Consider the following 70,291-nt stretch of genomic DNA (forward strand, 5'->3'; position numbering starts at 1 on the left):
GGTCTGGAAGCTAGAGGTGTTCATTAATACTAGGGTGCATCCTCTTAGCTAGAGAATATATGTTCCTGAGTCCCTACACACACGGTGATGTCTGTGTTTATTTGTATGCGTTTGTGCGTGCCGAGTTGCTTCAGTCATGTCCGACCCTGTGCGACCCCATAGACTGTAGCCTACCAGGCTCCTCTGTCTGTGGAGAGTCTCCAGGCAAGATTACTGGAGTGAGTTGCTGTGCCCTCCTCCAGGGGATCTTCCTGATCCAAGGATCGAACCTGAGTCTCTTACATCTTCTGCGTTGGAACGCAGGCACTTTTTACCTCTAGTGCCACCTGGGAAGCCCGTTTATTTGTGTATCCCTCCCTATATATTGCACTCTGTGAGTGTATAACAATGCCTCCAGTTCCAGTCCAACACCACAGAGCTTGTTCTACCTTTCCCCCTTTCTGTATTAAAAACTCCCCTTTTCCAGCAGCGAGAAACCCGATTCCCATTATCCTTAGTATAATCCCACGTGTAACCAATCTCCATTCTCCTTTGCTATCTGCCCCTGTGAGGATGCCTTTCTCGCCATGATCTGGCTTCAACACCCTACACCACGCCACCTCCATGAGTGGATATCTTCATTTTGCTCACAGTGCTAACCCTTACCCTAGGTGATGTGATACCTGTGTGTAGATAAACCGTGTCACCCAGCTCATGCTCCAGTATCCCATACCAGGCTGCTTTTGCGTGGGTTCATCCTCACCTTCCCAGGCCCCAACACTCTGGGCCATGCAGGCAGCCTTATAGCCTCCCCACCCACCCACCTTTTTTTTTGTCTACACCACGTGGCACATGGGATCTTAGTTCCCCAACAATGGATCGAACCTGTGCCCCCTGAAGTGGAAGCCCAGAGTCTTAAATTCCCCCACCAGGGAAGTCTCTTTATCACTTCACTGTGGCCTCTGACTACTCCCATCAGCGTGGATGCCTACCTTGCCCCTCCTGCCCTGAAATGTTCAGCAAGAAAGGAAGGGAAGAGATGAGCAGAGGAAGGGCAAACACCACCCTCCCGACTCACTGGAAAAGACCCTGGTGCTGGGAAAGGTTGCGAGCAGAAGGTGAAGAGGGCAACAGAGGATGAGATGATTGGATGGTATCACCGATTCAATGGACATGAACTTGGGCAAACTCTGGGAGATGGTGAGGGACAGGGAAGCCTGGTGTACTGCAGTCCACGGGGTCTCAAAGAGTCGGATACGACTGGGCAACTGAATCAGCCACTATACATGCCTATTCCCAAAGTCAGGTTGTCACGTGATGTTCACATTCTGCTCATTTACTCACGTTCCTGACTTACTCCAGAGCTCCTGGAAGCCAGGGGCCGTGTCCTCTCCATCTTCATGTGCACAAAGGCCAGCAGAGGCCAGGCTTAGACCGATCACACCGCACGCCTGTTGGAACGTTGTATGAATGGACGCCCTCCGCTCTAATCCTCATTTTTGAAACTATCCTTCCAATTCTATTCTGGGGATAAAAGGTCAGAGCCTGACCCTGGCTCCCCCCGGCTCTCCAGTCTCCCTCAAGCCAGATGGGGAGGCAGGAACAACTGTGATCCCTCCCCAACTTGAGTAGAGATTTCCCACCCAGCTGTCACAGCCCCAAGGGAGCCAAGGTGACCCGGGGAAGAGGCAGGCAGAGTTGGCCGAGGACTGGCGGAGAAGCAAAGGAGGCTGAGCCACCAAAGGGGGACCCGAAGTGGGGGGGGGCGGCGTCTTGAGATTGGAGCCTGATGAGTTCCACCATGACACCCTCCATGCAGTTTCCCATGGGCCCTGCCTGCATCTTCCTAAGAAAAGGCATCGCAGAGAAACAGCGGGTGAGGCTGGGGGCAATGGGGAAGGATGGTGGGAAGGGCAAAGGGAGCTGGGATGTGGGGAAGGGAAGGGCTGTGACTGGTACAGTGGAACAGGGGAGCAGGGGGAAGAGCATGAACTGAGAAGGTAGAAGAATCCCAGGGAGCACGGTGGGTCGGGGAGGGGAGGATGAAATCAGAAGTCAGGACCGAAAGGTGGAAGATGAAAGAGGAGACAAAGAAAAGGGGAACTGGGGTGACGTCACTGTTGACCAACATCATTCTTTTCTACGGACACCCATAGTGATGCCAGTGACGATGGTGGTGGTGGTGGTGGGGATAACAGTAGCTGCCATTTATTATTTTTTACTTTGTGCTGGGTCTTAGTTGCAGCATGTGGGATCTAGTTCCCTGACCAGGGATCGAACCTGGCCCCCATGCATCGACTTCATGGAGTCTTAGCCTCTGGATCACCAGGGAAGTCTGCAGCTGCCACTTAAGTCATTGCTGTGTGCCCAGACTTGTGCAAAGGGTTTTTCATTCCTGATATTGTTTAATCCTCACGATCAATGACTCATGAGGTCTGTAATACCCTCATTCCCATTTTACAGATGTGGAGGGTAAGGCTGTGAGTCATGAAGTCCGTTGCTTTAAGCTCTGACAATTAGTAAATGGCAGGGCCAGGACCGTTTGATTTCAGTGGGCATGCTTTTCATTCTTAGTCTTTAAGACTAACTCACTGGGGGGAAAGTGAAAGCTTTAGTCACTCAGTCATGTCTGACTCTTTGTGACCCATGATCTGTGGCCTGCCAGACTCCTCTGTCCATGGAATTCTCCAGACAGGAATACTGGAGTGGGCTGCCATTCTCTTCTCCAGGGGATCTTCCCGACCCAGGGATTGAACCTGGGTCTCCTGCATTGCAGGCAGATTACCTTCTGAGCTGCCATGGAAGCTCCACCTGGGGGGAAGGGGATACTAAAAAAAGAGAAGCTGGGGAAAAGTCTCCAAGGATAAAGGGAGGTATGGGGGGGTTGATGGAATTTCTCTGGGGATGTGCTATGTGCTCAAGCCTGACCCTTCAGGTATGTCCTGGCGTGGCTAGTGGCAATACGAAGGGTTTCAGAAATTCATCATGCTGGCAGTGCTCATCCTGCCTGGGTGCCACTGAACACAGCTCTTACACCAAGGGATTCTCACCCAGCCACTTATGAGCTCTGTGACCTCAGACACGTTCCTTAACCTCTCTGTTCCTCAGCTTTCTCTTAAGTAAGATGGGAATGATACTTGGCTCTACCTCACAGAGTGGTTCTGAAGTTTAAATGAAATGATTGTGGAAGCCCAGCATAGTTAGCACTCTGAATATGTTAACTGATTCTAAGCCTGAGTTTTCCTCATCTGGAGGAGGAGATTGGGTTCCATGGCCTCCAGGATCGGTTTCCGCACAGTGGGATGGATGTCCATTGGGGAAAGGCAGGAGAAGAGAGACCAAGGTTCAAGGATAGGAGAGAGGAAATGAGAAGGGGCGAGGAGGAGTGGGAGGAGCAAATAGCCAGGGAAGGGGAGTCAGGAGATGGGAGAAAGACGGTGAGAAGGGTAGAGGGAAGGGAGAAGGGGAAAGAACCAGGAAAGGATGAGGATGAGACGTGTTTGGAGAAGTGAAAGCGAATCTGATTCTCTCTCCAAATCCCCCCCCACCCCGAATTCCTTTCTAGGAAAGACCACTGGGACCAGATGAGATTGAAGGTAACACTTTCTCCCCCAAACATCCTCGTATCACCATCCACCCATTCGCCTGCACTCTGTTCCTTTGTACATTTCAGTATAAATCCCTCGACACAAAAATTTTACATCACTCTCTCTTCCCACTCAACTGTCATTTTGTGGCAGTTTAAGTACTCCCCAAAGTGTTCAGAAGCCATCCTGACCCCCAAGTGTCTCGGAGACCCATGAATGATGCCTGAGTTGTAAGGATGAGTCCAAAATTGTTCTTTTTTTTTTTTTTCTTCTCTTGGTGATTTTGAAGTTTCTCATTACTTCACCAACAATGTGACGGGCTTCAGTGCTATCATTTAGTGGTCTCAGGAATTATTCCTCTTGCTAACACACTTCATATATCCCTTCTTTTGGACATTTTTATAATGTATTCTTTTTTGAGGAGTCTTGAGTTGCTGCCTCATTGACAGTTTCAAGGGATGCTCCTTTTCCCCAATGACTGTTTCAAGTTGCCCCAAAGTTCTTGTCTCTTAACTTTCAGAGCTCCGGGAAGCATTTCTTGAGTTTGACAAGGACCGAGATGGGTTCATCTCTTGTAAGGATTTGGGGAATCTCATGAGGACAATGGGTTACATGCCCACGGAGATGGAACTGATTGAACTGGGCCAGCAAATCCGCATGAACTGTGAGGCTTGGGGGTGGGAGGAATGACTGGGCTTTGGGAAAGGGTTAAGGGTGAAGTTAGGAAGGATATGGAGGTTGAGAGTAGTTGGAGATGGGGAGGAGGGAAGCAGGTCTAGAAGTCTGGAAGGAAAGAGCTCAGACTGTACTTAGGGAGGCAGCATTTAAAGTGGCTAAAAGGGTGATTTTTAAGATAGATTTGGGTTCAAGTCCCAGTTCTGTTGTTTACTAGTGGTAGTCATTATGAGAAGCAGAGTTAGCCCCCACTCTTGAATCTCAGTTTCCCTGTCCATGCAGTGAAGATGTTATCACTTCTTACCTAGTGAGATTGTAGAAAGGAAGGGATGAATATGTTAATACAGGTAAAGGCTTGCTGCTGCTACTGCTGCTGCTAAGTCGCTTCAGTCGTGTCCGACTCGGTGCGAGCCCATAGACGGCAGCCCACCAGGCTCTGCCGTCCCTGGGATTCTCCAGGCAAGAATACTGGAGTGGGTTGCCATTTCCTTCTCCAGTGCGTGAAAGGGAAAAGTGAAAGTGAAGTCGCTCAGTCGTGTCCGACTCTTAGCGACCCCATGGACTGTAGCCTACCAGGCTCCTCCATCCATGGGATTTTCCAGGCAAGAGTACTGGAGTGGGGTGCCATTGCCTTCTCCGGAGAGAAATGCAGAGGTGACATTTATCTCAAGCAGCCACACACCCCCGGTAAAGGCTTAGCCTCCAGTAAATGCTTATTAAATATAGGTCATTGCTGTCACCACTAAGATTCATCAGTGGAGTGCAGGATTAGACCTGTGTTTGATGCTGAAAACACACTTGGAGTTGGAGCCTAATATTGCTGAATAATGTAACAAAGAAGATGGGTCTTTAGATGGAGACTAGAGTTGATTTTGTGATTGGTAAGATTGCTCCTGGATTTGCGTCTGAGCATGTTCCTGAGTAAACAGCACTGAATTCAAGGAGATTCACCTCTGGAAGGAATTTGGTGCTCGTTTAATTCATATTCTCTCTTCTGCAGATCTACAGATGAGGGAGCCTGGATCTGAACCAATTAAGGGATTTTTCCCAAGTTCACATCAACAGTTAGTTACTTCTACTGTACGTCCCACTCCTGTTCAGATGAGAGGAGCAAGAGGGCTTGAGTTGGCTGAAAGAGGAAGCTCTTAGAAGGCAGAAAGATTGGAGCTGATCTATTTCTTGAACAGAGTCGAAGGGCAAAGTGAGGGAATGGAAGGTTGAGGGCGTATGAAGTCTTACCAGACCTGCCTCTTCTGTCCCCAGTGGGTGGCCGTGTAGACTTTGATGACTTTGTGGAGCTGATGACCCCCAAATTGCTTGCAGAAACAGCTGGGATGATTGGTGTCCAGGAGATGCGAGACGCCTTCAAGGAAGTGAGTTTCCTTATGTTGGAGGTGGTGGAAGGAGACCCCAGGGGTCTATGATTAGTCATGAATGGGAGACAAAACCCTAGTGGCTCAGCGGTAAAGAACCCGCCTGCCAATGCAGGAGACTTGCAGTATGTCCATATACATATATATAATTGTATTTAATTTTGGTTAATTTCTATTAAATTCATTTCTATTTGTATTCAATGGAATATAATTTCAGTTCATTTAATCTGAAAATGAATATTCAAAGCAATTATTGGAAAACTTTGATTTGAAACAACTTGGTGTGCCAATCTACCTTCTCAACTATGAATTTTACCAAACTTAAACACAGATCAGGTATTTCTTACAACATTTAGTGTCTGAATTGAGGTGTGCTCTGAGTGTAAGATACACACTGGATTAAGGTTTAGTGTTTTAGCTTAAGTGTCCCTGGGGGCTGGGTGTGTTAACTAGCCATGCTAAGGACTTACTAAATACGTATTCGATATGGTATTATACTAAGTCTTATGAAATACAGCACTGAAAGTATATAACAGCTTTTCAGCGACTATGAAGCTGGGGAGGTTCCAAACGGGAGAAAAACATCCGATCTCATTGTCCTCCCAGCCCTTCAATCCCCCTCTGAAGCCCATCAATAAAATAGTTTAATCCCAGAAAAAAACAAGAATGTAAAATAGCTCATTAATAAATTTTAAAAGATGTTTTATTTATTTATTTGTCCATTCTGTGGGGCAAGTGGGATCCTAGTTCCCAGCCAGGGCTCAAACCCAGGCCCCCTGCAGTAGGAACTCAGTGTCTTAACCACTGGACCACCAGGGAAGTCCCTATTAATACTTTTCAAATTGATTACATGCTGAAATGATATTTTAAAGTAAAATCGATTATAAAAAATTAATTCCACTTCTTCCCTTAAAATGCATGTGGTGGGGGGACGGCTGCTGGAAGAATTTGAAATTACTGGTGAGGTTCCTGTCCTGTTTCCTCTGGACGGTGCACTGCTGTAGGGGAAATCAGATCTCAGGATTAGGAAGCGGAAGATAGGGACGCTGGAAGGCAGGAAGGCATGTCTGAAGAAGAGCAAGAAGCCTGTCCTATTTGGAGAGGCATGAGCCGGAGAGAGAGGAGGATGAGATAAACAAAGTCTCAGAGGTGCTGAAGGCAGGTCCCCACCCCATAGGAGCGTGCCTGTTGTGGAGCGGTGGTAGGATTTTCTTCTGGGAGGGATAGGAAGCCACTGGAGGACTTTAAGCCAGGGAGGGACAAGACCAATTGGTGGTTTTTGTTTTTAATAATTTTTATTATTTTTTTGGCCACACGGCGCGGCACATGGGCTCTTAGTGCCCGACCAGGTTTCGAACCCACACCCCCTGCAGTGGAAGAGTGGAGTCCTAACCACAGGATCGCCAGGGAAGTTCCTGACTGGTGTTTTAAATGAACTCGAATGTCAAATTCTGACGGGTAGAGAACAGATTATGTAGGACCACAGCGGCAGCTGGAACCAGACAGGAGGCTGTCGGCCATGATCCAGGCAGGAGAGCATTGTGGTTTGAACCCCGCTAGCATCAGTGTAGCCGGAGGACAGTTGGCTCTCAGACATGTTTGGACATAGAAACGACATTCTAAGACTTTCTAGTAGGTTAAAAGTGTGCAGGGACTTCGCTGGTGGTCCTGTGGTTATTACTCCGCGCTTCCGCTGCAGGCGGCGCAGGTTCAATCTCTGGTCGGGGAACCCAAGTCCTGCAGGCAGCGCGGTGTAGCCAAAAAAAATTTTAAAAAGGTGTGCAGCATCCCAAGGGGTAAGCATGGAACAGGGAACAAGAGTCCTTGAACCTGCCTTCAAGGAGCTTGACATTTAGCAGATTATGTACCAAACCTCTTAACTGAGTGGTTTTTTGGCCACAAGTTGAAGGATCTTAGTTCCATCCAGCAGGGATTGAGCCCCAAGCACCAAGTCCTAACCACTGGAACCACCAGGGAACGCCTATCTCTCTCTCTCTCTTTTTAAACTTTTGTTGCAGTATCATTGATTTACAATGTCGTGTTAGTTTCTGTGAACAGTCAAGTCATTCAGTTACAGTGTGTTAGTTGCCCAGTCGTGTCCAACTCTTTGCGACCCCATGGACTGTAGCCCACCAGGCTCCTCTGTCCATGGGATTTCCCAGACAAGAATACTGGAGTGGGTAGCCATTCCCTTCTCCAGGGGATCTTCCTGCCCCAGGGATCGAATCCGGGTCTCCTGAACCGCAGGTGGATTCTTTACCATCTGAGCCACCTTATACAAATATATATATATATTCTTTTTAACAACATTCTCTTCCATTATAGGTTATTACAAGATATTGAGTATAGTTCCCTTTGCTGTACAGTAGGTCCTTGCTGTTTATCTTTAGCTGAGTTCTTGACCCACAGTAAGTGATCAATAAACACTGCTATTATTATTAATGTGGTGGTGGTTGTGGTTAATATTGTTCCCTGTGCTCCACTTCAGTTTGATGCCAACGGAGACGGGGAGATCACCCTGGGGGAGCTGCAGCAGGCCATGCAGAGGCTCCTGGGAGACAAGCTCACGTCCCAGGAGATCTCCGAGGTGGTCCAGGAAGCCGACATTAATGGAGATGGCACTGTCGACTTTGAAGGTGACGCTGTGTGGGGACAGACACCCCTATCTCCCCAGGGTGATTTTTTTCCAAGTTGGCCATTCTTTCTCATTCTCCCTCGGTTTGACGTTGGAGGAGGCAGGGTTAGATTTCGGAACTGTTTGTTGCCTCCCTTTCTGCCCATGTCATTTCCAAAAGCTCATGCCTCTCACCTCTCCTTATATTAATATCTGCACTTGGCCACTCCTTGGAACACCCTGTCCAGAGGCCGATTCTGACTCCACCTCTCCCATCCCTTCCTCGTTCCCTGGGCACCTTTGTCATAGGAACACAATGTCCCATCCGAAGGAGAGTGGACTAGTTAGTGGCTGGGACGCTGGGATCAGATTCATGGGGTTCAAGTTCAGGATCGTCTTTTACTAATGATGTGGTCTTATCCTAATAATCACTTTCTCTCTTTCAATGTCAGTTTTCACATCTGCAAAATGGGGGTAAGGATGACACCTTTCTCCCAAAGTTTTAGAGAAAAGCTAAAAGAAATCATGCACTAGAGACTCCTCTGTTTGTGTGCTGTCTGGAGCACCCTTCATCTTTTCACTGGTTAAGCCTCAGTTATGCCCCTGGATGGTGCCGCCCTCCCCATCTTTCTTGCCAGGCTCAGCATCCCTGAGCTCCCATAACACCCACACCCGCTTCTGCGGTGATGCTGACACATGACATCCTGATATCTTCCAATTGTTGCTTACCTGTTTCCTTCTGAGGCCACAGACGAAATGGTTCATCATTATACCCCCAGTTCCTGGCACAGAGTTCAACACGTGCATTGAGTGACTGGGCTTTCCAGGTGGCCCTAGTGGTAAAGAACCCGCCTGCCAATGCAGGAGACGCGGGAGACGCAGGTTCTATCCCTGGGTCAGGAAGACTCTTGGAGGAGGAAATGGCAACCCGCTCCAGGATTCTTGCCTGGAAAATTCTTGCCAGAGGAGCCTGCTGGGCTACAGTCCACGGGGTCGCAAAAGAGCCGGACACGACTGAGTGACTGAGGACGCACACATTGAGTGATTGAATAAATGAGAAAGACTGGAGTCTCGAGAGGAAGGGATGGGGGTCATTTCTGTGGGAGACACAGATAGGGCATGTCAGGTTCTCACTGTGACATTCTCTGGTGCAAAAATTTCAGCATCTGACTGCTGTCTATAAGGTGAAAGTCTAAAATTCTTAGTTTGATATTCAGATGCATCCATGATGCCCCATAGTAGGCATCAGTGAAAATCTGGAAGAGGTAGAGTTTTTGAGGAACTAGACCCTTGGGTCAATCACAGGCAAGAGAAGGACAGATGAGCCTTGAGACCTGGGTGGGACCAATAAGTTCACCTGACGTTGAGTCACGGCAAAGTCAGGTACAACCTGGGTTCCTTCCAGGGTTCTCCATTCACCATCTACACAATCTCAGGCACATCGGTCAAGCTCACCAGCCTCAGCTCGCTTATCTGTAAAATGGTATTTAACCCTCCCGGATTGGTTGAAAAGATGAAGTCAGAGACTCACAATGACTAATTATTGAACTCTGACTGTGTCTTCTAAGTATTATATTGTTAAACCATCTGAAAGATCTTATAAGGTAAATAGCAGAAATCGAGGTGTAGAGGGATCAAGTCATTAATTTCCCAAAGATCTTTAGTGGTTTCTGACATGTAGTAAGGGCTGAAAAAGTTACAGCTGCTCTTACAAACAGGTGCCTTGCTTGGTGGGGGAGGGATAAATTAGGAGTTTGGGATTAATACACACACTAATATATATATAATATATATCAAAGAGATGAACAATAAGGACCTACTGTAGAGCACAGGGAACTCTCAGTATTCTGTAATAACCTGCATGGGTAAAGAATCTGAAAAAGAATGAATATATCTATGTGTATAGCTGAATCACTTTGCTGTACACCTGAAACTAACACAACATTGTAAATTAACTGCGTGTGTGCGTGCTAAGTCGCTTCACTCGTGTCTGACTCTTTGGGACCCCATGGGCTGGAGCCCGCCAGACTCCTCTGCCCGTGGGGATTCTCCAGGCAAGAATACTGGAGAGGGTTGCCATGCCCTTCTCCATAAATCAACTATACTTCAGTAATTAAAAAAGAAAACACACAAATACCTATCCTGCCTCACCAGAAATTTTGTTTCTGCAGAGTTTGTGAAGATGATGTCTCGTTGAGGAGGTCCTGGGATCCCCAGTCTCTCTCCACCTGCTCGACATGGATCAAGTCGTGGTGGAGGGGAAGACCACATGCCCCACAGGCCCTCCAGAGAGAGAGGGTGGGAGGGTGGGTGGAGACTGGTATTACAGTGCTATGGATTGAGGGTAGACTAGAAACGGTAGCTTTGGCCAGATGGGGTGATGTTACATCCCTGGAACCCGATCAAGGAGGAAGAGGTCTGTGTGAACAGTACTGGGGTCTCCTTGCCACTCCCCCAATCCCAAAGAAAGACTAATGACATCTTTCAACTCGTAATCCTAAATCCTTCTAACCTGGCAGTGTCTCTTCCCCCACTTCCTCTGGGTGAAAAATAGTCTTTTCTCTTGTTTGATTCAGAAGGTTCAACACAGCGTCTACCTTTCCCCCTTCTTGCTTCAGCTGCCTTGAATCCTCTCCGTTTCTTCCTCTCGGTCGAAGAAGGCATGTCCATCATGAGGCTAGAAACAGGGTTCTCGATGAGACTGGGTTTGGAAAGGGTTAATTAAAGAGGCATCCAAGGGAACCTACCCCACCCCACCCCCCAACTTGATTTCCTGGAAGCACAGTCTCTTTTCATCTCTCTAGCCCCCAACTTCCTTCTCCTTGTGTCAGATACTCCGGTCACGGAATTAAATCACAAATCTGGATTATCAAGGTTTAGAGCAAGCTGATCCCCCAGGGGATTAGCCCCCCTCAAAACGACATCATGCAAAGAGAGAGAGGATGGACACCTCCAAATCCTTGGCTCAGCTGGGTCACCACGAAGCCATTCGTGGAAGCCCCCTGCCCCCACGTCTGTCTGCCCTGGGCGGTACAGAGATAGTCCGTCTGTTAGACCAGAAGTCAGTTCTCTCCCTCATACCCTGACCCTGATCTGAGTTAGAAATTGGAAAGATATATTCCTCCTTACCCCTGCCTTCGGTAATCCCAAGGTCCTGCAAATAAAGAGTTCGTTTGAAACCTTCAATTATTTATTCTTAATTAATTGGCCGAGCCAGGTCTTAGTTGCAGCATGAAAGATCTTTAGTTGCAGCATGTGGGATCTGGTTTCCTGACCAGGGATCGAACCTGGGTCCCCTGCGCTGGGAGCATGGAGTCCTATCCTCTGTGTGTGCTCAGTCGCTTCAGTCGTGTCCAGCTCTTTGCGACCCAATAGATTGTAGCTTGCCAGGCTCCTCTGTCCATGGGATTTTACAGGTGAGAGAATACTGGAGTGGGTTGCCATTTCCTTCTCTAGGGGATCTTCCCAACTGAGGGATCCAACAGGAATCTCCTGAGTCTCCTGTATTGGGAGACAGATTTCTTTTATCACTGAGCCACCTGGGAAGTCCCCCTCTTTCACCTTTAAAGTCCTTCAAGTATCAACCTGGAGAATGGCTTGCCTAGTTCAATAGCCTCCTTTTAGAAAATTTTAATTTAAATTTTAAAGAGTGGAACCAGAATAATGTATTTCTTAACTTTGCTGCGGCCACGCTGTTTTGACATTCTTCACTATCCCAAGACTATTTTATGTTTTTTTAAAAAATTTCTTCATTCCTTCCTTTCCTTTTTTCCCCCTTCCACCTTTAATTTATTCAGCAGCAACATATGAAGTGCCTGCTAGTGCCAGGCATTTTTCCAAGCATGAGGCTATAGCAGTGAATAAAATAGCCCCAAACTCTAGACTCCAGAAGCTTCCATTATAATGTGAGGAGATAGACACAGGACAGAATAAATAAGTAAATATAATCATATCTAGAATGTTAGAAGGTGATGAGATGTGGAGGAAAAGGAGCAGGAAATGGGTTAAAGGATGAGAAGGTTCTGAAAGTGGGGAGGGGTTGCCATTCTATGTAGAGAAATCAGGGAGTTTATGGAGCCCTGGGGGCATGTCTGGGAAAGGGCAATTCAGACACGATAGAGTGCAAATGCAAAGGCCCTGAGGCAGGAATTGCACCTGGAGTTCTGGAGGAATTGCAAAGAGACCAGGGTGGCTGGAGAGGGGTAGATGGTTTGGGGTCTGAGTGGATCAGGAATCAACTCAGGCAAGTATGCTTTCTTAGAGGCTATTTTGAGGACCTTGGAGGGTATGGAGCAGAGAAGTGACATAGCCCAGATCCCATTGAACAGATGACTTCATCCTCCTGTCTTACCGATCACTTCCCATCTCTACACTCATCCATCCACCCATCCACTCATTCCTGCACCTGCTCAAACGTAGTATTTGCTGAGTCCCTGATATGTGCCTGGCACTGTTCCAGGTGAATAGAGCAGGATAAGTTACTTGACCTCAACAAGCTTGTAGTCTAGAGACCCGCAAGCCAATAGGATCTCCCGGTGATAATGGAAATGCTCTAGAGCTGCACCATCCAATATGGTAGCCACCAGCTATGTGTTGCTATTGAGTATTAGATGTGGTGAGACTGAGAATCTGGATGTCATTTTATTTTTATTTTGGTAAGTTAATAACATTTTCTTAATACATCATTGGTTTTATGAGTTACTTGTTAAATTTAAATAGCCCCATGTGGCTGTGCTAAGTTGCTTCAGTCGTGTCTGACTCTTCACGACCCCATGGACTGTAGCCCGCCAGGCTCCTCTGTCCATGGGATTCTCCAGGCAAGAATACTGGAGTGGGTAGCCTTTCCCTTCTCCAGGGATCTTCCCAACCCAGGGATCAAACCCAGATCTCCCTAATTGCAGGCGGATTCTTAACCATCTGAGCTACCAGGGAAGCCCTAGGATATTGGAGTGGACAGCCTATCCCTCCCCAGGGTATCTTGCCCACCCAAGAATCGAATTAGGGTCTCCTGCACTGCAGTTGGATTCTTTACCAGCTGAGCTTCTAGGGAAGCCCCAGTGGACAGTGCATGTTCGTCCTATGAGCCTGGGATTATTCCAGGTCCTGGAGATAGTTTACTGATAGTCTTTACTTTCTTGGAGCTTATGGTCTGGTGTGAGGGGAGAAGACAAAAACGATCATTTAATAGAAGTTCAGACTGGGATGAATACTTTGAGGAAGTGGAGTGGTTATACCAAGAGAATTGGTGGGAAGGCACAAGAGCGGCTTAATTTACTGAAAGGGTCAGAAAGGGCACTTAGAGATGAGCTGTCTTCAGTTGGGTTCCCAGGGTTTCTCCCTTGTCTGAGAGTGGAGGTGAGCATGAAGGAGGTTTATCAAACCGTATCCTTGGGATTGATATTTGGGAAGGAACTAGGGTTGCGCAGAGGGAGAAGCTGAACAATGGTGCAAGCTCAACAATCTCAGCAGAGTCCACAGGCGCTCTTGACACAGCTCTTCTGAGTTGTCTCATTTGGGTTGAAACAGCTGGATCTTTAAATCTGCCCGTGGTCAATTCTTGCATATGGACTGTCCTGGGGAGGGCATGAGCTCGGGCAAGGGAGGTATCTCTGAAGCTGAGGACACCCCTGATTCCGGCTTGACCGCTGAAGGCTGCCTGCAGACAGCACTCCCCAGAGGTGAGCGGCAAGTCTTCTGTAGATCTAGTGACACGCATCCCTCTCCATCATGGGGCATTTCAGCAGAGACTGAACAAGGTGAGGAGGAGAGCTACAGAAGCTCAAGAGGGGAAGAGAACTCCAGCACCAGCAAGGCAGAGGCTGGAGTGAGCTTGATGAGTTCAAGGAACAGAGTAGCAGTTTGAGTGCAGTGAGTGAGGAAGTGGGGGGCGGGCAGAGGTAGAAAATGAGATGCAAAGGCTCTAAACAAGGGACGGAGATGTAGGATCTGGGAACAGGACGATTACGGTTGCTAGGGTGTTTTTATGTGATTGAGTGAAGATCTGTGCTATGGCTGTTAAGCTAGAGTGAAAAAGACCTCTCATACATCAATGCGACATCATGTGACTGTAACGATCAGACTGGCAGTGAATGAGGCTGAATGGCTAAAATCTATTCCTAATGTCTGGCTGTGGTGAGGGACAATGGTAGTAGTTGCCCAGAGGGTTTTTCTGTTTTGTTTTTAAATATTTATTTTTGTTGGTGACAGGTCTTCGTTGCTGTGTGTGGCCTTTCTCTAGTTGTGTTAAGCAGGGGCTACTCTTCATCGCGGTGCACGGGCTTCTCACTGCGGTGGCTTCTCTTGTTGCAGAGCACGGGCTCTAGAGCTCGGGCTTCAGAAGTTGTGGCAAAGGGGTTTAGCTGTTCTGCAGCATGTGGGGTCTTCCCGGACCAGGGATCCAACCCGTGTCCCCTGCATTGGCGGGCGGGTTCTTATCCACTGCACCACCAGGGAAGTCCACTGAGAGGGATTTTATGAAGGAGGAGGAGGAGAGGGAAGAGGAGAAGGAAGGAGAGAATGGAGAGGAAGAGAAGAACACCAACAACATGAGGTTGCATCTGGGCTCACAGGAAACAGTCTGTAATCGATTATTGATGTCTGTCACGGGCACCGTAAAGGAATAGTTGAGGCCACCTTGCAATGGGTTTTCTACCCTCCGTTGATGAACTGATTTATTTATTAATGATTTAATAAGTACCTACAAATGCTCCACCCAAGTCTGTAGTTCCCCAGAAAGAGATAGCAGGCTGCAGTTATTTCCTAGAGTCCCTGGGCTGAGAATCTGATCTCCGCACCATGTGAATCACCAACTCAGTCACCAGTGTTTCCTTCCCCACACTTTTGGATCCCTCACCATATCTGTCATTCTAGGAAGCGGAAAAGGCAGCCCGAGTTAACGTGGGGCTCCCTTTTGGTGGTTAGACCACATTTTCCCTCTATTCTTCACAAAGGACCGAGTGATGAAGCAAGACGGTGAACAGCTTCTTTCTAAAGGCGATTATCTAAGCTTGAAAGATTCGATGAAAAAGATGAAGCAGGTTCCAGACTTAATATGTCAGCCTTCCACTGGAGATGTGTCTCCTTCCCTTGAAAATAAAATCAAAAGCCAGTGTTCAGGTAACAGGTACACACTGACTCAAATGTAACATGAATTAAAAAGTGACTTCATGTTGATTTTTAAGATTCAGTTGGGAATAAGATGACGCAGCTGAGCCAAGAGCAGTTAGACACCCCCTGCCCCTCACTTGGCTCATGGGATCAAGTCGGTGAATAATAAGCACCTCAACCTCACCTATGCTGTAATAGTTTCGGTAGAAGCAGCTTTGCAAGGAGATGGTTCTGCTCTTTTTGTTTGTTTATTTGTTTGCTTGTTTTTGGTTGTGTGGCACGGCATGTGGGGATCTTAGTTCCCCGAGCAGGGATCTAGCCTGTGCCCCCTGCAGGGGAAGCATGGAGTTCTAACCATTGGACCGCCAGGGGAGTCCCGAGATAGTTCTTCTCTGATGGTTACAAATTTGAGGCTGGAGACTAAAAATGTTCTTAGACTTAGCCACAGATTGGGAACCACGTGGGTGTTTTTTTTTTTTTTTAGTATTCACCCTGTTAAGATGGGAGCTTCTCAGGTAGTGCAGTGGCAAAGAATCCACCTGCCAATGCAGGAGATACAGGAGACATAGGTTCCATCCCTGGGTTGGGAAGATCCCCTGGAGAAGGAAATGGCAACCCATTTCAGTACTCTTGCTGGGAAATCCCATGGACAGAGGAACCTGGCAGGCTACACAGTTCATGGGGTCGCAAAGAGTCAGATATGACTTAGCAACTAAACAACAACACCAACCACTGTTAAGATGGTGCCTAGAGTCCCAAGCCGACTTCCTCACCTTTCCTCTGTACATGGAAGATAAGTTTCACCATCAAACTAAATTTCAGGGAGAGCCACCAATTTTGGTTCTATAAGCCACATGCAATCGCAAGGATAAATACTGCTGGAATCACCAGGATGGTTACATATCTGATGAGAGGGCTTCTGTTTACTTTCAAATTCCAAATTACAATGTGACAAGGTCAGTGCAGGAGGTCTAGAGAGAATTTTTATAGGCTTTAGAATGTGGAAGCTGGAAGGAAAAGCATAGAAAAAAGGAAGGATGACATTGGTCCTGTGGAGACAGTTGATGATGTATGGGCTGAGGTTGGAGAGAAGGTGAGAGGTGAACCTAAATTTTTCCTTGGTTAGCTACTCTGTGAAGCAGGTAAGGGATCAACAACAAGGCTTCTGGGGACTTGTGTGCATGTGTGTGTGTGTGTGTGTGTGTGTGTGTGTACTCAGTCACAAAGTCATGTCTGACTCTTTTCGACCCCATGAAGCATAGTCCACCAGGCTCCTCTGTCCATGTCCTCCTCTGTCCAGGCAAGCATACTGGAGTGGGTTGCCATTTCCTTCTCCAGGGGATCTTCCCAACCCAGGGATTGAACCTGTATCTCCTGCACTGGTGAGCAGATTCTTTACTGCTGAGTCATCAGGGGGACCAGAGAGGTCTTGGTTATCTCCTTTCAAGTTTGTCCTTTCATTTAAAGTCTCAACTCAAGAAATTCCACTTTCTGAATTTTTCACACCCAAATCCTCCCAGACCTAAAATTTGGAGTGACACCTTTCTGGTTCTGAAATCATTCGCTCGCCTACTCACCCTGCTCCTCTGCTTTTCAGAGACATCCCTATCTCTTCTTGTCTTCTACTTTGGGAAGTTGTCCCAGCCTCCCCCACCCCCGCTAAGTTCACCTTTTCTCTGAGAAATAGAACTCATCTTGCTGGAAAACTCAGCAAATCACGCTGAAAGGAAAAGAGCTCACCTTTGCATCAGCAGTACACCCAAGTGTGGTCCCGGTCATAGTTGTAAGAGGTTGCACACCATAAAAGGTTCTCTTTTGATCCTTTGTCGGTGCAGTTAAAATAATTCTTGTTTTTGTAGTTGAACGGGAAGTGGCAAGGGAAGCCGGGAACCAATGAGGAAATTCCTAGGGAGGAAATGGAGATAAGACGGTGGTTACTCCTGTGTCTTACACTGCCGTGAAGGCTTCATCCTCACTTGGCTTGTGTTGTTTGAACTCTGCTCAGAGGCTCCTGCTGAAGGGGTGATGTGGTGTTGCTGTTGTTGTTTAGTCGCTAAGTCGTGTTGGACTCTTTTGCAACCCCATGGACTGTAGCCCACCAGGCTCTTCTGTCCATGGGATTCTCCAGGCAAGAATACTGGAGTGGGTTGCCATTTCCTCTTCCAGGGGACCTTCCTGTTCCAGGGACGGAATCTGAGTCTGTGGATCCACAACCCACAAATACTGAAGTTAGGAAGATGATCTGGAGAAAGGATAGGCTACCCACTCCAGTATTCTTGCCTGGAGAATCCCACGGATAGAGGAGCCTGGCAGGCTACAGTCCATGGGGTCACAAAGAGTAGGACATGACTACTCGCAAAGAGTAGGACATATAACATCTTATGTAGTGGCTTTCACTTTCAACTCTTCTACACCATTTTATATAAAGGACTTGAGCATCCATGGATGCTTCTTGTTAAGTCCTTTGAATTGGCTTTACCATCTTTCCAGTTCCATTATTAACAGATTTTTCAAAACCTTGTCATATAGCATACTCGTTATTTGTATGAGTGTTGGGTATTTAATATTTAAATTTTATACTGGCCCCTTTCTCTTGGATCTTAAGGAGACCACGTTTTTGCCTGTTGCATTATGGCATTCTTTTCGCTATTTGTTCATCAGATCTCTGAGGACAGGAATCTGCATATTCATCATCATAGCCCCAGTGCTCAGCTCAGGGTCTGGCACACAGTCGGGCTGGGATAGATGTTTGTTGAGTGAATGAATGAAGGAATCCACCCATGCCCACCCAGTCCCCTTCCCCATAGTACTGGTGTCGGCACAAAGACTCCACTTCCCGTCTTTATCCATGTTCTCCGTGGTTGGACACCAGAGCTTGTTGTTTTCATCCTCAAGGCATTCAGAGACCACATTATTTCTGTATATGGCAGGGAAGATACAGGGCTTGCTGAAAGAGTTTCCCCCATACTCTGAAAATAATGATGGAAATGAACATAATTAGAACCTTATGTTCCCAGGTGGCGCTAGTGGTAAAAAAAAAAAAAAAAAACGAAAAAAACAACCTGCCTGCCAATGCAGGAGACATAAGAGATTAGGATTCGATCCCTGGGTTGGGAAGATCCCTTGGAGGAGGGCATGGCAACCCACTCCAGTATTCTTGCCTGGAGAATCCCATGGACAGAGGAGCCTGGCAGGCTACAGTCCGAAGGGTTGCAACGAGTCAGACAGGACTGAAGCAACTTAGCACACACACATGCAGAATCTTATGTAGGAGTAAATGTACTCAGAGATAGGTACCTTGTATACATTTTCATCTCTAGAGGCAACAGTGCTTAGTGAGAAGGTAAAAAGGCACAGGCTTTGGAGTCAAATGGACTTGAATTCAAATTTTAACTCTGACATCACCTTGGGCCATTGTTTCATTGGGACCATTTACTGAATGGTGGGAAAAAATAGCATCTGGTAGAGCTTCCATGGGAAAATTCAGTGGGTTATTATATATAGAGCCTCTGGATCAGATCTAACACAGAGAAGGCACTAGAATGAATGGAGGTTGTTACTCTGTTAAGAGGAGGCCTAGAAGTAAGAGTAAAGGTTAAGGTGCATTGGAATGCAGTGTGGGTGTGGCATTGGGTGAATCTAATTAATAGTCAATTCTAGAAATAGAAATCCTTGAAAACTAGCGTCAGAACTACAGCCCATGGTTTTTGTCCTCAGCACAAGTGGTTTTTCACGCTGGCCTGGGGGACTTGTAATGCAGGAGACCCTGCATTGATCCCTGGGTCGGGAAGATCCCCTGGAAGAGGAAATGGCAACCCACTCCAGTATTCTTGCCTGGAGAAGCCCATGGACAGAAGAGCCATGCTCAGGAGGTCAGAAGGAGTCAGACACGCCTGAGCAGCTGAGCACGCATGCTCACTGCCCTGCCACCATGCCCTCGCGAGAATCATCGTTGGCCAGCGACCCACCCACACCAAACACACCCTCCTTGTTGCAATGCCTCACCGTTGGTTTCACAGTATTTCCACTGCTGCTTCTCATCAAAGCTGGAAGTGACTGAGCACCACTGCCTTCCAAAGAAAGTGCCGTCCGTGATGCAGCCATTATGGGGCTTTCCTTGGTAGATGAAGGGAAAGACACATCGTGGGTAATCTGTACAGAAGGAAGTCCGTGAGTGCTTTGACTTTTTTCTGGTCATTCATTTTTGGCTGCAAGACTCACAAGATCTTAGTTACCCAACCAGGGATCGAACCTGTGCCCCCGCATTGGAAGCCCGGAGTCCTAACCTTTGGACCACCAGGGAAGTCCCTGGGAACCTCTTTTCCAGAATTAAAAATATATATATATCTACTTGTAATTTTCTAATTCAGTTTCAACCAGTTGATCCTGATTTGTTTGAACTACAGAGGAGTTTGCAACAGTGCAGGCTTACCTTGTTTTTAGTCACTTTGCTTTATTGTGCTTTGCAGAGATTGCATTTTTCACAGATTGAAGGTGTGTGGCAACCCTGCCTTGAACAAGTCTGTCGGCACCATTTTCCCAATAGCATTGGCTCACTTTGTGTCTCTGTGTTACATTTTGGTAATTCTCCCAATATTCCACACTTTGAAATTATTATTGTATTTGTTATGGCGGATCAGTGATTTTTGTTTTTCTTTTATTACATAGGCTTAGTTGCTCCGAGGCATGTGGGATCTTCCAGGACCAGGGATCAAACCCACGTCTCCTGCATTAGCAGGCGGATTCTTTACCACTGAGCCACCAGGGAAACCCAATCAGTGATATTTGATGTGATGAATGTAATTGTTTTGAGGCACCATGAAATACATAACCTATGGGTAAGAAGTTGCTTCTAATGGACAAGAAAAGAAAGTATTTTCCTGAGATGAAAACTACTCCTGGTGAAGATGCTGTGAAGAGTGTTGACATTACAATAAAACATACAGAATACTATATGAAGTTAGTTGATAGAGCATCAGCAGGGTTTGAGACGACTGACTCCAATTGTGAAAGACGTTCTACTGTAGGTAAAATGCTATCAAACAGCACTGCAGACTACAGAGAAATTGTTTATGAAAGGATGAGTCAATAGATACAGTAAACCTCTTTGTTGTCTTATTTTAAGAAATGGCCAGTCACCCCAATCTTCAGCACCCACTACCCTGATCAGTCAGCAACCATCAACATCAAGGTAAGACCCTCCACCAGCAAAATGATTACAACACACTGAAGATTCAGAGGATGGTTAGCATTTTTGAGCAATGAGATAGTTTTTAAATTAAGGGTATGTACTTTTTTTAAAGACATATAATGCGATTGCACATTTAGACTGTAGTACAGTGTGACATATCTTTTATATGACCTGGGAAAGCAAAAAATTCATATGACTCACCTTAGTGCAATATTTGCAATGTTTCCCTTCTGGTAACTGTATGTTTGTTTTCTGTGTCTGTGAGTCTGTTTCTGTTTTATAAATAAGTCCATTTGTGTTTAGGCTTCCCTGGGTTGGGAAGATCCTCTGGAGGAGGGCGTGGCAATCCACTCCAGTATTCTTGCCTGGAGAATCTCCATGGACAGAGGTGCTTGGCCGGCTGCAGTCCATGGGGTCACAAAGAGTCGGACACGACTGAGGACTAAGCACAGCCATTTGCATCATTTTCTCGATGCCACTTATAAATGACACCATGAGACATTTGTCTTTCTCTGATTTACTTAGTGTGATAATCTCTAGGTCCATCCACGTTGCTGCAAACGGCATTATTTCATTCCTTTTAATGACTGAGTAATATTCCATTGTGTGTGTGTGTGTGTGTGTGTGTATGCACGCATGTGTATATCTCACATCATCTTTATTGATTCATTTGTCAATGGACATTCAGTTTGCTTCTATGTCTTGGAGAGCACTATTTTTAACACCATTATCTTTTTGGGGGGGCCACGTCATGTGGCTTGTGGAATCTTAGTTTCCTGACCAAGGACTGAACCTGGGCCCTCGGCAGTGAAAGTGCTGAGTCCTAACCACTAGACCGCCGGGAAACTCCTCACTCAATGATCCTTAACATTATTACCCACTATTAACACTCAATGTTTGGCCTTCCAGAGCTTTGTCTAAGCACACCTACATATTATAACTTAACTGCAACAAAAAAAGATCATATTATCCACGCCTACACGTTCTCTTTTGTGATCCGTCCTCTGGAGACACCTGCTGACCGGACGACACGGTCCCACTCACCTTCTGTCATGCAGTGTTTCCACCGTCCGTCATAAATGGCTCTGGTTGAACACCAGGGGGATAAGCTGTTGGCTCTGGTGCAAGAGAAGTAAGTAGAACCCTTGTAGGTGAAGGGAAAGATGCATGAATCTTTCTTATCTGCAGGACAGATGGACAAAGTAGGGGATTAGTCCCAAAGAAAGAGCCAAGGATGAGACTTGGTCTGCTTTATATGATGGCCTGAAGTCTGCATGTATAGTCTTTGCATCTAACTTCCTAATGACATTTAAGAACATTTCCAGCTTATGTTTGGACCCAGAGTAGTAGGAATGAGTTTCATAAACAATGAAGGCAACCAAGATATATTATGTCTCCAAACCAGCATGGCTACCACAAATGTCATACAAGAGACTTTTGGTGAGGGGCTTCCCTGGGAGTCCAGTGGGTGAGACTTCATGTTCCAATGCAGGGGATGTGGGTTCACTGGGGTGGGGGTTTGATCCTTGGTTGAGGAGCTAAGATCCCGGATGCCTGGCAGCCAAAAAAAAAATAGAAAAGAAAACATAAAAAATAGAGGCCATATTGTAACATATACAATAAAGACTTTAAAAAATAAATGGTCCACATAAAAAAATCTTTGGAAAAAAATAATTTTGAATCACAGACTGAAAAACCATTCCATTTTCCAATGCTTTTTCAATCCTTCTGATGACATAAAAGAAAAAGCTTCAATTTAATACTAGTATTTCTCTACCATGTCTCTAATACTTAATAATCTCCCTTTTTAACAAAAATAAAAATAAAAAAGAAAGAGAGAGAGCAGGACTCGGGCTCAAAACCCTATTAGGACAATAGTATCTAGTAGAATTTAATAATAGGCTTTTGCTCTCATAGTATTTATTTTTATTTGTACTTCCTATTTATGGCAAGTAGTAGTGCTTTTATAGATTACAGGGCTGATGCTAACAATTCATTTAAAATAAATGTATTCAGGAAGAGTAAGTACATTGAAAGAAAACTGTTGAGTACAGAATATTTTTGATGGCATGCAGGTGTTGGCAGGTATGGAGGGGGTGAACTTGGATGAGTAAAGTTTAGAAAACACAACTCTTGACCTTTCTATCCTTCTGTACCAGGACGGGGACTTGTCTTTTACACCAAGTATCCTCAGAACCTAGAAGAGGGACTTGCTCATAGCAGATGCTCAAAAAATAACTGACAGAATAAAATAAGTCTGGGAAACAGCATGTGAAATAGCGTTAAACAGGTTTCTTCAATAACGGGTTCATCACAAAAGTCCATATGCAAATGAGGATTGAATTAACAAGAGTTAATTGAGAGTATATTGAGTTGTCCTTTTTATTTTTTTCCCCATTACTCAATAGTGCTAGCGACGAGTGGTCCCTGAAACACATCTTAAGAAATGCTGTTCTGGGACTTCCCTGATGGTCCAGTGGTTAAGACTTCGCCTTCTAACATTGGGGTGCGGGTTCGATCTCTGGTCGGGAAGTTAAGAGCCCACATGTCTCGAGGCCAAAAAAAGAAAAAAGAAACATAAAACAGAAACAATATTGTAACAGATTCAATAAAGACTTAAAAATGATCCACATTAAAAAAAACTTAGAAAAATGAAATGCTGTGCTAACCCAATTCTTCGTTTCATGGAGAAGGAAATAAGGACCCATACAAGGAGTGATTTAAAGTTAATACCTTTTTTTTTTGAGCAGAACTAGTAGAGTGAGAATGGGCTTCCCTGGTGGCTCAGCGGTAAGGAATCCACCTGCTAATGCAGGAGACATGGGTTCGATCCCTGCTCTGGTAAGATTCCCTGGAGAAGAAAATGGCAACCCACTCCTGTATTCTTGTTTGGGAAATACCATGGACAGAGGACTCTGGCAGGCTACAGTCCATGAGGTCACAAAGAGTCGGACACGACTTAGTGACTAAACAGCAACAATTAGAATGAGGACTTGGATTTTTTTCAGCAGGATCAGAACGGCCCTTGCTTTCACTTTGCCATCTCCTCCACGTTCCTCTTTCCCTCCCTCAAAGCAATAATGATGGGTTACTACGAGTAAGATGCTCTGATAGGTTATGTGTCTGCACACACATATGTGCATGCACGTGTGTGCATGTATGTACATGCCTGTCTTCCTGCCTGTGGCATGTGTGTTAGCTCATGTTACAAAGATGGTGAGGCTAAGCTTCCATATATTCACCAAACACAGCTTCCTTCTCTTTCTGAGCTCATAGCTAGAATCCATTTTGCAGTCTCTCTCTCTTTAAAGATTTTTTGATGTGGACCATGTTTTTTAAAGTCTTTCTTGAATTTGTTACGGTATTGCTTCTGTTTTATGTTTTGGGTTTTTGGCTGAAGAGCATGTGGGATCTTAGGTCCCTGACCAGGGAGTGAACCCACACCCCCTGTACTGGAAGGCGAAATCTTAACCACTGGACTGCTGGAGAAGGGTCTGCAGCTTCTCTTATAGTTACGTGGGGCCATGGACTAAGTTATGACTCATAAAATGTGGGTTAAAATGATGTTATCATTTCCTGGCTCAAAAAAATTTTTTCAGTCAGCCCTGCACACTTCTTTGTTTTTCTGTCTGCCAGCTGGGCATAGAATGGTGGATCTCAATGGAGAAAGGGCAATTATGACCCCCCCCAGGGGACATTAGACAATGTTTGGAGACATTTCTGGTTGTTACAAGAGGGAGAGGGAGGAACTGGTAGCTGTGCTACTGATACCTACTGGGTAGAGGCCAAGGATATTGCTAAACATCTTTTTTTTTAAATGTATTATTGGCTGTGCTGGGTGTTTATTGCTATGCATGGACTTTCTCTAGTTGTGGTGAGTGGGGACCACTCTCTAGTTGTGGTGCACGGGCTTCTCATCATAGGGGCTTCTCTTGTTGCAGAGCATGGGCTCTAGGGTGCAAGGGCTTCAGTAGTTATGGTGTAAATGGGCTTAGTTGTCCCCTGACATGTGGAATCTTCCCGGACTAGGAATCAAACCTGTGTCCTCTGCACTGGTAGGTGGATTCTTAACCACTGGACCATGGTAAGGATGTTGTTGTTGTTTAATTGCTAAGTCACGTCCAACTCTTTGCAACCCCATGGCTGGTTCCTCTGTCCATGGGATTTCCCAGGCAAGAATATTGGAGTGGGTTGCCGTTTCCTTCTGCAAGGGATCTTTCTGATCCAGGGATCAAACCTGCATCTCCTGCCTTAGCAGGTGGATTCTCCACCACTGAGCCACCAGGGAAGTCCCTTGCTAAACATCTTACCATGCACAGGACAGGAGTCCAGAGCAGAGTTATCCCAAATGTCAACAATGCCAAGGTTGAGAAACTCTGATAAAGAGGACCCTGCAGAGAATACCGAGGCCCTAGGAGATGGTGGAGCCACAAAACAGAAGGATCCTGTGCCTCTGAATCACAACTATAGAGGCGTCCCACCAAACACCCACAATGAGGTTGAGAGAAGTTCAATGTGAACCTCTATTGAGTTAATCCACTGACATTTGGAAATTGTTGGTTACAGCAATTGGTCCATCACTAACACAGATGTTCAAGACACAGTCTCTGTCTTCAAGGTCTATAAACTAATAGCCCCATCGTTGTTCTGGACCAGGTATTTAACCCTGATGACTTTGGCAACATCCATGATGGGGATGAGAGATGGGTTGGGAGAAAGTAGAAAAGACAGACCTCCATTTTTGAGACTCATCAGTGGGTTGATACAATTAGGGATCTTTAAGTAACATTGCATTTTTCACCTCTGGGTCTCCTCTGGGTCTCAGAACTGTTTGATCTTGGTTTGGTAAAGTTAATATCTGGAAAGTGCTTAAAAGGGTACCTGGAGCATGACTGTTGTTGTTGTGTTAGTTGCTAAGTTGTGTATGACTCGTTGTGACCCCATGGACTGTAGCTCACCACACTCCTCTCTCCTTGGGACTTTTCAGGCAAGAATACTGGAGTGGGTTGTCATTCCCTTCTCCAGCGGATCTTCCCTACCCAGGGATCAAACCAGCGTCTCCTGCATGGCGGGCAGATACTACTCAACAGAAGTTAGCTGTCCTCATCATCAATGATTGTCCTCACCCAGGAAGACCCCTGAGTATACAGGATACTGGTGGTGGTGGGGAGGGCAGGCTGGTACCCTGTGTACATAGAATTAAGTTTATCCTTGGGAGCTGTTAGCAAAAATCAACACTAATAGATACTATTAGCCATCTGTAAAGTAGTCCAGCAGATGGTCTAATCTTCTTAACTGGGTTAAAACCCTCCATAATCCGAGACTTGCTGACCTCTCTGTTCTCACTCCATGATTAACATTCCCTTGACCTTCCTTCATGTTGTCTTTGGCATTTTGCTCATGTCCTTCATCCTGCCCAGAACGACTTTGCTACTCATTCATCAAGACCTGGTTCAGCCTAGATTAACACGCTTGCTTGCTCTTATAATACTCTGGGCCAATCTTTGTAAACGTACTTACCATTTTTAAAAAACTTTTTATTTTATATCAGAATATATCCAACTAACAATGCTGTGATAGATTCAGGTGGACAGCAAAGGAACTGACATACATATACATGTATCCATTCTCCCCCAAACTCCCTCCCATCCAGGCCACCACATATCATTGGGCAGAGTTCCCTGCACTCTGCGGTAGGTCCTTGATGGTGATCCATCTTAAATATAGCAGTGCCATACTCACCAGTTGTTAAGATAATATCAGTTTATGTATCTCTCACTTCCATTCATTGTAAGCACTCTGAGTGTAGGGCATGAGTTTTATTTACTGTTATGTTTCTGGACCAAAGCACAAAGCCAGGCACTTAGGATTCACTCAATGTATATGTATTGAAAGGACTTCCCTGGTGGTCTAGTGGCTAAGACTCCACACTCTCAGTGCAAGGGGTCCTGGGTTCGATCCTTGCTGGGAAACTAGAGCCCACGTGCTGCAATTAAGAGCTCACTTGCCATAACTAAAAGATCCCAAGTGCTGTGACTAAGATCTGTCGCAGCCAAATAAATAAATATAAAAATGTGTATTGAATAAATCAATCCATAAACATGTGTGTGGGGGGGTCTTCCTGGACCAGGAATTGAACCTGTGTCTCCTGCATTGGCAGGGAGATTCTTTACCACTGAGCCAAAAAGGAAGCCCCACAATTTTTTTTTTTTTTAATGAGTATAAAGGAAATGTTCAAGTAAGAGATTCTGAGCTTTCAGTGTACTGGAATTATAGAGCCCCCCCTTTATATTAAAATATTTATATTCCCCTTACCATGTGCTGATTCCCTGGTGGCTCAGATGGTAAAGAGTCTGCCTGCAATGCGAGAGGCCCAGGTTTGATCCCTGGATCGGGAAGATCCCCTGGAGAAGGAAATGGCAACCCACTCCAGTATCCTTGCCTGAAAAATCCCATGGATGGAGGAGCCTGGTGGGCTACAGTCCATGGGGTCACAAAGAGTCAGACATGGTTGAGCGACTTCACTACCCTGCACTGAATCTATGAAAGATGCTTGTGTCTGTTATTTTCTTTAGTCTTCAACATCATCCCATGAGGTGAATGCCATTATTCCTCTTTCACGGTTGAGGACTGACTTTAGAGAGGTTACAGGGCATGACCAAGGTCACACAGAGAAAAAGTGGCAGATCCAGGGGCCACACCCGACGTCGGTCTGAGATTTCTACTAGGCTATCTTCTCCCTACTTGGATCCAGTCATCTTTACTTCAGTCCATTCATTCTTTCCAGGTCCCAAATCCTCCCCATTGTTTCCCAGTATACTCACTTCCAGTTGTTTCGTAGGAGTAGAGGAGGAAGGCCATCCACCCCAGCAGGTAACTGGGCCACCCATTCATCTCGGCTGGCTTCTTCTTTCTGGATTGAAGGAAGACAAAAATTTGGCTCCATGGGTTTCCTTCCTCTTCCACTAACTCCCAGGTTTGATGTCACGCAGGCTATTTTCTTTATGAGATCAAAAGAGTCGGATACGACTGAATGACTAACACTTTCACTTTTCACTTTGTAAGAATAAGCTATTTTTTAAAATATTAGTCATTCAGTCACGTCCAACTCTTTTGATCCCATAAACTGTAGCCTGCCAGGCTCCTCTGTCCATGGGATTCTCCAGGCAAGAATACTGGAGTGGGTAGACCATTCCCTTCTCCAGGGGATCTTTCCAACCCAGGGATCGAACCCAGGTCTCCCACATTGCAGGCAGATATATACATATATATATTCTGTCGTTATGGAGGAGAAGGTGTGATGGAAAGGAAAGATGAAGCATTTGTTGAGCACTTACTATATTCCAGGCTAGACACTCAACATACTTGATGCCACTAGGTTCTCATGTACCACACCCATCTCCTCAGCTGGCTATTAAAAGTACAGTAACAATCAGCATTACTATCCTTGTCAATCATAATTTCTACTAGCTCTGGTTGCCTCTATGCCATTTCCTCAATGACATATAAACATGCCATTCTCAGCAGAAACGACAATGCTGGTCTTGGCCTTGGTGGTCTGGGTTTCCTTTGAGACTCAGCTAGCTACTATTGCCTTGTCTACTACTGGCTCCCAGTTATTGAGTGCCTCTTGTATGCTAGATGTTCTAGGTTTTGTATCCACACTCCAATTTACTCCTTCTAGCAAGAGGAGGAGCCGGCATGGTGGTCATCTCCATTTTGCAGAAGGAAGCTGGAATTTGGGAAGTTGCATAACTCACCCGAAGACCACAAATGGTATGTGACTGATAGCAGGTTCAACTGCTGTCAGTATTCTTCCTAGTCTCTTGAGTTATTCCCCCAAGAGTAAAGTTTTGCTCTTCCCATCTCCTCCCTACATCCCATCGGTCATCAAACCCAGTTGATTCTACTTTTTGAATAACTCCTGTGTCCACCCCTCTCTCTCTGTCCCTACCATTACTGATCGAAGCCCAGGTTTTACCATCTCTCCCCTAAACGTTTCTTGTGTTCCACTTATCATATATTGGCCTCCAGTCTCTCCAGGTCCAGTCTACAAGGCTGCTGAAATCGAATTCCCACATTGACTTTACGATTAACTCCGCTGTCCAAACTATTCCATTTTTTTTTTTCCATTTTCCACCTCTGTACCCCCTCAGATTTGAGGAGTGACAAAGAAAAGGGGAGACTGAAACTGAGCAATCCCCAGACAGGCTTTTCTCTGTAGCAGACCCCTTCACATTCCCAAAGAACTGCTCAGTCTCCTGAACATCTCTTGAGTTTCAGAACATCTTGGCTCAATGGTTCAGGATCAGAGGAATGAGAATGTGCAGTGACAAACAACAGCAGTCAGGCAGGAGAACAGAGGCTGTGGTAAAGACTAACTGGGGCAAGGTTAGTTTTGACTTGGAGGTCGGGAAGTCTCTTCAGATCAAATGACGTGCAAGCTGAGACCCGGGGGAAGAGAATAATGAGTAGACATGAGCGGAGCCAGGCTGTGTGTCTGCAGCTCATCTGGGCAGAGACAGCAGGATGTGAAAAAAGGCTTAAGATGAAAAAGAGCTAGATGTGTTCCAGGAAAAAGATGAGCTGGAACTATATCACTCCAGCGGGATATAGTGGTGTCACTAGATACTACTCATATCTGGGGCTATGAACAAATGCTTGGTGAGGTGAATAGAGTGGACCCTGCAAAGCCTTCCTTGTTTTCTAAATGCAAGTTTGGGACTTCTCTGGTGGCGCAGTGGCTAAGACCCTACGCTCCTAATTGCAGAGGAGGGTCCAGGTTCAATCCCTGGTCAGGGAAGTAGATCCCATGTGCCTCAATTAAGTGTTCACTTGAGGCAACTAAAGATGCCGTGGAGCAACTAAGACCTAATACAGCCAAGTAAATAAATAAATATATATTTTTAAAAAATGCAACTGGAGGGCTTCCCTGTTGACTCAGTGGTAAAAGAATCTGCCTGCCAGTGAAGGAGAAACAAGTTTGATTCCTGATCTGGGAAGACCTCACAGGCCTTGGAGCAATAACGCCACAACGGTTGAGCTTGTCCTCTAGAACTGGGGAGTTGCAGCTACTGAGGCCATGTGCCATGGAGCCCGTGCTTCACAAGAAGAGAAGCCACTGCAATGAGAAGCCTGCTCACCGCAACTAGAGAGTAGACCCTGCTCGCTGCAAACAGAGAAAGCCCACACAACAACAAAGACCCAGCCAAAATAAAATAAATAAAATTATTTTTAAAATGCAACTGAAAGCCACTGGAGGGATTAAAGTGGGTAGAAGCAGCATTCATTAATTCAGAATTCTCCACCATGTCTATCATAAAATTCACAGTCCATGCCAAGCTTTCCCCTCAAAGCTCATTCCTTATTTCTCGTCCCCTCCTTGGATCTGTTCAGACTACATTAGTCTTTTTCCTGTTTCTCGCATAAACCAGCTGAGCTTGCTTATGCTTCAGGGTCTTGCTCTTCTCTTCCCCTGGGTGCTCCGCCCCCAGGTCCCAATCAGACCAGACATTTGCATGGGACACCAGACATGTGTGTCATAAAAGATTTTTGTACGGACTCGAGGAGTTGACATGGACTGCCATTCTGGAAGGTTAATGAGTCTACTTGGATCAAGTCGTGGATATTAATAGAAAATAAGTTGGAGGTGGTTCAAGGCAAGGAATGGGCTATAAAGTGGGTCTTAATAGCTGAACGTCTGGAACATCCAGGTTAGGACCAAGCGATTCCACAAGCATCCGCATGTTCAAACGCTTTGGAGGTCACTCTGTCCTGGGCCATGGAGTGGTAGGGGCTAGCATCCTGCCACTGTTACCACATTGTTGGCTGGTAGGAAAGCGAGCTGCTGGGGTCTTGGAGTCAACCCACAGTCCGGCGTGGGTGCAGTTTTCCCAGTCATCAAGTGAGGGAGAATAAAACCCACCACAAGACCTTATTATAAGAGCCATAGATGTTGGAAAGTACTTTGCAAATGATGGAGGGTGTACAAGCTAGATAATTGCTACCCTTTGTGAATATGGGGGAGAGACAGGTTTGAACCACTTCTTCTGAACTCTTTACCACCTACAATTTCATGCTTATATCTCTGCTTCACCATACCCTCCGATATCTATACCTTCATTAATTCATTCACCTCAAGTTTTCCTTTCAAAGCCCCTTCCCAAGATTAAAATTTAATTAATCATTTTTGGCCTATATACTAAGATATCCCCAGAGGCAGAATTTGGAATTCTGTTAAGGGCCTGAACTTGGTTTGAAAGCTTTGCCTCTTAGAACCTTTACAATGTTAAGAAAGTTGTGCATCGTGTTTATGCACCAGATCTTCCTCATCCACCCGTCTGTCAGTGGACATTTAAGTTGCTTCTGGTTCCTGGTTATTGTAAATACATGTGGCTGATTCACTTCACTGTGCAGCAGAGCTAACACAACACTGAGAAGCGGCTATACCCCAAAAAATTAAAAAAGAAAGTTATTCAGGGCTCTGGGTCTCAGTTCTTCATCTGTAAAATGGAGACAATGATGGTAATTGCTGCTGCCTCAGAAACTCAGGCTGAAGTAGTTAGTAGATGCTAATACCCAAATACTCACCAGAGCATTCCAGGCAAGGGAACAGTAAGAGCAAAGACAGCAGAGAGGGCTCTCCTAGGGAACAGAAGGAGGTCCACACGGCCAGGCCACGCTGAGTGCCAAGGGAGGGAAAGAGCATCTGTCACTGAGAGCCTTGTGGTTCCCCATGAGACACTGCAATTGTGTTTTGCATGGCCTTGCACAGAAAATTCTCCTGAGTGGACACGTGAGAAGCAGTTAATACTGGTCACCTCTGAGAAGTGGAAATGAACAACCCAGGGCACACATGAGACTTTTCCCATGTAAATTGTTACCATAGATTTATATGTACATCTACCATATACATGGTTTTCTTAATTAAAAACAGAAATTGTACATGTTGTATCTGTATACATGTACAGTAGTTATATACATGCATGCACACACATACAATAGTTATATACATGCATGTACACACACATAATAGTTATATACACAGATGCACACACATACAATAGTTATATACACGCATGCACACACATACAATAGTTATATACACGCATGCACACACATACAATAGTTGTATACATGCATGCACACACATACAATAGTTGTATACATGCATGCACACACATACAATAGTTATATACACACGTGCACACACACAATAGTTATATACATGTATGCATGCACATACGATAGTTATATACATGTATGCACACACATGCAATAGTTATATACATGCATGTACACACATACAATAGTTATATACATGTATGCACACACATACAATAGTTATATATATGCACACACATACAATAGTTATATACATGTGTGCACACACATACAATAGTTATATACATGCATGCACACACATACAATAGTTATATACATGCACGCACACACATACAATAGTTACATACATGTATGTACACTCATACAATAGTTATATACACACATGCACACACAATCTGTGTCACCAGTGCTCGCGCTCAGTCGTGTCTGACTCTTTGCGACCCCATGGACTGTAGCCCACCAGGCTCCTGTGTCCATAGGATTTCCAGGCAAGAATACTGGAGTGGGTTGCCATGCCCTCCTCCAGGGGATCTTCCTGACCCATGGATCAAACTCGCATCTCCTGTGTCTCCTGCATTGCAGGTGGACACATGATAGATATTTAAATACATATACACAAATATGTACATGTTGCATATACATATATACACAGACATGCAAATAATTAAGACTTGGGAAGAAAACATAGAAGAGCCTTTTCAGAAAAGCAAAACTACAAAATTACAAATTTAAAATGACAAAACTTCAAATCTACATAGATAGCTAGCTGGCTTAAGGGTGGATTAACTTTATAAAGTAGCTCTTAGGGACCAAATTTATGGAACAACTCTAGGGCAAACCACAATGCCTGAGTATCCCTCAGAGCCAGCATTTCATAGTGATTAAGAGACCATGTGGACGCTTCACTGATCACTGGCACAGTGACTCCAAGCAAGACCTGCTGCAAATAGTTAATTAAGAAAACTTACTTTGGGAATATTTTATGATTTTCTTCTCTCTTTTCCTTTTTGCTATTTATTGTCTCCCAAACTTTTCAGAGAATGTTACTGTCTAGCAAATGCTTTCCCTACTTAATGATATTTTGTATTCTTAATATCTGTTCACCTGTTTCCCTTCATCTATTCATCCATTTGTTCTTCCTTCCATCCTGTCCATCTATCCATCATCCATCCTTCCATCTATCTACCCATTCTTTCTCCCATCCATCCATACATCTGTCCTTCAATCCTTCCACCCATCTGTCCATTATCCATCCTTCCATCCATCTCCCCATCCTTCCTTCCATCCATCCATCCTTCAATTCTTCTGTCCACCCTTCCATCTCCCCATCTTTTCTTCATCCATCCTTTTATCTACTCATTCAATAAGTATTCCATACCCTACCGTTTATATAGTTTATTTGGCAATTACCAAAAGGAACTGAACACCACTTTTGACTTCGATAGTCAGATCTGAGACACTTGCATCTGTCACCCAAGATGGAAAACAAGAATAGCCACACAAGGTAGTATTAAGGTGCTGAGTGGGAGGCCAGGGAACAGCCTAGCCCACAGCCTCTGCTCTCTGGTTTTCTTAAGCCTAAACTATCACAGTGGAGCCATGAAAAAAGAATGGCACCCAACCAATCAGGGTTCAGAGCCCACCTCTTCCGCTTGTCTACTGGGTGGCCTTGGAAAGGTCATTTCCCCTCTCTGACTTCCAGTTTTCAATGTTCTCATCTGTCAAGTGGAAATAATAACCCAACTAGGACAGCTAGTGTGAGGATTAAGGGAGCTCATGAGCATAAAGCCACTGGAGCACGGAGTACCTTCAAAATACCGAGTCCTTCCGCTTCTCAGCACCAAATAACTCCATGTCCGAAACAAAACCTCCACGTGAGACCCCCCTCACAAACACACACCCCCCTCTTCTATGATGGATTCAGGCTGCCTTTGGAGAGAGGAGAACGAGACCTCGGGAAGATCTCTCTGAATCTCGGCTTCCCCCCTCATCAAACAGGAAGAGTGAACCTTACCTTCCAGGAGTGAATGCAAATATTCACAGAAATGTGAAGCTATTCGTCCACTAGCAGGAGCTCAGCAGGCAGTTTGTCCAGGCTAGCTTCCTTTCCTTCTGTCTCTTTCCCCCAAAGTCAGGATAAAGGCAGCCTTCCTTAGCATGACAGTGTTCACACAATGTGGTTTCACCCACTCCTGACCTGCGCTTAAGGCTCCCTCCCCCACTTTCTCTGGATTTTTTTTTTTGTTTCCCGAGCTCTAGAGCTGCATTGTCCAATATGGTGGCCACTTGTGGCCCTTTAGTGTTTGAAACACGGCGAGTTCGAATCGTCACAGGTTGTAAGTATAAAATATTGGACTCTGAAGATGCAGGGTGAAAAAAATGTAAAGCATCCCATCAATGTTACATTGAGGACATGTTAAGGTGATATTTTAGATATCATGGTTCAACAAAATGTATTATTTTTAAAATGGCACTGTTTCTGCTTCTTATTTTTCTTATTATCAATGTGACCACCATGATATAAATAGCTCACATCATACTTCTCCCAGTGGACAGCGCTGCTCTAAACCCCTCCCTTCCTTGCTGTGGGGGCCCCCAGGTCCTGATTCTCACACCCTCCGGGGGTTTCTAGGTTGAGGTGTACCTTTAAGAGAGTCGTTTTCCACCCTAGCTCTCTCCACGAGCCCTCTTTAAGGTTCTGCTTTCAAAATTGCTGGATTATCTGGGAACTGGCCCGATTGTTTTGGCTCCAACCCGTCTGTAAGATGAGACTGTAGTTCCACCAAGGAGGGTTCTCTGTAAGTGGTTACAATCAGGGCCAGTTTGGGTAGGATAATCCCATGGTTAATGATATCCCAAGGGGATCTCATGCGTGTCTATGAGGCTCATAAAATTCAATCATGGATATATTAATGGGGTCTTGCGGGGGCTGGGATCATAGACAAGAATATTAATGAACAGAGGAGAAAGAGTTCCTGGATATTGAGCTACAAGGAAGTGGACAGGTTTCAGCTGGATAATGAAGCTCCTAGAGCCTGAGAATTTTCTAGAATGAAGGGAAGTGTGTGTGTGTGTGTGTGTGTGTGTGTGTGTGCGCGCGCGCGCGCGTGCCGCGCTCAGTTGTGTCCAACTCTTTGCAACCCCATGGATTGTAGCCTGCAGGCTCCTCTGTCCATGGAATTTTCCAGGCAAGAATACTGGAGTGGGTTGCCATTTCCTACTCCTGGGGATCTTTCTGACCCAGGGATCAAACTCGAGTGTTTTGGATCTCCTGCATTGGCAGGCAGATTCTTTACCACTAGCGCTGCCAGTAGTTTGGTTGGTTTTTTTACAAACAAGAAGAGAAAGCAGCAATTACTATAACCGAGTTCAAGTTTGTACTGCTCGCCGAATGACTGACCAGTTAACCTTATTTCTCAGAGTAGTGGGATGTAAGTGACCATAAATGGTGCATTGCTTGTTCCCAGAACTGTACAGTCACCTGTAACACATTAGCTAGATTATCAAGGGCCACGAGAGAACAGCGGCCCACACTGAAGGTTCACGGAGCGTACACTGAGACGTTTGTATTTGTGAAGCAAACCTGCTTCCCCAGACAGCCTCTCTGGCGTCCTGCAGGGGATTCTTCAGCCCTGGCTTTCAAAGACCGGTAAGGTCCAAGACTTGGATAAATCTCTGATGGCTCCCGTGATCCTTGTTGTCATGGAAACAACTGGAAATTCCTTATGATGACTTCTAATCCTTGTCTTATCGAATGCCAGCTCATTAATTTGTGTGTGTGTGTATCTTCCTATGAAAAGGGAGGTGGTCTGGCTTTGTGGCAAAGACAGAGAAAGAAGAGGAAGGTGAAGAAAGGAGGAGGTGAAGGCAGAGAAGGCAGGTGAGAAGAAGAGGAAGGGGGAAGGAAGAGACTGGGGTTGATGGAAAAACAGAAGAAGGAGCAAGAGGAGGAGGGATGAAGGGGAGGGGTCAGGGAGGAGTCAGGGCTTGTGGCTATAAACTCCTGAGGGCCCACTCCTGGTGGACCTCTGTTCCTCGGAGGGAGGAGCATGGCACTGCCCCTGGGGCTTCTGTTGATTTCAGTCTACTGGCTCCGCAGTGTGGCTGGTCTCCAACATGGAGGTGAGGAGCGACGTGACAGTATCTGGGGTTGGACATTTGACAACCTCTCCTGCCATATGTAATCAAATCAGAGACGCCATGAAGGGTAAGGGCCATCTTTACCTCATGTTCCCTCAGAAAGAAAAAGACACTCTTTGCATTTTTTTTTGAAAATAAAATAGACACAATCCACTGATGAACTTATTTAAAAATGAAATTTTTGTTTTAATTCTTTTGGCATGTGGAATCTTAGTTCCCTGACCAGGGATTGAACCCATGACCTCTGCATTGGCAGCATGGAGTCTTAACCACTGGACCACCAGGGAAACCCTAGGCTTTTTTTCTTTTTTTAATATGATTTGACAAAGAGCAGGAATGTGAATTAGAAAATTGTGTTGACAGAAGTCATGTTCCTTGATGACTACGTGTCTTCTTTCATGCTAATATATTTTGTTTAGGTACTTTTGTTTTTTTAGGGGGATGGAAGGTTTGGCTACACAGCGAGGCTTGTGAAATCTTAGTTCCCAGGCCCCTTGGCAGTGAAAATGCGGAGTTCTAATTACTGGTCCGCCAGGGAATTCCCATGCTAATATATTTTAAATGCCTTATGGAGAGGTTTTGAAAATGGAACTGATTTTTGGAAAGACTATTTAATTCTTTTTACCAAAATCATGTTGCCTTCAACTGCTATAAAGTGACAATAAAAGAAGGGATTTCATAATGGGTGCATTTCTTACATGTCTGAAGAGACTTACATAGAGTTGTCAAAACAACTTTTTTATGGAATGGCAAAAAAACTGTGATCTTGCACAAACTACTTTCAAGTATTCTTCAGGTCATCTTTGCATGGAAAGATAAATCAAACATAGTATTGATTAAAATTTTTTTTAAAAAGGAAAAGATGCTCTTGGTATAACTATGACTGCTACTACCTGATCAGTTAGATTTTTTCACACTTGTTGAAAAAGCACGCTTTTGCTTATACATAGGTTTTTTACAAGATGTCACTTTTGTACATTCATAAGAAGGAAATTATACATGAAAGAAACTAGTTAAGATGTTCCTAAAATTTCTCCACCTGTTGTTTCTGGCCTTCTGAATTATTAAAGTCATATTTTTTCATATAACATTATCTTTTGGCTGCGCAGAATCTCAGTGATAGCAGCATTTCTTGAAACAATGCATAAAACAATTAAAACTCATTGGTCCTGGGCAGTGAGCCACTCTTAACAAGTAGGTAGTGGTGATCTACTTTGAGTCTTTGAAAGTGTTGCTTATTCATTGCTTCTCTCTCCTCTTGTAACCTGGAGGTTAAGAAAGCCTATTCTTGCCTCCTGGGGTTTCTCTTTTGAGCCACAGACATCCATATTACACGTTTTGATGCTGACTTCTTGAATACCATCATCTTCAATGCAGGCATAACCACCACATCTCCATAGCAACCTGATCTGTGGATAATAAGATGCCAGCAGGTATAAGGGGGCATTCTTATATTTGAAGCGTTTGAACATGAGAAGCCAAGTATTTTAGCATCTTAGGAGTGATGAGATAGTAGGTTTTGGAACCTGTATGGTAAAGAACCTGCCTGCAAAGCAGGAGACCCAGGTTCAATCCCTGGGTTGGGAAGATCCCCTGGAGAAGAGAATGGCTACCCACTCCAGTATTCTTGTCTGGAAAATTGCATGGACAGAGGAGCCTGGTGGGCTATAGTCCATGGGGTCGCAAAGAGTCGGACACGACTGAGCAACTAACACTTTCAGTTTTTCAGGAGCACAGGAAGCAGAGATTAAATGACATGAGTACCTCCACTCCAGGAGTCCACAGGCTAGAAGGAAGACTGTAAGTGATAAATCATCTGGGCTTCCTTGGTGGCTCATGATAAAGAGTTCTGCCAATGCAGGAAACATGGGTTCAATCCCTGGGTTGGGAGGATTCCCCTAGAGACGGAAATGGCAACCCACTCCAGTATTCTTGCCCGGAGGACCCCACAGACAGAGGAGCCTGGCAGGCTACAGTCCATGGGGTCGCAAAGAGTTGGACATGACTGACCACCACCACCGACAAGCTAAGTCACCTCTCTGCCTGTCCTGAAGTTGGACATGTGACTGACCTGGCCAGACTTCACAGAAGGCTCATTCGATTGATCTTGTTCCAGGGTGAGAAATTTGCCATGCACAAAATGTAATTTCTCTACTAGAACAAGCTTCGAGGAGTCCTCAGGGATCCCAAGACAGTGAGGTCACTTGCAGGAAGGACTGTCCAGGCGGGCAGACCCTGACATGCCATGTGAACCCAGAGTTCTGGGATTGTCATCTGTTGCCTGTTACCATTTCTGTCTCCTGTGGGGTTGGACCGCCCACTGGCTAACATTAATAGTTAAACTTCAGCCAAGTGTTGAGTCGCTCAGTCGTGTCTGACTCTTTGCAATCCCACGGACAATAGCCCACCAAGCTCCTCCGTTCATGGAATTTTCCAGGCAAGAATACTGGAGTGGGTACCATTTCCTTCTCCAGGGTGGGTGGCTCCAGTTCACAGGGTCACAAAAGAGTCGAACATAACTTAGCTAGTAGAATGAGTTTGACTGGTTTAGATACTTCATATAAAATGGAATCATGCCGTGTTTTTCCTCCTAGGTCTGGTTTATTTCTCTTGGCATGATATGCCCTCCAGGTTCATCCATATCTTTGCCCATGGCTGGATTTCCTTCCTTTTAAGGCTGAAAAATATTCTGTTGTGTATATAAACCACATCTTTATCCATTCATCATCAGGGGACATTTAGGTTGCTTGCATGTCTTGGCTACTGTAAATAGTGCTGCAGTGATATAATATGCTAGTGCAGATCTCTTCAAGATCCTGGTTTCAGTTCTTTCAGATAGATACCCAGATGTGGGGTTACTGGATCCTATGGCAATTCTATTTTGAATCTTTTGAGAAACTTCTTAGGGGCTGTACTATTTTACATTCCTACCACGAATGCTGCATAATTCTTTGCTGTTGTGATTAGGTCACGTTTCCTTTTAAAAATGTTTAAAATCTTTGTGTCATGCAAGCATTTCCACATACTCCAAAGAATTGTCTAATGCCCTCCCTTCTGTGTGAGTGAAAGAAAAAATTTCTAGCGTTAAGCAGTGAGGCTCACATTATAATTTTATATAGCACAGGTGATACTGTGAAACAAGTATTGGGTTGGCCACAAAAGTCTGCTCGGGTTTTCCCATAAGACATTATGCAAAAACCTGAAATGAAATCTTTTGGCCAACCCAATATCTTGTACACTGGCTTGAATCTTATTAATGATGACAGTTGTGATGAAATGATGGTGATAATATTTCAGTAGTTATAACATTCTTGGTAACAATAGCAGCTACAAGCTATTAAGTGCTTTGTTTCAGGTACTATTCTAAGTACTTTATATGCGTAATAATCTGTTCCTCCTAACAGTCTCTTGTTGTTCAGTCACTTAGTCGTGTCCCATTCTTTGCGACCCCATGGAATGAAGCCCACCAGGCTCCCCTGTCCTTCACTATCTCTGGGAGTTTGCTCAGACTCATGTCCAGGGAGTCAATGATGCCATCCAACCATCTCACCCTCTGCCACCCCCTTAACAGTCCCCTGGGGTAGGTAAAGTTTTGGCCTTCTTTTTATAGAAGAAAATCTGAGGCACTGTGGTTAGAAACAGTGACTGACTTTATTTTCTTGGGCTCCCAAATCACTGCAAATGGTGACTGCAGCCATGAAATTAAAAGACACTTGCTCCTTGGAAGAAAAGCTATGACCAACCTAGAGAGCGTATTAAAAAGCAGAGACATCACTTTGCTGACAAAGTCCGTCTAGTCAAAACTATGGTTTTTCCAATGGTCATGTATGGATGTGAGGATTGGACTATAAAGAAAGCTGAGTGCCAAAGAATTGATGCTTTCGAGCTGTAGTGTTCGAGAAGACTCTTGAGAGTCCCTTGGACTGCAAGGAGATTCAACCAGTCCATCCTAAAGGAAATCAACCCTGAATATTCATTGGAAGGACTGATGCTGAAGCTGAAGCTCCAATACTTTGGCCACCTGATGCGAAGAACTGACTCATAGGAAAAGACCCTGTTGCTGGGAAAGATTGAAGGCAGGAGGAGAAGGGGACAACAGAGGATGAGATGGTTGGATGGCATCACCGAGTGGATGGACATGAAAGCCTGGCCTGCTGCAGTCCATGGGGTCGCAAAGAGTCAGACACGAATGAAGTGACTAACCACATCACATCGCAAGCTTGAATAAGTCTTCCACTTGATAGTAGAAAATAATCAAGATTGTTGTAATAAGAGAAAACCTTATCATTGTAGTACAATTGCTACCATATTCGAAGTGCTTGCTAACTGCTATATACTGAGCAAAGCCCAAAACGTATGTTTTTGATTTAATCCTCACAACAAACCTGTGAAATTGATGAAAAGATCCTTTTTTAATAGACACTAAAACTAGTTGGACCTCATTTTAAGACAGTTAAGTAAACGGTTGCTTCAAATTGTGCTTTGCAGACAGTACTGAAAAGAAACAGAATAAAACAAAACAAGAAATAATGGTGAAATGATAAAATACATTTCTCCATTATTGTGTGATTTATTTTGTAGGGAAGGCGGAAAGAGTAAATCATTTACTTTTGCCTGCTGAATTTCTTTGTTTTAAAAATAACTTTAATTGTGCCTTATTCACCATCCGCTGGATCATCGAAAAAGCAAGAGAGTTCCAGAAAAACATCTATTTCTGCTTTATTGACTATGCCAAAGCCTTTGACTGTGTGGATCACAATAAACTGTGGAAAATTCTGAAAGAGATGGAAATACCAGACCACCTGACTTGTCTCTTGAGAAGCCTGTATGCATGTCAGGAAGCAACAGTTAGAACTGGACATGGAACAACAGACAGGTTCCAAATAGGTAAAGGAGTACGTCAAGGCTGTATATTGTCACCCTGCTTATTTAACTTATGTGCAGAGTGCATCATGAGAAACGCTGGGCTGGAAGAAGCACAAGCTGGGATCAAGATTGCTAGGAGAAATATCAATAACCTCAGATATGCAGATGACATCACCCTTATGGCAGAAGGTGAAGAAGAACTAAAAAGCCTCTTGATGAAAGTGAGAGAGGAGAGTGAAAAAGTTGGCTTAAGGCTCAACATTCAGAAAACTAAGATCATGGCATCTGGTCCCATCACTTCATGGGAAATAGATGGGGAAACAGTGGAAACAGTGTCAGACTTTATTTTTTGGGCTCCAAAATCACTGCAGATGGTGACTTGCAGCCATGAAATTAAAAGACGCTTACTCCTTGGAAGGAAAGTTATGACCAACCTAGACAGCATATTTAAAAGCAGAGACATTACTTTGCCAACATAGGTCCGTCTAGTCAAGGCTATGGTTTTTCCAGTAGGCATGCATGGATGTGAGAGTTGGACTATAAAGAAAGTTGAGAGCCGAAGAATTGATGCTTTTGAACTGTGGTGTTGGAGAAACTCTTGAGAGTCCCTTGGACTGCAAGGAGATCCAACCAGTCCATCCTAAAGGAGATCAGCCCTTGGTGTTCATTGGAAGGACTGATGTTGAAGCTGAAACTCCAATATTTTGGCCACCTCATGCGAAGAGTTGACTCATTGGAAAAGACCCTGATGCTGGGAAGGATTGGGGGCAGGAGGAGAAGGGGACGACAGAGGATGAGATGGTTGGATGGCATCACCGACTCGATGGACATGAGTTTGGGTAAACTCTGGGAGTTGGTGATGGACAGGGAGGCCTGGCGTGCTGCGATTCATGGGGTCGCAAAGAGTTGGACACGACTGAATGACTGAACTGATTGATTCACTCACAATATTTGGAAAGTACAGTTAAAGCAAAAGGAAAAATTAGAAGTCACCCACAATAACACCTGGAAATGAACATTGAATCTTTACCTTTAAAATATTATTTTTACTAGAATAATTTGGTAAAGTATTTTATTTTTATTTTGTTTTAAAGGCTAAATCTAGTGAAATGAAAATTTGTTTAAAATTGTGTTTTTCAGATAAATATTCACCAACTATGGGTGAGTTGAAAAGTCTTTTAAAATTTTGCAATAAAATGTGAAGCAATTGAATACTGTACTTCTTTTCCTGGTAAGAAATTATATTTTTCATGAAACTCTATATTATGCCCTTGTGTATAAGATAAAGGACATTCCATGTTAAAAAATAGTTAAGGAAAAAGAAGAAGAGAAGAATCATAATTTTATTGTGTGCTTTACTGGTAATATTTTTAGGTCATCAAATATCTTAATTACATACAATTTTATAATGTGATTTTAGTTTTGCAAAAATAGCATCTTACAGAGTGAAATGAAACAGAAATTTCCTTTTGTCATCTGAAAACAAAGTGTAAATGTTTCCATATCTATTTATATGCTCATCTTTTTTGATGCCTGTATGATATTATAAAGTTGTATTTTGTTTTAAAATTCCCTTAGTGATTGATATTTTTGGATTCTTTTCTCTTTTCTTTTACTGTTATTAACCATTCTGAAATGAACATCCTTAATCCTAATGTCATTCCAACCAAAACCAGGAAACCACTGAGGTGTCTATTGTAAATAGAACTGATGAAAATCATTGGAAGGAGGTGGTTCTAATGTATGTGCTATTTTCAAAAGGAAATAATCTGTAAGCCTACAGAACATAACAGGCAAAATTATTTTATGGTTGTATACTTAAAGTCTTTAGGAAGACTAGTAGATGACTAGTTTTAGAAAGAGAATCAGGCTACATGACTGAATTGAAGATAGACATATTAATGCATTAATCAGTAGTTTTTCTCTATACTGGTAAGAACCAACTAGACACTGATAGAAAATGAAGTCATTCTGTTTTATATCAATGTCACAAAATGTTTTGGGGTTACATCAGCAAGAAATATGCAGGACTTATATAAAGTAAATGATATAATCATATTGAGGAACAGAAACCAACTTCCTAAAAAAGTAGAAGATCATGCCATGTTCTTGGAAGGAAGACATGAGAATAATGAAATAAGTGTCAACTTCAAATTTATTTTTCAGAAACTATAACTCATCTTCCAGAAGTCAAAGGTAAGTTGATCAGAAAACTTCTGCTACAAAGCACGTTTTAAAAAATATATATAAAAATGGGGAAATCAGTGGGATATTTTCCTGGTTAAAAAAATAATCTTTTTTCTCCTTTCATAAAACGTAATATAGGGACTTCCTTGGTGGTCCATTGACTAAGAAACTGCCTTGCAATGCAAGTGACTGGGGTTCGATCCCTGGTCAGGGAACTTAGATCCCACATGGTGCAGCCAAGAAACAAAACAAACAAATGCAAGATGGAGAAACCACTCTGAAATTTCACTGGCACTGTTTCTACTCTTTAATTTCTGCCAATCTAATAGAGGGAAAGGGAAGTCGCTCAGTCGTGTCCGACTCTTTGCGACCAATCTAATAGAAAAATACCTGATTTTAAAGTTCATATAGAAAAAAAACGTCCACTAGTAATTAGGAATATTATGAACAAAAACAGTGCTGGGGTTGAGAAATACCCCGTATTAATATTATCAGGTATGGAAATAAACCACAAATATAATAGTATAAATAGCTATGTGTGTATGTACGTGTGTGTGTCTGTGTGAGGATGAGGATGTACGATGGTGGAAGAGGATGAAGAAAAGAGATATGGTGGGAGGTGGTGGTAATCATTTAATAGATAGATGCCCACATTTATGTTTCTAAGCTTAAGGTATATTTCTGGAACTGGGGTCAAATGCTGAGCAAAATTTCAAGACTGTGTTGATGCCATAGAAAATAGTGGGATGGATGTAGGAGTATAAAACAAACAAGCAAACAAAAAACCTTTATTAGTAGAGTTCCAACAGCTCCTCTATATTATGTGACTCAATATTGTTCAATAACATTGGGTCCTGATTCTGACTTCTGAGTACAAACCCCCTTCCAGCCCCCAGCAGGAAAGTAACATAACATCTCAATGAACAGTCCCAGAGAGGGGTGACCTGAATCTTTGTTTTCTCTAGAGGGCAAGTGTTTCTTTCCATTCCGCTATAGAGATGGAATCTTCTATGACTGTGTCCAGTTCAAGGTAAAACACAAGTGGTGTTCCTTGAATGAAACTTACAAAGGATATTGGAAGTACTGTTCTGAAGAAGGTGAGCGTCTTGACTCGGAATTCAAGGTGGTGATATTGGTCTCCGGGGGGTGGGGGGTGGGGTGGGTTCAGGGTGGGTGAGATCACAAGAGTGTTCCGCAAAGGGAATTCATAGTCAATTAAATTGTGAAATAAGGTATGCACGGTTCTCTGACGGTCAGAAAAATCACATTGCACCAAGCGTCTGAGCGCTTCAACCATGTTACCATGAAAAGAAACCTTTCAGCAGAACCTCAATCCCTCACTAATACTGTTTGCATATGCTTATGGTGGAACAGAGTAGAGTAGATGGGAGTGGGAACGGGTGTGCACGCATGTGTGTGTGTGTGTGTGTGTGTGTGATGGCAGAGACAAGGTACAAAATAAAAAGAGTTCTTATTTTGATTGCTTCTCTCTTCTCTGTAGACTTTGCAAAATGTGTGTTTCCCTTCTGGTACAGACGCCTCATTTACTGGGAATGTACTGAGGACGGGGATTCGTTTGGGAAAGCATGGTGTTCACTGACCCAGAATTATAACAAGGACAAGGTTTGGAAATACTGTGATTGATGGTGAGATTTATTTAGAGGAGAGCATGAAGACATTTAATTGTTCTCATGGGAAAGATTGTACAATTTTGGTTGGGAAAGGAGCATGTAAGACTCTCATTAAAAGAATTTTATTCTGAGATACGAATGGAAGGTGATTGGCTGTAAATAAATTGGGATTTTGATTATGGACTATAAGGTTTTGATATATATTCTAGCCTCAGCACTTTAACTTGCTGATTGTGTATAATTGGGTCCTTTTAAAAAAGTGTATGGACTCTGGGTGGTAATGATGTGTCAATGTGGGTTCATAGATCAGAACTGATGTTGGGGAATTTTGATTATGGGGAGGCTGTTCATGTAAGGGGGTGCAGGTTGTATGAGAAATCTCTGTATCTTCTGCTCAATTTTTCTGTGCACCTAAAACTGCTCTAAAAAATAAAATATATTAAAATTCATTACTTTAATAAATTTTTTTAAAACAGAAAAAATAAGTGATAATTGAGACAGGACCGAAGGTAGAAACATGGGTGTTGACTAGATGAAGTGTTGGAATGAGGCTCGGACTTCCCTGGCAGTCCAGTGGCTAAAACGCCACACTCCCAGTGCAGGGGGCCCGGGTTCCATCCCTGGTCAGAGAACTAGATCCCACATGTTGCAACTAAAGATCCTGCATGCCGCAACTAAGACCCAACATGGCCAAATAAATAGATATTAGAGAAAAAGAATGAGTCTCGGACTTCCCTGGTGGTGCAATAGGTAAGAATATGCCTGCCAATGCAGGGGACACTGGATCGACCCCTGGTCCTGGAGGATTCCACATGCCACAGAGCAACAAAGCCCCTGCGCCACAACTACTGAGCCTGTGCTCTAGAACCTGTGAGCCACAACTAGAGAAAGCCTGTGTGCCACAACAAAGACTCAGCACATCCAAATATCAATGAATTATTTTTAAAAAATCAAAATGGAGTTGACTGGCTCAAACGTTCAAATAGAGCCAGGTGGCCACTGTGGATGGATGTCGTTTCAGATACATTCCTACGGAGAACTTGAATTGTCAGACGCAGGAGGAACTGGATGCAGAGGAAAGAACAGAGGACCCTAAAGCCAAGAGAGAGAGAGAACCCACCAAGTAGAAGGACCTGGTGGGTTTCCTTCACGTCACCTTCACCTGCACTTGTCAAGAACCAAACTTTCATTTCTTTCAGCTCTGAAGTTTCACATACTTTGCAGTGCTCATGAGCCTCTCCTAATACAATTTGCAAGAAGTTGCTTGTCTGTCTGAATTGCATCCCTGGTGGCTCAGATGGTAAAGAATCCGCCTGCAGTGCGGGAGACCTGGATTTGATCCCTGGGTTGGGAACATCCCCTGGAGGAAGGCATGGCAACCCACTCAAGTATTCTTGCCTGGAGAATCCCCATGGACAGAGGAGCCTGGCGGGCTACAGTCCATGGGGTCACAAAGGGTCGGACATGACTGAGTGACTAAGCATAGCACTGTCTAAATTAACCAACGCCAGCTTTTGTGGTTTGTAATCAAGATCCCTGACTAATAGAGCTTGCCATCGGATTGAGTTGCAGTCCTCTATTCATGCGGAATCATTTAGAGATGCAGTAAAGCATAGAAAGGGGTTGACGGCAGTTACCCTGCAGAGAGCTAAAACTGGATTGCTAAAATCCAGTGTCCACCAATTAGTATGGAAAACTCACTGTTTACTGACCGTCTCTAACTCCCTGGGTTAGAGTTCTACCCTATAGCATTGCCATGAGCAGTATTATAGAGAAAGAGATGAACAAAGATGCATGAGAGAAATTTTTTTCTTTTTTAAGCCAGACAGAGACAAGTACCATATTATTTCATTTATATGTGCAATCTAAAAAAGCTAAACTCATAGAAACAGAGAGTAGATTGGTGGTTACCAGGGGCTGAGAGAGTGGGGGAAATGGGCAATGCTGATCAAAGGGTACACATTTTCAGTTCAGTTCAGTCGCTCAGTCGTGTCCAACTCTTTGCGACCCCATGAATTGCAGCATGCCAGGCCTCTCTGTCTATCACCAACTCCAATAAATTCTGGAGATCTAATATTGTGTAGTTGAAAATTGATAAGAAAGTCAGTCTTAAACGCTCTCAACACACACAGACACAAACGGTAACTTTGCAAGGTGATCAAGGTGTTAACTAACCTTATTACGGTAATCATTTCACATAATATACGTATGTATTGAATCATCACATTGTATACCTTATCTTACATAGTTATAGATATATATATATCTCAGGAAAGCTGGAAAAAAATGAAACATACGTAAAAACAGCAAATAGATTAATCACATACATAAAAATAAATCTCACCCCCTCAAAAAAAATTCCCTTTAACTTCCAGGATAAGGTTTGACCAAATATCTGAGCACCATGGCCCAGCCAAATTGACCCATAAAATTAACCAACAAATAAGGCGATCAAAATTCAGACTGCAGGGACTTCCCTGCAGTCCAGTGGTTAAGACTTCACCTTACAAAGCAGAGGATGTGAGTTCAAATCCTGGGTGAGGAGCTAAGATCCCCTATGCCTCGGGACCAAGAAAAAGTTTTTTAGATACTGACTAGGAGGTAGAGTTTCAGGAGAAAAGGGTGAATATCATCCCCTGTGGTTTTGCAGACTATTAAGATTCTATTTACAAGAACAACACAAACAATCATTTGTTGAACATTTGTAACGAACAGTATCCAGTGCTAATTGATTCACACTTTTTAAAGGTCCTCAGGTAATCTCTGTGTACATTCAGGTTGGGCCTCTCTGACCCACCCTGTTCATATGTCATCCCAAAGGTACTTTCAAGTGATTTCCCTGCACTGAGTCTTGCTGCCCCGTTCACATTTTCTTTTTTTCTCTTTCAGTTCAGCTCAGTTGTTCAGTCATGTCCAACTCTTTGCGACCCCAGGGACTGCAGCTCACCAGGCTTCCCTGTCCTGCACTACCTCCTAGAGTTTGCTCAAACTCATGTCCATTGAGTTGGTGATGTCATTCAACCTCTCATCCTTGGTCACCCCCTTCTCCTCCCGCTCTCAATCTTTTCCAGCCCAGTTCACACAATGGGGAAAAAATTCCCATTGGCAGAGGACATCTGTTTCCTAAATACCTGTGATCTTCCTTAAGAATTCATTGACGGTCAAAGAATATATTTGCAGCAAGCATATCATCAAAGGGATATATTTACTAATCCGGACTGTGCCACTTATGATGGGCAATTTCCTTGATCTCTCTAAGCCTCGGTTTCCTCATCTATAAAATAAGGACAAGGACTTCCCTCGTGGTTCCGTGGCTAAGATTCTGCCCTCCCAAATGCAGGGGGCCCAGGTTCAACCCCTGGCCTGGGAACTAATTCCCACACATCACAACTAAGAGTTTACATGCTACAACTAAGACCTGGCAAAGCCAGATAAATCAATATTTAATAAAATAAAATGAGAATATTACTAAAAATACAATAAGCATAGTAGACGTCTCATGGCTCACCATGCACATAAAATGATACACTCTGTTCCCATTATTCACCATAGTTATGTCTGATAAAGTTGCCATGAATGCTGAGTTAGTGACTACTGACTCATGGCTCCACAACATGGGCACCAACTGATCAATACGTAACCTGGTTTTATGTGTTTCTGTTTAAAGACACCTTATTCAATACATATTGTTGGTTCATTCACACTGAACTCACAGCCAACAACAGCATAACTGAAGGCTGAAGGAATCTCATCTCACACATGTATTTTCTCCAGGTAACGCATCACAGCCTTCTTGGGCTTAAGACACTAGAGTGTATGTCAGCGCTATACTCGGAAGCATTTTAAATGGAAAAATCACCAAAAAGAAAACACAACACATGCACTGCGAAAGGAACCATTTATACTACGAAGGCTGAAACAGGAAAGTGGACTTCTGCTGTCTTCTCTCTCTACTGGGAACACAGAGACACTGAGATCCTCAAAGATATCATTGCTCTGCTCGGTTCTGCGAAGGACTCTGAACAGGCAATGCGTGCCTGTTGACTTTGTGGTTCTTAATACATTTCAGGAAGTAAGTACATCTACAAATATGGGATCCATGAATAATGAGACCCACAGAATATGCAACTGTATCATGCATGGTTCTTAACACTAGAAAGTAATCAATAAATATTAGCTATTTTTGTTACTATTGAAAGAATTAGGACCTAGATAGATAGGAACTTCCCTCTTCATAGTATTGATGTCTGCAGCCTTCCACATATACACATATATGGCAGTCAGTTCAGTCACTCAGTCGTGTCCGACTCTTTGTGGCCCTGTGGACTGCAGGACGCCAGGCTTCCCTGTCCATCACCAACTCCCAGAGCTTACTCATGTCCATCGAATCGGTGATGCCATCCAACCATCTCATCCTCTATCGTCCCCTTCTCCTCCTCCCTTCAATCTTTCCCACTATCAGGGTCTTTTCCAATGAGTCAGTTCTTCACATCAGGTGGCCAAAGTATTGGAGCTTCAACTTCAGCATCAGTCTTTCCACTGAATATTCAGGACTGATTTCCTTTAGGATGGACTGGTTGGATCTCCTTGCAGTCCAAGGGACTCTCAAGAGTCTTCTCCAACACCACAGCTCAAAAGCATCAATTCTTTGGCCCTCAGCTTTCTTTATAGTCCAACTCTCACATCCATACATGACTACTAGAAAAACCATCGCTTTGACTAGACAGACCTTTGTTGGCAAAGTAATGTCTCTGCTTTTCAATATGCTATCTAGGTTGGTCATAGCTTTTCTTCCAAGAAGCAGGCGTCTTTTAATTTCATGGCTACAGTCACCAGATGTACCAGATCATATTTTAAAATATATTCTTACTGTCAGAAAGACAAATACCATATGATATCACTTACAGGTGGAATATATACATATATATAAGTGAGCTTATTTACAAAACAGAAATAGACCCACAGACATAGAAAACAAACTTACAGTTACCCAAAGGGAAGGGGGGCTAAATTAGGAGGTTGAGGTTAACAGAAACATATAAAATAGACAAAGCAAGGGCCAGTTGTATAACACAGGGAACTATACTCAGTATTCTGTTACAACCTATAAGGGAAAAGAATCCAAAAAAGAATATATATATATATCTGAAATGGAATATATATGTATTTATATGAACCACTGTGCTACTCACCTGAAGTTGACACAACATTGTAAACCAACTATACTTCAATTGAATACAAAAACAACAAACTAGTTAATTAATTAAATACTGTAGATCATGGTTTTTTTTTTTAAAAACGAAAGTCTGGAAACACTGTCTTCGTGGACCCAGAAGGCTCATTGTAGTTTTTCATGAGGGATAGGTAATCCTCTAAAAAGAATGCTTCTGATTTGTCTTTCTGTCTGGAATTGTTGGTAGAAAGAATAGTCTTTGAAATGGGTTTAACTCCCTCAATGGAGATGGGCAGAACCTGCAGTGAGCGAACCCAGGTGTTAGCGATTCTTCTTAAGGTGCAAAGAGCATGGTGATTACGCCAGGCAACAGGGATCACTTAACTAATTAGAGCCTAGGGAATGGTGGACCCTTAGAGACCTCTGGTGGTGATAATCTAAACAAAGGTTTTTCAGAAATAAAAACAACAGACAGCTCGCTAAAAGACCTATGACATGGAAGATCCAAAGGGCCAAACTTGAGCCCGCATGCTAGGATCAAAGCCATTTACCTAATTTCCCAGCATGAGTCAGTTCACAGACTCAAAGCCTCTTAAATGAAGGGGAGGCTCAATCATCCTGAAGACACACACTGATGCAACTCCATAGGCATACACTGTAATCCTCCTTGGAAGACTTCCCCAAAGGGGCAACAGTGGTTAGTGCACCAGAGAAAGTTTCTGTTGTTCAGTCACTAAGTCGTGTCTGACTCTTTGCGACCCCATGGACTAGAGCACGCCAGGCTCCTCTGTCCTTCATTATCTCCCGGAGTTGGCTCAAACTCACGTCCACTGAGTGGGGGTGATGCCATCCAGCCCTCACATCCTCTGCTGCCCCCTTCTTTCGCCCTCAATCTTTCCCAGCACCAGGGTCTTTTCCAGTGAGTTGGCTCTTCGCCATCAGGTGGCCAAAGTGTTAGATAATGGGAAATACCTAAACTTTCCAGGAGCTACTGAATACTGGTTTTGAGCGAGGGTTCATTTTCAGTTGAATACAAAAACAACAAACTAGTTAATTAATTAAATACTGTAGATCATGGGGTTTTTTTTTTAAGTCTGGAAACAGCTTGTTGTAGATTTTCATGAGGAATAGGCGATCCTCTAAAAAGATTAAAAGATTTAATAATAATAAATCTTTTAATAAAAAGATTAAAAGATCTCCTAAATAGATTAAAACCTTCCATTAAAAACGGAAGATTCAGTAATTAGAACGGATGATTCTAGGAACATGAGGTTGAATCCTGATTTAAGTTCCCCATGCTCTTGGCTCAGTGTGATACCAAGTATCCCTTGTAATGATTTTTCCAGGTACCAGGAGTAATAAGGGCTTTCCTGGTGGCTCAGTTGGTAAAGAATCGCCTGCAATACAGGAGACCCAGGTTTGATCCCTGGGTCGGGAAGATCCCCTGCAGAAGGGAATGGCAGCCCACTCCAGTACTCTTGCCTGGAGAATTCCATGGACAGAGGAGCCTGGAGGGCTACAGCTCATGGAACCACAAACAGTTGAACTTGACTGAGCCGCTAACACAGTTTTTCATATGACTTATTTCACTTATCATATTGCCTGTGGGTTCATCCATGTTGTCACAAATGGCATGATTTCCTTCTTTTTTAAGGCTGAATATTATTGCATTATATACAACTGAGCACAGCACACAGTGACAGTTATACGTATATAATGATATATTTCATTTTCTTTATCCATTTATTCATCGATGGAGACAGACTGTTGCTGAGTCTTGGCTGTTGTGAATAATGCTGCAAAGAACTTGGGGTGAGGTACAGACATCTCTTCAGGGTAGTGACTTTATTCCCTTCGGCTATATACCCAGAAGTAAGATTGCTGGAGCATATGGCAGTTCTATTTTTAGTTTTTAAAGAAACCTCCATCACTCATTATTAGAGAAATGCAAATCAAAACCACAATGAGGTACCATTTCACGCCAGTCAGAATGGCTGTTATACAAAAGTCTACAAGAAATAAATGCCAGAGAGGGTGTGGAGAAAAGGGAACCCTCTTACACTGTTGGTGGGAATGCAAACTAGTACAGCCACTATGGAGAACAGTGTGGAGATTCCTTAAAAAACTGGGAATAGAACTGCCATACGACCCAGCAATCCCACTGCTGGGCATACACACCGAGGAAACCAGAATTGAAAGAGACACGTGTACCCCAGTGTTCATCGCAGCACTGTTTATAATAGCCAGGACATGGAAGCAACCTAGATGTCCATCAACAGACGAATGGATAAGGAAGCTGTGGTACATATACACAATGGAATATTACTCAGCCATTAAAAAAATACATTTGAATCGGTTCTACTGAGATGGATGAAACTGGAGCCCATTATACAGAGTGAAGTAAGTCAGAAAGGAAAACACCAATACAGTGTACTAATGCATATATATGGAATTTGAAAGATGGTAATGATAACCCTATATGCGAGACAGAATAAGAGACACAGATGCATAGAACAGTCTTATGGACTCTGAGGGAGAAGGTGAGGGTGGGACGTTCTGGGACAATAGCATTGAAACATGTATATTATGATATGTGAAACAGAACACCATTCCAGGTTCGATGCATGAGACAAATGCTCAGGGCTGGGGCAATGGGATGACCCAGAGGGATGGGATGGGGAGGGAGGTGGGAGGGGGGTTCAGGATGGGGAACACATGTGGACCCATGGCTGATTTGTGTCAGTGTGTGGCAAAAACCACTACGGTATTGTGGGGTAATTGGCCCCCAACTAAAATAAACACATTAATTTAAAAAAAAGGAAACCTCCAAACTCTTCTCCACAATGTCTGGAATAGACATTTTTTCAAAGACTTACAAATGGCCAACAAATATGTGAGAAGGTATTCAACATCACTCATCATCAGGGAAATTCAAATCAATACCACAATTAAATATCACCTTTCAGGGGTGGGATGGTTATCATCAAAATGTCAAAGGTAAGTATTGGCCAGAGTCGGGAGGAAAGGGAACCCTCCCATGTTCTCCTCAAGAAATCCACTAGGGGTCACGCTTGAGCCCATCACTGTTCGAGCTCAATGTAAAAGACAAAAGTCCTACTTCACTGTTGGAGTAAAGCATGATTTTGTGAACTTGGGAGGCCCCTTCCAAGAACGTCATGTAGTACGGTATCAGACAGCATGAGATTGGAATTCCCAACCCCCATTTTACCGGTGGTTACGCTTCAGACAAATTGCGTGTTTTCAACCTTGATTTCTCCATCCACAAATTGGGTTCATACTATTGCTTACCTTACAGAGACTTTGACTGGACTATATAATGTGGTGATAATTTTTACATAACTATTTTATTATTATTAGCTGTAGTAATAGATTTTCCTAACAGTGTGCATGTGTTAGTAACTCAGTCATGTCCGGCTCTTTGCAACCCCATGGACTGTAACCCACCAGGCTCCTCTGTCCGTGGGATTCTCCAGGCAAGAACGCTGGAGTGGGTTGCCATGCCCTTCTCCAGAGGATCTTCCTGGCCCAGGTCTTGAACCTGCATCTCCTGCAGATTTTCCTAGCAGTAGCAAAGATTAAAGAAAACAATTATTTGGCACGTACTCTGTGCCAGGGACTTGTTTTAATCACCTTACACAGAATAACACATATAATACAGCAATCTTATAAATTAGGTGCTATTGTTTGTTTAATATTTATTTTATTTCATTTATTTGTTCAGCTGTGCCTGGTCTTAGTTGCAGAACATAGAACCTTCGATGCAGCACGTGGGGTCTAACTCCCTAACCAGGGGTTGCACCCAGGCCCCCTGCACTGAGAGCAGTCCTAGCCATTGGGCCACTTGGGAAGTCCTTGGGTGCTATTGTTATTCCATCTTGTATGTCAGCAAAGTGAGGCACAAAGCAGTCTAGGTTCAAATGGAGGAGCCAGGAGCTGAATCCAGGCAATCTGACAACAGCAACAGAGTTCTCAATATTAATCATTACTTCAGTTCAGTTCAGTCGCTCAGTCATGTTTCACTCTTTGCGACCCCCTGGGCTCCGGCACGCCAGGCTTCCCCGTCCATCACCAACTCCCGGAGTTTACTAAGACTCATGTCCATTGAATCAGTGATGCCATCCAATCATCTCATCCTCTGTCACCCCCTTCTCCTCCCGCCTTCAATCTTTCCCAGCATCAGGGTCTTTTCCAATAAGTCAGTTCTTCGCACCAGGTGGCCAAGGTATCAGAGCTTCAGCTTCAGCATCAGTCCTTCCAATGAATATTGAGGACTTAACAATGACGATTTTGCTCAGGGGCATGTGTTGGTCTACTTGTTGCACGTTAGCTTATAAATCTCTCCCACCACGCCTTTGAGGGGGGCCCACCCATTCATTTGGAGAATCCCCTGAGGATCCAGTGGTTAGGACATTGTACTTCCACTGCCCGGGGCGGGGGTGGGGAGTGGGGATGGGACAGGTTTGATTCCTGATTGGGGAATTAAGATCCCCCAAGCCAAAAAACAAACAAACAAAAAAACCCAGAGTCTAAAACAATGGCTGCTGAGCACGTATTATTATTTATCTCAGCCTGTTTCATTCTACTGGAGAAAAAGTATTGATCAGGAGAAAGACTGCCTCCTGAGTCCACACTCTGGTGGAAGAGAGAGATAGCAAGCATTATAAGGATACCTGGGCATGAATGTGGAGAATCAGGCCAGGTGGAGATAAACCCTGTGCAAACCACTAACTCAGGCTAAGAGAGAAGGAGAGAGAGAGAGCTATGGGAGTCAGAACTTTAGACAGAAAGACTAAGGAGGCTTTAAAAAAAAATAAGGAAGTACAGTTGATTCACAGTGTTGTGCCAATCTCAGCTGTGCAGCAAAGTGACTCAGCTTGACACATATATACATTTTTTTTTAAAACATTCTTTTCCATTATGGTTTTTCCCCAGAGATTAGGTATAGTTCCCCGTGCTCTACAGTAGGGATCTTGTTTATCCATTTCTTTTCTTTGTTTAAAAAATTTTTTTTAAATTGGAGAATAGTTGATTTACACCTCGTTTCAGGTATACAGCATAGTGATACAATTTTATATATGTGTGTATATGTATTCTTTTATATACATGTAATATAGAAAATAATATATATATTTTTTTCTTCAGATTCTTTTCCATCACAGGTTATTACAAGACATTGAGTATAATTCCCTGTGCTATACAGTCAGACCATGTTGTTTATGTACTTATTATATATAGTAGTGTGTTTCTGCTAGGCCCAAACTCTGAATATATCTCTCCCTCCCCTTTCCCCTTTGGTAGCCATAAGTTTTTTTTCTAGGTCTGTGGGTCTATTTCTGTTTCAGAAATAAGAAGGTGTTTCTGAGCAGATGGCCTTAAATCACGGAGATCTGAAGAAAGAGAGGGAGTGAAGTCTTGCCCAAAGCATTGGAGAAATAGAATCTCTGAAAGACTGACTGGCAGATATAAAAGATGCTGTGTTTAGGATGTTTGAGGAGTAGCAGGCAGGAGCTTGTTTTGAGCGAGGGGTTGGGAGGTCCGATCAAGCAGGGGCTTTGGCGTTCTTTCTGAAGTCGTGGAAGGTTATCATCCTAGAAGCATCCTGGTGATCCAGTGGGTAAGATGCCACATTCCCAATGCAGGGGGCCGGGGTTCGATCCTTGGCCAGGGAACAAGATCCCATATGCTGCAACTAAGAGTTTGGATGCAGTAACTAAGACCTGGCACAGTGAAATAAATATTAAAAAAAAAAAGGCCCTGGCTACTTGTGGAGGGAATTAGGGGAGACAGAGGTAAAAATCAGGGAAACTGGTTAGGTGGCTGTCGTGAGTCAAAGGGATAACGATTGTGCCTGGATTAGAGACACAGCATTGGCAGAAGTGGGAGGTGGCTGGACTTGGGATAGATTTCAGGGGTAGAGCCTGCAGGACTGGCTGGCAGATTGGCTATATAGAGTGGAAGATAGGACGCTAGGGTGGCTCCAGTGGGACCCATGAGTTCCGGGAAACGGTTGCATCATTTACAGAGATGCAAAGGCAGGATGAGCAGGTGTGGTGGGAAAAATGAAAAATACTTTCATGACCCCGATTTTTAAAAAGGATTTATTTGTTTGGCTGTGTGAGATCTTTAAGTTGAGGCATGCGGAATCTAGTTCCCTGACCAGGGATAGAACCCGGGCCGCCCCCTCCCCTGCATTGGGAGCCCAGAGTCTTCGCCACTGGACCACCAGGGAAGCCCCCAGTGACCCCAATTTTATAGACAAGAAAAACCAGATTAGAACAGGTGAATCCAATTGCTCAGAGTGTCCCTGTGAGAAAGAGGCGGATATTACATTCAAACCCAGACATTTATGGCCCTGAACCAAATGCTCACCCACTGTCTCTTCAGTCAGTGAATTCTCACATCTCTAGTTCTCTCTCTCTCTTTTTGTTTTGCTTGGTTCTGGGCTCATGGCTTGTGGGATCTCAGTTCCCTGGCCAGGGATTGAACCACTGGACCACCAGGGAATTTCCCCTAGTTCTCTCTTGAAATTATCAACTGCATGAGAGCTGCAGATTAACTTTAAGTTCCAGTTGTCTACATGTGGGTATGGGTCAACTTCTCCAAGAATCAAGACATCTTTGCCTTTTCATGTTAACTCGCAGTTCAGGCCCATGACCTCAGATTCTCCCACAGTATAAGTGAGGCTGAGACCAACAATCTCATTTTGCAGAGATAAATCAGGGTATTAAGGACTGAATGGTGTCTCCCCCCAAATGCACATGTGTCCCCAAAGAGACACCAGAGATCTCTTTTCTTTGCCTTCTCCCTCTCTAGCCACCCACCCTGCCCAATCACATACGAGCACAGAACAAAGATCTCAAGTTCAGCAAGAAGCTAGCCTCCACAAGCCAGGAAAAGAGCCTCCTCCAGAAATAGAATTCACCAGCACCTTGGTCGTGGACGTCTAGTCTTCAGAACCAAGAGCAAATAAACGCATGATGTTTAAGCCACCCAGTCCGTGGTGTTTTGCTACGGCTGCCCCAGCAGAAGTATACACAAGGTTTCAGGATTCACATATCTTATTTACAATGACTCAACTCTTAAAAGACAACAGACACCAGTGAAGGCTGAACACCCTTTCTTCCTCGTGTGCTGTGCATCCATGAAATACAGATCTTAAACAACACTAATAAAAGATAGTCGTTACTTAGCTAACGTCCCCAACAAATCAGTGGGAAATTCAGGATTCGAAAGCTAGTGTCCCTCTGACATTAGTGTTCACATATTTTCTGCTAGTTCTAGAGTTGGTATTGCAAGAATCTAAACCCAGTGCCATGTATCTCTCCATTTTGGCAGAAAATAAAGCTGAACCTCACATCACCACCTTGCTGCTAGAATCATCGGTAATTTCTCTCTGTTTACCTGTGGTTAGAGGTATTCATGTAGAATCTCTAGGATTCAAGTCTAACGCTGCCTGTTTTATTTTTTTAAGAGTTATTTATTTCTTTTTGGCGGTGCTGAGTCTTTGTTGCTGCCCCAAACTTTCTCTAGTTGCGGGGAGCAGGGGCTGCCCTCTAGTTGCGGTGTGTGGGCTTCTCATCAAGGTGGCTTCTCTTGTTGCAGAGCACCGGCTTTAGGCATAAGGGCTTCAGTGGCTGTGGCTCATGGGCCTAGTTGCTCTGCGGCATGTGGAATCTTCCCAGATTGGGGAATCAAACCTGTGGCCCCCGAACTGGCAGGCGGATCCTCAACCACTGGACCACTACGGAAGCTCCCCCAGTGCAGCCTCTCAGTACGTTCATGACTTCGGTCAAGTTTTCCTTTCAGCCTCACTCCATCCCTCCCAGTACTGCTGGCTAGACACCCACTTTGGTTTTGAAAAATAGTTTATCACAGTTGGTTGAGGGCCTCAGGGCATAATGACTCTTCGGTTGAGCAGGAAAGGAATAATGGGTTCTCTTTAACATCCACTTCGGCCCATCCAGAGCGTAGGGTGTTCTCGGCCCTGCTCATAATGTCCCATCCATGACTTTAGGGTGTGGGATGGGATGGATCCTTAGAATGTGCCTCACCAGCTGAGCACATGTTCATCACCACCTCCGAAGCTTCATAAATATTCAGGAGTATAACCTCCCATTATCTTGGGGAGAAGTTATAATTAGAATTAAGAGTGTTTTTAAAAATTCACCCAAAAAAGAGACAAAGTCAAAGATGCACAAGCTATCTTTCCTAATCAATGACAGGAAGTCAAATATCTGCCAGAAGTATGAACCTATTAAATAATAGGTATAGAAAATAATAATTATAATAGGTATAGAAAATAATTGCTGAAGAATTGATGCTTCCGAGCTGTGGTGCTGGAGAAGACTCTTGAGAGTCCCTTGGACACCAAGGAGATCAAATCAGCCCATCCTAAAGGAAATCAGTCCTGAATATTCATTGGAAGAACTGATGCTGAAGTTGAAGCTACAATACTTTGGCCACCTGATGCAAAGAACTGACTCACTGGAAAAGACCCTGATGCTAGGAAAGATTGAAGGCGGGAGAAGGGGACGACAGAGGATGAGATGGTTGGATGGCATCACCGACTCGATGGCCTTGAGTTTGTGCAAACTCCAGGAGTTGGTGATAGACAGGGAAGCCTGGTATGCTGCAGTCCACGGGGTTGCAAAAAGTTAGATACCACTTAGTGACTGATCAACAACAACAATAGAAAATAATAATTATAATAAGCATAAAAAACTGACCTCACATCCCACTGATTTTCTTGGTAGGTATCCTGAACAGTAAGGGTAATAGACTATATAGAGTGATGGAAAATAATTAATTGGAATTACTCAAAGGAAAAAAAAGTATTCACTGGGCTCTCAAATCAGATTCAGGTAGCCCAGATGTTTTAGAGATCTGGCGTGCAAGCTCAGAAAGCAAAAGTAATTTTACAGGCTCTCAACTAGCAAGTGTCTGAGATGAAGTAAATTCATGGGTAGAGAGTAAGAGTTGAACCTGTGACTCTGGAGAGACCAGGCTTCCTACGAAGGGACCCGAAAGATCGCTGTGAACAATGGGGTGTGAAAGAGCAAGATGGCTTACATCAAAGTGAGTGCGTGTGTGTTTAGTCGCTCCAGTCGTATTCGACTCTTTGCAACCCCATGGACTGTAGTCTGCCAGGCTCCTCTGTCCTTGGGATTCTCCAAGCAGGAATACTGGAGTGGGTTGCCATGCCCTCCTCCAGGTGCTCGCGTTGAATCTGTGCCCTTCCACACCTGCACAAGCCACGTAACTCTGACAAATGATGCTGCCTCTTGGAGCCTCCGTTTCCCCAGATGTCAAACCACAGATACAATTTCCTCACCACACGGTTGCATGAGACTTCTCTCGGCTTGTTCAGGTGAAGCGTTGATACCAGCCATGTTGCTTACTCTTGATTGACAGGTGACCTCATTAACTGCAGAGAGGCCAGGCATCTATCAGTTCAGCAAAACAGAGAAATAGAAAAGGCAAAAACCTATGCATCAGACAGGGCTTCCCTGGTGGCTCAGTGGTAAAGAATCTGCCTGCCAATGCAGGAGACACGGGTTTGATCCCTAGGTGGGGAAGATCTCCTGGAGAAGGAAATGGCAACCCACTCCAGTATTCTTGTCTGGGAAATCCCATGGACAGAGGAGCCTGGCAGACTACAATCCATGGGGCTGCAAAAGAGTTGGACTCATCTTACATAACAACATCAATGCATCAGACAAGAGAGACTCAGGCTTCTCTATGCCTCTATTAGTTCCCCCACTTCTCACGTATTCCCTTTTCTCATCTCTTTTTGGAAAGGGCACATATATGTCTAAGCAGTACCCCATCTCTGTATGTTTTGCAAATGGGGCAGAAGTGAAATAACGTCTGAAAAGTTCTCGGCATAGACAAGATCTGCAGGATGAGCATTAAGTGCCTCCCTTCCTGACGTTGTCATGATGCTTGGCCTCCAGGACAGTTTATTCCTCATCTTGTATTGCCCCGGGGAGTCCATCAGGACACCCGCCTTCTTCGGGGAAGTCACTCTTCCAATCTCTTCTCTCTCTTATAAAGCAATCTTCCCAGATCCCTCCAGAGATGGCAGGTGGGAGAGGAATTCTAAAGTGGACCAAGATCCATCCTTTCCACATACTGGCTGACCACAAGGCACGATGCCAAGTCTTTCTGAGCCTTACTTATTCAGGAAGCTAAAGATGACTTTGCCTTTCTTACTGGGCTTTCTCTTTCTCTGTGTCTCTATTTATTTTTCCCCAAAGTCCAGGCTGAGAAACTGGTTAAATTATTGCAAGAGTTTCTATTAAATTAGGGATTGAAAACAAATACATTTTTCTTTTGTAAATTCTTAATGATATTTTTTATTAGGGTATCGTTGCTTTACAATGTTGCACTGGTCTTTTTTGTTTTTAACAATCAAGAGAGTAGATGATATGAAATGGATAAGGAAGTGTGAAGCGAGCTCTAAAGCAGTGGTTCTCAAACTTTTTCAAACACTGGACTCACCAGGAGATGAGTTGTTGCAACACAGGCGACTGGTCTCATCCTCGGTGTTTCGGCAGGTCTGCTGTGGGGGCCAAAGGACTTGCATTTCTACCAAGTTTGCAGGTGAAGATGGTGGAGCTGGTCCAGGGACCACGCTTCCAGAATGCTGCTAGAGAGCTTTCTGAGATGGCTGGTCCTGATTTTTCTAGGCAGCCTGGGATTCGGGGCATGGGAGAAAAGGCTGTGGAGTGAGTCTGTGAATAGTCAGAAGAGCAGGAGTAGGAGGAGCAGAAACGGGAGGGTATAAAGTCAGAAGCAATGCTTGCTACTGTGCAGGCCACCTGCAGGTCACTGGGTATGATGAGGAACCTGGCGAGATGGCTGTCCCTGGTCCTCTGTATATATGGGCTGAAAGCAGGTGAGATCACCAGAAGTGTCAGGGAGGGGAGGATGAAGGAAGAAGGTGAGACCTAGGAGGTGGTGGTTTGGAGTGAAATGGGCAGGAAACAGATTCTAGCCAATGTTCATAGTATCTTTTAAATAGAGCCTAATGGTTAGTGCTGAATCGAAGATTTCTAGTGTCCTAGGTTCAAATCCTGGCTCTTCCTCTTGCTGGTTGGGTGGTCATCAGTAGGTAACTTTGCATCTCTTTAAGCCTCGGCCTTCTCATCTGTATAATGGTTATAATACTTTAGGAAGGAGGAAGCTTGGACATCCTGTCGAATGGAACAGCACGGATGAACCTGGGAGACATAACGCCAAGTGGAATAAGCTAGTCACAAAAGGACAAATACAGCGTGTTTCTACTTAGATGAAGTATCTAAAATAGTCACACTAGTAGAATTGGTGGGAGCCAAGGGCTGGGGAGAAGGGGCAGTGGGGAGTTTGCTTAATGGGTGAAAGATTTCAATAATGCAAGATGAATAAGTTCCAGAGGTCTGCTGGAAAACATGATGTCTATAGCTAGCAGTTATTGGTTTGTGCACTCAAAAGTTTGTAAAGAAGGTAGATCACATGTGAAGGGTTCTTACTGCAATGAAAAAGAGGAGAAGGAAGGAAAGAAAAGGGAGGGAAAGAAGGAAGAAAGGGGAGAGAAAGGAGGAAGGAAGGAAGAAAGAATAAATGAAGCTTATTATGTATTACTTTAGAAAGTTTACCAAGATCTTTTCTTAAGAGAGTAAGCTTCAAAATAAACAGTATGTAAGCCAAGTTCTCCTTTGTCTAAAAAGGGAGTAAAATGTTATTAATACATACGTTGAATATTCATGAACTATCTCTGTAGGTTTCACAGGAATTACAACACGGTTATCTGTGGGGAGGCTGGAGTTGGGGGTGGCTGAAAAGACTGGCATGATTTCCCTTTCATAACCCATTTGAAGTTTGAACTCAGTGTATTCCCTCTCCAGAAAACAAATTCATTAGAGGGCAAATGATCTTTATCTCTTATCATTGTTGTAAGGATTATACAGACAAGGTAGGTGAAATCGTTGGAACTGTCAATGACCTGCATCTAACCCAAGCCCACCAGGAACACAGGGGTGCTGAACAGACTGGTTTCTCACTCACTGGAACCAGGAAGACCACATGGCCTAGGGTATACCATGGGCTGTCTCAGGGAGAAGGTGTTAGGATTTATTCTAGGGTTTGGGCTCTGGGTGGGAGATTGTAGCAGGAGAGGCTTAGGTTAAGGAAGCCGGGTCTCACCCAAGGCTGGATGTGATGAGAAAGTGGAGGCAATGCTATGCTTGGGTATCTCGGTTAATCTTCTCTGGAGTGAAGACAGAACAGCCTGAGAAAGGGGTAATTGACAAAGAAGCAGTGGTCACTCTTTTTGGACAAAGGGAGGAGGTGTCTGGTAGTTTATGACACGGTGAACATGCTTTCGTCTGTGCTTACACACAATGCTGAAGGGCTCTTGCTTTATCTCATTTTCTCATGATCTCAGAGTGCGCCTGTCTGAGGTTGTGATTCTGGGAGTGACCGATGTCTGATTGGAGAAGGACAGGGCTAGCGAGCCCTGCGTGCCCAGTCAGCTGTCAGATGTCAGGGGGGCTGGGGTGGCGGGGAGAGGGCTGCCTTTAGCTTCCTCTTTCTCAGAACACACTGGGCATACTGGAATTCCTCAGTCGATTGGTAGTGGCATTTATTCTCATCATCAGCTTAAAGAGAAGGAGGAGGAAAGGGGAGAGAAGAAGGCAAGGGGAGGAGGAGGGGTTCTGATGATAAAAATGGTAACGCCTGCCAGGCATACAATGTGATAAGGGCATAAAGCACAACCACAGAAGATCCATAAGGATTTAGTCTTGTTCATCAGTATTAGCAGATGAAACAGCAAAGGATCATCTCCAAGTTTGTAAAACAAATAACTTATTTCCTGAAATCAGACAGAGCTGGGCGAGAGTTCAGGCTGCATGCATTTTTTTTTTTTTGACTGTGTGGGAAAGGTTTAAGTGAAAGTCTCTTTCTGCTCTTTCATCTATAAAATGAGGAGAAGGCCGTGAAGATTAAAAACTGTAGAGGTAAGAGGGTGTAAAGGTTAACTGCCGTGGCTGAAGAAAGCAGAAAACTCAGCCAGCCACTGTTAGCCTTTATAACGAAATTTAAGTACCCATAGAAAGAAAAGAAAGTGTAGTCACTCAGTCATGTCCGACTCTTTGCAACCCCATGGACTGTAGCCAGGCTCCTCTGTCCATAGACTTCTCCAGGCAAGAATACTGGAGTGGGTTGCCCTGCCCTCCTCCGGGAGACTGAGGGATGGAACCTGGGTCTCCCGCATTGCAGGTAAATTCTTTACCATCTGAGCCACAAGGAAAGCCGTTAAGTACCCATGGTTTTATACTAAAATGACCCTCATCTGCCCAGAGTGGAGCTTCAGCTTTGGGGCGGCCCCACCTGGAAGAGGTTCAGAATTGGAAACAGCAACCCCCCCAGAGGCAGGACTGTTTCAGAGGCTCATTTTCTGCAGCCAGAGTACCTGAACTACTTCTTAGTTCTCTGGCTTATTTTTTTTAATTGTAGGCTAATTACTTTCAATATTGTGGTGGTTTTTGCCATACATTGACATGAATCAGCCGTGGGTGTACATGTGTTCCCCATCCTGATCCTCCCTCCCACCTCCCTCCCCATCCCATCCCTCAGGGTCATCCCAGTGCACCAGCCCTGAGCACCCTGCCTCATGCATCGAACCTGGACTGGTGATCTATATCACAAGTTCTCCGGCTTTTGAACAGTGATTTTTTCCCCCCTCTCTAAGCCTCCATTACAGTATCTACAAAACAGAGATCATCATTAATACTCTGCAATCTACAAATGTTACTGTCGTGATATGTGTGAGGGTTGGAAAAGAATTTCCAGACATGAGGCAGAATGAGAGAATAGAGTTTATTATAGTGGGAGATGCTGATGGGCTAGTGGCCAATTTTTATAGCCTCAAGACAGAAAATTCCTACAGGAGGGGTGGCATTGAGTGAGTGGTTAGGATGCTACAGGGTGGGTACTTTACCTAATATGGGGTCAAGGAACTGGTCAGTTTAGGTGAGTAGGCTCATGGCAACAGTTGCTATGGGGCTTGGTTAATTACGGAAATTTTTGTCCTGTGACCTTGGTATAAGGCTCCACGCCTGTGACCCTAGTACAGGGCTCCACAGTAACATGTAATGATACCAGTCTTACAGTAGTGTTGTAAGCATCATTTCTGTGAGATAATTACCAGAAGTTGTGAAGTGCAGACCCAGAACAATCATTGATTTAATCACGAATTCGAAAACGTCGACAAATTTTCAGCTACTTTCTGAAAAGCAGGGCAGCTACTGGCTAACACAGATGATGTACTCACCGTGCCGTAGCTCCTGAGGTCTCGCACAGACCTATGAGTTAGCATCACCATATCAAAGATCAGGAGAGTGAAGTATATCGGTTAAGTCATTTGCACAGTAGGTGACAATTCCAAGATAATATCGATATTGTGTCCAGAACGCAGTCTCCGAAGCAGGACTTCCTGGGTTTGAACCTTGTTCCCACCAGTCAGTGGTCATATAACTTCCAGTAGTTCCCCGTTGCCTATGTTTTCTCCTCCGTAAAACTTTGGTGGGGCAGGGAGGAGAAGAGCGTTCTAAATTATAATCTCTCCTTCAAGAGTTGTTGTGAAAAGCAACTGAGGACAATGGCTGGAACATAGGAATGGCCAATTAAATATAAGCTAATGTTGTTGGTTAACAGGTCTGTGTATTTCCTTTCTAGTCTTTAATTGGGTCCAATCTGACTTTAGGGCTTCCCTGGTAGCTCAGCTGGTAAAGGATCCATCTGCAATGTGGGAGACCATGGTTTGATTCCTGGGTTGGGAAGATCCTCTGGAGAAGGGATAGGCTACCCACTCCAGTATTCTTGGGCTTCCCTGGTGGCTCAGCTGGTAAAGAATCCATCTGCAATGCAGGAGACCCCTGGGTTGGGAAGATCCCCTGGCGAAGGGAACAGCTACCCACTCCAGTATTTTGGCCTGGAGAATTCCATGGACTGTATAGTCCATAGGGTTGCAAAGAGTCGAGCATGACTGAATGACTTTCACTTTCAATATGACTTTTATGACAGTGGAAGTGCCGCTGAGACACTTCCTGAAACAGGTTCAGGGATGCTAAAAGAGCAAAATGACGTGAAAAACGAAATGAAATGAAATCAAACAAAATCACCAAGGCTGCTATAAATATTCAGCCTCTAGCACTGAACAAACAAACAGGTTGTTTTCCTGAAATGTTGGCATGTGGGCAAAAGCTAGATGTTCCATCCAACTTTCAGACCTGTGGGATTTCAACCAATGGGTCAAAGTTGAGTGACCTTGGATGGGGCAGATTTATCTTGACTTATACAAAGAAAGACCTGAGGAATAGTGAATGCTCATAACCTGAATTAATGGGCTGTCTTGGGTGAACATAAAACCCCTGTCCAAATTAGAAGTAACCATAAGTCATCCAAAATGTGAGTTTTTCTGTAACAGGAGAGCAGTTGGCTGCATCAACTTCAAGGTACCTGTAATTACCATTTGTCTGGAAATAGAGTATTTTAGGAGGCGGTCTAAATTTTGCCTTTTTTTTTTTTCTCTTTCAGACTTGATTGTCCGTATCTCTCCTCCATTCCCAGGTAAGGAGACATCTTTTTTTTATTTGTTAACATCTCAAATGAGAGGCCTCATCTCACCCCACCCATGAAATGTTACGTTCTGAAAGCTCCTTACACTTACTTCCCTGTTTTTCTACTCTTTCATTCACTATTCCTCTCTTTTCATTCTTTATTTCTTTAGTTAGTTAATTATTTTTGGTTACATCGCCCATGGCACGTGGGATCTCAGTTCCCTGTAGGGGGATTGAACCCATGCCCCCTGCCATGGAAACACTGAGTCTTAACCACTGGAAACCCAGGGAAGTTCCTCATTCACTGTTCTTCTGGCATAAACGGTCCTCCCTGATCATGGTAGCCAAACCATATATTTCAAGACCCAGCTAAGTCAGCCCTCCAAGATCCTCTCCCATGCTCCTCTGGAAAAGTACTCTTTTCTCCACTGAAATTGATGCCAGCATTTGTGGATTTTATCCTTGGAAGGTTAAGTTTCTTCTCTGGACCAGTCCTGACCTGTCAGTTGATACCATGGGGAGGGGTCTATCGTTGAACAATATATATGTGGTCACATCTGACAAATGAGAGAGACATTGAACGAGTCACTCCATGTTAAATAAATACGAGCTCTTATAAGAAGTATAAGGGAGCTTGTAAGGAAGTTCTGTACAAGTGGATGTTCAAGGGAGTTCCTTGGAGATTTACATTTAGGATGAACGTCAGGGGAGGGTAAACAGAAAGAGAGTGTGTGATGTTCTTGCCAGTCAGAGATCACATCTATAAATCCCCAAGACAAGAAAGACGGTGGTACACTTGGGAGACCTTACAAAGCTTGAGCAGAGAGAGCCCAAGGAAGGGTGGTCCAAGGTGAGGCTGGAGGTGCAGTTGGGAACCAGGTCAAGTAGGATATCATAAGCCACTTCAATGCAATTTCTTCCCCTAAGAGTAATGGAGCGACTTCATGGCTAAGACTCCATGCTCACAATGCAGGGGGCCCAGGTTCGATCCCTAGTCGGGGAACTAGATCCCACATACTGTGACTAAGAGTTCACATGCTGCAATGAAGACCCAGTGCAGCCAAATAAATAAATAATTTTTTAAAAGAGTAATGGAATATGAACAGAGGTGTGGCAGAGTCAGGCTAGTATTCAAGAATGAAAATATTCGCTGCAGCGTGAAGAAGAGATGGGCCAAATCAGTTAGAAGCATCCGGAAGTAAGTCACTGAGTAGTCAAGACAAGTGGTCGGTTTTGAGAGATACCTAGGGACGAACTGTGACAGGCTAAGAGGTTTCTTTTACTAGGAGAGAGAGAGAAAAAGCATGCTAAGAAAGACTCTAGAATTGCGTCTTGGGTCTGGTGCACAGCGGGTAGAGGACTTCCATGAAAAGGAAGCCAGTGACTCCAGTCTGCTTCCAGGTCCGGGATGAAATAGGCTTCCTTAGATACTCGCTTGGCTATTTTTGTGCCAGATCCGGAGAAGGCAGGGAGAGAGATGAGCCACACGTGGATGTGGGGGAGGTAGGTGCCATCAAGTGTGACAGACTAAGTTAGAAAGTCAATTTCCTTTGTCAGTTTGCTTGTTTTCTCTTTTCCAGTGTTTTATAACTATTCCTGTATCTTTCCATTTGTGTATGATGACGTCATCTACTACAGCTGCATCTCTGTCCGCAGTGACTATGCCTGGTGCTCTATCGATGAGGTATTCCAAGGTAGATGGCGGTACTGCACCGCGGAAGGTGAGCATCCCTAGGATGCGTTTAGATGACTAGGATCCAAAAAGCAGCTGGCTACATGGTTTCTGCTGTCAGATAAACCTGCATCCAAATCTTGACTCTTTACATGGTTGTTGTTGTTTAGTTGCTAAGTCGTGTCTGATTCTTTGTGACCCCGTGGGCTGTAGCCCACCAGCTTCCTCTGTCCATGGGATTTCCCAGGCAAGGAGACTAGAGTGGGTTGCCATTTCCGTCTCCAGGGGATCTTCCCAGCCTAGGGACTGAACCTGAGTCTCCTGCATCTTCTTCATTGACAGGCAGACTCTTTATCGCTGAGCCACCCCAGAAGCCCTTGATGTGGTTTAACCACCTCGAAAACAGCTCCGTGTGGTAGAGAAAGCATGTGTTGTGAGCGCAGCGATGGTTAAGGCTAAGACTTTTTATGTTCATGCTTCCCCTTCTGCTCCATCCTTTCTTTGCAGACCCCCCAAGCTGCACCTTCCCTTTCTTGTACAGAAATAAATACTTTTATAAATGCACCAAGGAAGGCTATGTTTTGAGTCGGAGTTGGTGTTCATTGACGAGAAATTATAACAAAGATGGAAAATGGAAACAATGCTCTCCTTACCAGTAAGTTGGTTGAGGAAGGATGCGGTGAGGGGATCTTATAGATATCTTAAGGAGGGGATCCTCTGGGTTAATGGAAAGGGAAGCTTGGGGTCAAGATTTTCTTGTGATGGCTTAGATCAGGGGTCAGCAAACATTCCCTGTAAAGAACCTACTAGTCAATAATTTAGGCTGTACAAGCCATACTCAGTTCTGCCTTGGAGCACAAAAACAGCCACAGGTAATAAAAATAATAATAAATATGGGTGTGTTTCAATAAGCTTTTATTTATAGGCTTTAAATTTGAGTCTCAAAAAAATTAAAAATAAACTATAAACAAGAAGAGACTTTCCTGGCAGTCCAGCAGTTAAGACTCTGAGATTCCACTGCAGGGTGTGTGGGTTCGATCCCTGGTCAGGGAAATAAGATCCCGCATGCCCCAAGGCATGGCCAAAAAATAAATAAATGAATCTCATATAATTTTCAGGAGGCACAAAATACCAGTCACCTTGTGATTTTTGTTTTTCTTTCAATCTTTATTTAATGTACATATTATCTCTGCTTCTCTATTATATTGCCTTTTCCTTCATTGGAAGTACAGCCACTGTTGTCAACCATTCAAAAATGAGAAAACTGTTAGTTCACAAGCCATCCAGAAACAGATGGTGGGTTGGATTTGGCGTGAAGACTCTAGTTTGCTGCCCCTGGCTTGGATGATTTGTCTGTGATCTCATTGGAATGAAGAATTGAAACTTTGAAACTTTTCAAGTTTCCATTGAAAAGAAGATAGGAGAAGAAGTGTGGTCCACAGACACTGGAGAGCTTACCCATTTCTGGGCTTCCCAGGTGGCTTCATGGTAAAGAGTCTGCCTGCAACGCTGGAGACGCAGGAGACACGGGTTTGATCCCTGGGTCGGGAAGATCCACTGGAGGGGGGAACGTCAGCCCACCCCAGCATTCTTGCCTGGACAACCCCATGGACAGAGGAGCCTGGTGGGCTACAGTCCATGGGATCACAAAGAGTCTGACACGACTGAGAGCACACACACACCATACCATACAGCCATTAATTTGGAAATGCCTTTGGGGTCATTACCAACAATACCAGTAACAGGAAGACAAAGAGCCCGGGCATTCCCTATCCACACTGAAATTCTAGGAAATGATAGGGCTGAACTTTCTTGTCGGGCTTCCAGAAAAGCTGAAGCCCCATTAGAACCCAGGCATAGAAACTATACTGTTTTACATGTGCAAGGGGTCCCACTTCCTCCCCCAACTGATTTGGATTGATTCTTGAACCTTCCCTGAAGCTTGGTCAATAGTTGTTAATTCCTGGGTTGATCTGCAGACTTGCTTCTTGGTAAGATGCCAGGAAGTTTCCATGGTTTCTAAACTTGGCCTTCGATTGGATGTTACCTCATCTGCAAGCTTTTCATCACCTTATAAAAGGGTATCAGTGGTGCTTGGCTATAGCTCTCTAATTCCATCATTTGTCCATTTTAAACAACTTCCTTCATATTGAAAATTATCAATTTAGGAAATTTATTCAAATAATGGATTACATGCATTTGTGCTCAGTCACGTCCAATGCTTTGCCACCTTTTGGACCGTAACCCGCCAGGTTTCTCTGCCCATGGGATTTCCAAGGCAAGAGTACTGGAGTGGGTGGTCATTCCCTTCTCTAGGGGATCTTCCTGACCTAGGGATCGAACCTGGGTCTCCTGCATTACAGGCGGATTCTTTACTGCTGAACCACCAGGGAACATACTTTATGCAAATCAGCAACTTAGAATGATCAATAATAGTGAACTGAATTTGAGAGTGAGAGAGAAAAACACCTTCCCTTCGTTGTTGTTTAGTTGCTAAGTCGTTTCTGTTTTTTGACCCCAAGGACTGTAGCCCACCAGGCTCCTCTGTCATGGGATTTCCCAGACAGGGGATCTTCCTGACCCAGGGACTGAACCCACATCGCCTGCGTTGGTAGGCGGATTCTTTACTGCTGAGCCATCCTGTTCTACTTAGTCATGCTATGTAGATCTTAGAGGTAGATCAGATCTCCCATCAGGGAGAAGCAAGGATTATCCTATTTTGAAGGTGATGGGCTGAGATACTGATGGTAATCTCTTTTTTCATCCACAGTCTTTAAGTCTTGGTGTTCTCAAAGAGGCAGAAGTTACAGGATTCTTCAGCTGCCTCTCAATATACATCCTTTCCCTGGTCATTCTGACCAATAAAGATTTCCTCTGTCTTCTGTGTGAATGACTCCTTTTCTCCAAAAAAAATACAACCAAAGCTCAGTGGTGGTCGATGCAATGCTGACTGGGGTGGGGGTGGGAGACCAGTAGTACATTTATGGAGAAGAACTTTCTTTCAAATAAAAATCCTGATGAATTGGCAACAGCATAATCTTTGGCAAGTTAACTAAATTCCTAGAGAAACTCGCTTCCCCTTACACAGTTGTAAAATTATGGTATACACTCTAAGTTTTTTGAGATAAAATTTATGATATACAACTAACCATTTTAAAGTGAACAATTTGGTGGCATTTAGTACAGTTACAATGCTCTGCAACCATCATCTCTGTCTAGTTCCAAAACATTTTCATTATCCTGAGAGGAAACCTTGTACCCATGAGCAGTCATTCTCCAATCTCTCATCCCTCCAGCCCCTGGGAAGCATTAACTCTAACCCTCTCCTGGATATTTCATATACTATGTG

The 70,291-nt window shown here is 44.2% G+C and overlaps 3 protein-coding genes across 6 annotated transcripts; 2 read left to right on the top strand and 1 right to left on the bottom strand.

Annotated features, from left to right (window-relative positions):
• Positions 1-1,792: 1,792 nt before the first annotated feature.
• On the top strand, positions 1,793-10,425 carry CABP5 (calcium binding protein 5). Of its 2 annotated transcripts, none has more exons than XM_081517304.1 (6): positions 1,793-1,855; positions 3,545-3,575; positions 4,087-4,230; positions 5,505-5,614; positions 8,103-8,250; positions 10,400-10,425. In XM_081517304.1, the coding sequence occupies exons 1-6, from the start codon at positions 1,793-1,795 to the stop codon at positions 10,423-10,425; spliced, it is 522 nt and encodes a 173-aa protein (XP_081373430.1). The 2 variants fall into 2 exon arrangements, with proteins under 2 accessions (XP_081373430.1, XP_081373431.1); XM_081517305.1 differs by having other exon boundaries at positions 1,805-1,855; positions 4,087-4,221.
• Positions 10,426-14,861: 4,436 nt separating this feature from the next.
• On the bottom strand, positions 14,862-27,519 carry ELSPBP1 (epididymal sperm binding protein 1). Of its 3 annotated transcripts, none has more exons than XR_014058490.1 (6): positions 27,351-27,435; positions 21,571-21,708; positions 19,341-19,487; positions 18,169-18,304; positions 17,076-17,240; positions 14,862-15,313 (listed from the first exon to the last, which is right to left on the bottom strand). XR_014058490.1 is itself a non-coding variant. In XM_081506119.1 (6 exons), the coding sequence occupies exons 1-5, from the start codon at positions 27,418-27,420 to the stop codon at positions 17,083-17,085; spliced, it is 672 nt and encodes a 223-aa protein (XP_081362245.1). In that variant the 5' UTR covers positions 27,421-27,519; the 3' UTR covers positions 14,862-15,313; positions 17,076-17,082. The 3 variants fall into 3 exon arrangements, 2 of the variants coding, with proteins under 2 accessions (XP_081362245.1, XP_081362246.1); XM_081506119.1 differs by having other exon boundaries at positions 18,146-18,304; positions 27,351-27,519; XM_081506120.1 differs by lacking the exon at positions 18,169-18,304.
• Positions 27,520-35,328: 7,809 nt separating this feature from the next.
• BSPH1 (binder of sperm protein homolog 1) lies at positions 35,329-44,487 on the top strand. The gene is given in 4 exon segments (XM_081506121.1): positions 35,329-35,422; positions 42,823-42,852; positions 43,809-43,940; positions 44,345-44,487. Coding segments are annotated over 4 exon segments (399 nt in total).
• Positions 44,488-70,291: the final 25,804 nt, after the last annotated feature.

Source organism: Giraffa tippelskirchi, chromosome 7 (genome assembly GCF_054371585.1).
Source record: "Giraffa tippelskirchi isolate mGirTip1 chromosome 7, T2T-mGirTip1v1.2.pri, whole genome shotgun sequence".
Lineage (NCBI taxonomy): Eukaryota > Metazoa > Chordata > Mammalia > Artiodactyla > Giraffidae > Giraffa > Giraffa tippelskirchi.

Excerpts from the sequence above, each read along its gene's own strand:
- ELSPBP1 (XM_081506119.1), bottom strand. The coding sequence starts at position 27,420 with ATGAATGGGTGGCCCAGTTACCTGCTGGGGTGGATGGCCTTCCTCCTC. Across the intron at positions 21,709-27,350 it reads CTCCTACGAAACAACTGGAA|ATAAGAAAGATTCATGCATC; the intron begins GTGAGTATACTG and ends TCTGTCCTGCAG. Across the intron at positions 18,305-19,340 it reads GAAATACTGTGAAACCAACG|AGTATGGGGGAAACTCTTTC; the intron begins GTGAGGCATTGC and ends CATTATTTTCAG.
- CABP5 (XM_081517304.1), top strand. The coding sequence starts at position 1,793 with ATGCAGTTTCCCATGGGCCCTGCCTGCATCTTCCTAAGAAAAGGCATC. Across the intron at positions 4,231-5,504 it reads CCAGCAAATCCGCATGAACT|TGGGTGGCCGTGTAGACTTT; the intron begins GTGAGGCTTGGG and ends TTCTGTCCCCAG. Across the intron at positions 8,251-10,399 it reads TGGCACTGTCGACTTTGAAG|AGTTTGTGAAGATGATGTCT; the intron begins GTGACGCTGTGT and ends TTGTTTCTGCAG.